General features: G+C 36.8%; 1 protein-coding gene and 1 pseudogene across 1 annotated transcript; both read right to left on the reverse strand.

Moving 5' to 3' along the window:
* Positions 1-31,023: 31,023 nt before the first annotated feature.
* Positions 31,024-32,878, reverse strand: LOC113353797 (protein COBRA-like). The gene is made up of 4 exons (XM_026597290.1): positions 32,768-32,878; positions 32,575-32,654; positions 31,352-32,132; positions 31,024-31,173 (listed from the first exon to the last, which is right to left on the reverse strand). Exons 1-4 carry the CDS (start codon positions 32,841-32,843, stop codon positions 31,043-31,045), a joined length of 1,068 nt encoding a protein of 355 aa, XP_026453075.1. The 5' UTR covers positions 32,844-32,878; the 3' UTR covers positions 31,024-31,042.
* Positions 32,879-33,421: 543 nt separating this feature from the next.
* On the reverse strand, positions 33,422-40,576 carry LOC113348791 (annotated as a pseudogene).
* Between the last annotated feature and the right edge of the window lie 31,513 nt (positions 40,577-72,089).

A 72,089-nucleotide genomic window follows, 5' to 3' on the forward strand; every position in this document is an offset into this window, starting at 1 on the left:
TGGATTTTATGTATTGGCACAAAATTAATCAATTTAAGTAAATTTTGTATATTAGAAAAATTATTAATTTTCACTCTTACGAGTAACGTGGCGTTGGTTTGATTGACACATCCTGTGCACTTCTAATCAAGTACCTTCGTGCATATCTTAATTCAGACACTTCGTGAGATTCATGTTACTCAGCTAAGAATGAACATTAATCGTCATGTCATGTAAGTATTAAGATTAGGCTGGGAACACAATGTAAAATAGGTACTCCGCAGGATCCGCATTAGTGAATAGTGAAACTATGAGCTTAATTGCGTAGCAGGCTCCGCATTAGTGAATAATGCAATTAGGAGCTTAATTGTGCAGGCTCCGCATTAGTAATAATGCAACTAGGAGCTTCATTTTAATTTATAGAAACACTTGGGATTATTGCAACATGCACTAATATTATTCTAATAAATTTCGTTCATGTAGATATTGAATTACATAGTACATATGTAAGCAGAGAGTGTTAGAGCATTTCTCGGTCGAACTCGCAAGCGTTGTTATCTCAAGCTTGTCTGTCAAGTTTAGTTGATCAAAACTTTGATTTATAGTCTACATATAGGAGTTTTGGACTAGGATAGATTGTATAGTTGAGCTTTAGACTTCACGGTGCTTACAACTGAAGACGCGGATCTATTGAAGAACTCGGAGGAACTTCATCAACAAAAGGTATGTGAAGACTAAAACTTATCTATCACTCAGAAGTCTATTCTATTCTATATCCTATTGATACAAAGTCGTACAATTATAAAGACTTTCATATTATACACATTTGATATTTCGAGCTGAGTTTATCTCGCTTATTTATCTCTCTAAATATGTGTTGGTAACTTTTTGCATTGGCTACGTTTATCATGATTCTTGACGAGTTTAGTTGGAAACAATTTATTTGTTGGAAACTAAATAATAAGTCAAAAGATGATCATGTGGAAATTTCCTTGAAATATCTTATATGATTTGTGTGAGACAGTCATTTGATGTCGACTCGGAAAGTTTCGTATTGATCATTCGATCACTTGAAAATTGCTTATAAGCTAATGGTTTGTGTGATACGGTCATTGTCGTCTTCTAAGAATGTTTCAATGATTGAAATGGGAGTTTAGAACTAAAACCCATGTTTGGAAAACATCACGGTATCCAGAATTAGTATACAAACTGTATTGGTATGATTCAGGTCCGAAAACCAAGTTTGCATACAAGTATGCGAACGGTTTTAACTGAAAAGTTCGGGAACCAAGTTTGCATATCTGTATGTGAACGGTTCTACCTGAGTTAGGTCTGAAATAATAGTTTGCGTACCCGTTTGCAAACTGTTGGACTAGACAAAAGTCAGGAACTAAAGTTTGCATACCTGTTTGCAAACTTAGTGGTGGAAGTTCTAAAATCGGTCAAGTATGTTTTCATACTCGTGAAAAAATACATTTATGAAATAAGGAATGCAATCTTTGAAAACCGTGGCTTAATGTTCATGAAATGATTCTTGTACTTTGTACATTACGAATCAATCTGATTTTGCTTCAATTGGATCATATATACTTCTATGTGGTTGTCAACAATTGAACAACTCTATGAAACACAATTAGATTTATTTTATTATCTTTCTTGATTGATTGATCATCATAAATGATCTAGATGTGTTTGATGAATCTGGTTAAGACAAAAGCGTTCATATGGCTAACTTTGGTTAACTATTATTGAGCCAACTCAATATACACGTTTAGGTACAGTTACCCATATCAAAATGAAAGTATATTTCATTTAGGTATGACAAGCTGAGACCATCTAACGGTGTTGATATATTGCTTCGGTTTCAAGCAAACTTAGCTTGTATCTTAAATCAGGTTTTCATCTAATGGTGAATAATGAATGCTTTGTTTCTAAGCTAACATAGAAAACCTTGATTTGAAAGGCTATATAAAGGAGAAATATAGCAACTGGGAAACCTAATCCCCACACCTCATGTGTGATACTAGTTGCGACTAGATTTGATTCTCCTTTAACCTAGGTTTTTCCTAAACCATTATAGGTTAACGACTTAAGACTTCATTGGGATTCTGAAGCTAGATCCAACGATTTTCTTTGCAGTTGCGCATTCTGATCTTACTTGTTCTATCGTGTTGAGTACTATCTTCTCTAAGTTATAAAAAGTAATCACAAAGCTCTTCGTCTCATTCTTTATGATTCTAACAATAACTTGTTCTACTACCATATAGTTAAGTTATTGTGAGGTGATTGATATTTCTAGGCTGTTCTTCGGGAATATACGACCGGATTATCAATTGGTTCATGTACACCTTGATTTATCATAACATTGAACAAAACTTCATAAATATTTTTGTGGGATACAGATTTATCTATCAGAATAGACTTTTCTGTGGGAGACATATAAGTTTACAAGTCTTCGACTTCGGGTCGTAGCAACTCTTAGTTGTGGGTGACATCATCTAAGGGCATCAAGTGCGTAGAGTCCTGTTGGGATTTAGAGGCGTAATAAAGGCGACTGTACCTTGATCAGTGGGATATTGGTTAGGGTTCAACTACATTCCAGTCTGAAGTTAACTTGTAGTATGCTAGTGTCTGTAGCAGCTTAATACAGTGTGGTGTTCAAATCTGGACTAGGTCCCGGGGGTTTTCTGCATTTGCGGTTTCCTCGTTAACAAAATTTCTGGTGTCTGTGTTATTTGTTTTCCGCATTATATTTGTTTATATAATTGAAATATCACAGGTTGTACGTGGTTCAATCAATTGGAAAATCCAACATTGCTTGTTGGGTAGTAATTGATTGACAATTGAACATTGGTTTTTGATACCGTTCAAGTAATTTCTCATATCAATCAGGCTCACATATTTTTATATGTTCGATTGCAGATTGTATTGAGAAATTAAGATACAGCTTTTGGATATATTTCCTTGATTGAGTCTGACTGTCTAGTTGATTCTCACGGAATTATATTGGAGTTAGTCCATATAGATTGACGAACGAAATATTGGGCGTGGTTGTGATACCCCCGCATTTTCGAAGAGGTATAGACACTCATTAGATTTTAGTGTCTCTACTTCCTTACAAAATGAAGGAACATAAATATGGAATTTTACAGTTTTTTCCCTAAGCTAAAAACCACCATCAATATTAAATCCCCTGCTTAGAACGTAACAGTGATATTTTATTACGTGGCAAGCATTAGATGGTGACATACGAAAAATAAATTCATAAGACAGAGTAGGCAGATGTTACTATGTTACTAGGAAGAGAGCAGCCGGCTTGGGCCCTAAACAGAACATTACCAATGAAGCGCCATGTAAGTAGAAATCATCCTTCTAGCACGTTTATGCTGAGAACACTAAAATAATGTGTTGAAGCAGTGGAACCTCACCTGATGGGTGTTGATGTAGTTGAGTCTTGCATACAAAGACGAGTGTTGAGGTGGTGAAGCGGTCAGCACTATGTTGAATGTTGAGGTAGTGGGTCCTACCAAGACAGGTGAGTGTTGAGGAGGTTGTGCGTCTCAACACTAAATAAAGATATGTTGAGGCAGTGAAGCCTGAAAACACTGGCGAGTGTTGATGAAGTAGTACGTCTCAACACTAGGATGAATATGTGTTGAGGAAGTGAAGCCTGACAACACTGGTTAGTGTTGAGGAAGTAGTACGTCTCAACACTAGGATGAAGATGTGTTGAGGCAGTGAATCCTAACAACACAGGTGAGTATTGATGAGGTTGTGCGTCACAACACTAAGATAAATATGCGTTGAGGCAGTGGATCCTGATAACACTGGTAAGTGTTGAGTAAGTAGTACGTCTCAACACTAAGATGAATATGTGTTGAGGCAGTGAAGCCTGACAACACTGGTGAGTGTTTAGGAGGTTGTGCGTCTCAACACTAAGATGATGATGTGTTGAGGCAGTGGATCCTGACAACACTGGTAAGTATTGAGGAAGTAGTACGTCTCAACACTAGGATGAAGATGTGTTGATGCGGTGAAGCCAGACAACACTGGTGAGTGTTGAGGAAGTAGTACATCTCAACACTAAGATGGAGGTGTGTTGAGGAAGTGAAGCGTGACAACACAGTGGTGAGTTTTGAAGTAGTACATCTCAACACTAGGATGAAGATTTGATGAGGAAGTGAAGCCTGAAAACACAAGTGAGTGTTGAGGAGGTTGTGCGTCTCAACACTAAAATGAAGATATATTAAGGCAGTGAAGACTAACAACAGATTGGTGAGTGTTGAGGAAGTAGTACGTCTCAACACTGATAAAATGTGTTGAGGCAGTTAAGCCTAATAATACTGGTAAGTGTGAGGAAGTAGTACGTCTCAAAACTAGAATGAAGATATGTTGTGGCAGTGAATCCTGACAACACATTGGTGAGTGTTGAGGAAGTAGTACATCTCAACATTGATGAGGATGTGTTGAGGCAGTGAAGCCTAACAACACTGGTGGGTATTGAGTAAGTTGGACGTTTCAACACTAGGATGAAGATGTGTTGAGGCAGTGAAGCCTGAAAACACAGGTGAGTGTTGAGGAGGTTGTGCATATCAACACTAAGATGAAGATGTGTTGAGGCAGTGAAGCCTGACAACATAGTGGTGAGTGTTAAGGAAGTAGTACGTATCAACACTAGGATGAATATGTATTGAGGCAGTGAAGCCTGAAAACACAAGTAAGTGTTGAGGAGGTTGTGCGTCTCAAAACTAAGATGAAGATGTGTTGAGGCAATGGAGCCTGACAACACTGGTGAGTTTTGAGGAAGTAGTATGTCTCAACACTAAGATGAGGATGTTTTGAGGCAGTGAAGCCTGACAACATTGGTGAGTGTTGAGGAAGTACTACGTCTCAATACTAGGATGAAGATGTGTTGATGCAGTGCAACCTGACAACACAGGTGAGTGTTGACGAGGTTTTGTATTTCAACACTAAGATGAAGATGGGTTGAGGCAGTAAATCTTGGCAACACAAGTTAGTGTTGGGGAGTTTGTGCGTCTCAACACTAGGATATTTAGAATCTGAGCATTGATGTACATAACAAGTTCAAATAATTTAACCGTGGAAGTACCGCTACTTGAAGCAAGTTCAATATTGCTGAGTCTAAATATATACAATGAGTCTAAGTAATTCTACTGTGGGATTATTGAATCTTTAGAACAGGTTCAATGTAACTCTATACTAGTGGACATCCATCCATGAGTTTTGTTATTCAAGAACAAGGTCAAGGAAGCTGGTGTCACAAGAGTATGTTCTGAATATTCTTTATAGCTAGAAGACATTTGGGAGGAATCATACCGAGGACCAGTGTCATTTTGAGGACAAAGTCACTCTATACTATTGGTTAATCCATCTAGAAGTGTTCCTATTATATATTATAGATTCAATGCGGAAGTGGATGACATGAATTTATTTCAATTCTCTTACGAAATGTGAAAATTTTATTTGGCTGCCTAATAAATATGAACTATTCAGTTCAAGGATAGTTACTTAGCTCTATTTCCACTAGGCATGTCCTTCGCATAATAATCCTTTGGATGTGTTAGGCTCTCCCATGAGTAAGCAGCATCAGGTGTTAGTGATTGAAAAAGCGGGGGTCTAACAACCATACTCAATATTTCGTTCAGAAATCTGAATAGAATGTTGTGGAGCTTGTTTGGCCACGCCAGGAGGTGGCTAAACTTGATAAACCGGCCGTCCAAGTTGGATGGCCGTGATCGTTTTAAGACTGGCATGGACATTCTAGATTCAATTTCTTAAGAAACTAAGCATGTCGACCAGCCAACTTCTACCTTTAATTAAAAGTGTAGGTTGCACATTTAGAGCGATCTGATTGGTCGGTGGAAAGAGGGCACGACAGGAAGTAATATGGGCATGGCCGGCCGATGTACGGCGGCGCCAGCTAGGGCGAACCGGTCGGCTAAGTGGCGCGGTCACGCCCCTTTTGCTGCAGCTTTTATGTGTTGCAGTTCCTCTTTATTTCTTATTTTTTTCGACTTTTGGTAGGATTTTGCTCCTACTAGTCTATGGTGGATTAATTTCCTAGCTTTCCTAGGTTTGGTATCGACCAATAAGGTTTGAGATATTGCGGAGGCCGCAAAAACCTAATTTTTGCAAATTGATAAAATTGGTTAAAATTTTGAATTTTGCGAGCTGACACAAAATTAATCAAATTTGATGAATTATGTGTGTTGACACAAAATTCCTTAATTTTATTCTCAGAGAGCAGCGTAGCGTGCTTCCGATTGAGTACTTTCATGCTGATCTTAATCTTAACACTTCGGGAAATTCATGTTACTCAGCTGCGAGTGAACATTAATGTCATGTCATGTCAATATTAAGAGTTCAGGTGGGGAACATAACATAGGAAAATACTCAGCAAGCCATACATTATTGAATAATGCAGGCGGGAGATTAATAAAATTTACAGAATATCTGGGATTTTTGCAATCAACATTATCCTTAATTAAATTTCATATATAAGTATATTGAATTGCTCAATACATATGTAAGTAACGAGGCATGGGCACTCATCACTTTTAAAAGGCTCTATTTCTTTGCAGAACAACGGTATATTAAATACAGGGTTTTACAATTTTAGCTCTGAACTAAAAACCACCATCAACAATAGGAAGCTTTATAAAAGAAGAAAGCAGATAAGAGGAATATGATGGAAGATCTCGAAGCTAAGTTAAGTGCCGGAGATATTAAAAAGAAAGGAGTTAAAGAACGTGTCAGGAAGATGAAGAAGGTGATGCCAAAAGTGAAGATGATCTGATCTTAGAAACATGATGATGATCTTATTTACTCTATCTCAACTGTCACTTCTCAACAACTCACATCATAAGTTTTTTACCGAACACTTCCCTCTGGTCTTAATTTTCCATTATTATCACGTTTAAATTTTTAGCTTAGCCATTCCTCAACTCTTCCTCAGCTTTCTGGTTCTTAGAAATGCTCAAAGCATTTTCTTCTGTTAGTTTAGATGATATAAACTTTGGTGAGAAAACTTCCCAGATATCTTTTGCCTCAGTATAGTTACATGTGAAAAGCAGATAGGGAGATAGAGATAGGGGTAGGAGGAGAGGGAATCTTGTGTTGTAATTTTCCATTTATATGGAACTACTTTGATTTTTTAAGTATTTTCTTTAATCTGTATCTCTTATTCAGGATCTTTGTTTAGTTAATCCATTTTAAATGAAATGCCATGTTACTGAAGCTATTAGAAAGAGAAAATAGTAATAAATTAATTTCCAAGTCGCTTAAAAATGTGGGGGTTAGGCGGCATAGAAACCGTCAAGTTTGCATAAACTGACATTGGTATTTGAAAAGACGAGGGTACCCAAATGTACCTCAATCTAAAACTTTTCCATTTATAAGCCCTTTCTCCGGAAGTGATTGTCTATGGACTAAGTCGAGACAATACAACGAATCGGTTCACACTTCGTGTGATCGTCTATGGATACAAGATCGAGACAATACGACAACAAGATAACTTGTGTGATTGACTATAAATTCAAGATCGAGACAATACAATAACGAAGTATGATTACTTGATATTAGGTTCAGACTTAACCAAACATTATAGGATTGTTATCAAGTAATTAGGAATTAACGTTTGTGTATTTTACTTATAATTATAATAAAAAAAATTATAATTGTGGAAATAGAAAAGTAAAAGACACAACAAGATTTTGTTAACGAGGAAACCACAAATGCAGAAAAACCCCGGGACCTTGTCCAGAATTAAATACTCTCAGAATTAAGTCGCTATAAAAAATCTAAACCAACTTCGTATAGTTGAGACCAAGCAACTAACCTATAGTTCACCTAGTTCCTTGTGTATCCTTGCGCCTCCAACTTGGAATAATTCACGTACTTGGAACAATTCCTTTGGTTCGTATTCCAAACAATAAAGGAACAACAAATCTTTTCGGTAAAAACTTTTTTCAAACAACGTGATATGATTTTAACAAAAGGCTCTTCCGTTTATCCCAATAAACTCCTTTGTCGGGTTCATAGATCAATTTATTCAACAATTACCTAAGTAATTGTTTAGACTATGCAATCAATAATAGGATCTGATCGAGATACTAAATACTGATGCCGATCTATGCAACTAATCAATCCAATCTATCAAATGATAAACCGATTATAGTTGGATCACCAGCCGAACAAGTTTTGTGCACACCAAAGATTATGAACTCAAATAAGAAATCTTATTTGTCTTTAAATCTTCTTAGATCTTCAATAAACACCTGCACACAAACAACTTGAATCTCTTGTGATCAATCACACACATAACGGAGTCTGTTAACGATGGATTATCACAAGAAGCCTTTAGATCTACAAACAGTCTAAAGATCCCCGTCGATACTTCGATTTAGTTTGAGTGAATCTAATATCAGAAGAGAAGATACTCAAGCATAAACAAACTAGGTGCAATCAAATATCAACAACCATTATTCAATCAAATCAATTAAAAACTAATAATAAACTGCAATTATCTAGTTTCCCACCAACGGTACTCGTAGAGCTTCTCAATCCCAAAGAAGTATTTAAAACGAGCGGTCGTAAGAGATTTCGCCTAATTAGGGTACTTTCCTCTCCGAATAGACTGCTCCACCAATAAAAACACAACTAGGTAGTTTTGCTGGCTCTGAGGATTAGTTTGCTTGAAATGAAAAGTTCAATATTTATAGACCAAGGAAGTTTGGACACCAAGGAATTTCCAAAACCGAATATTCTCAAAGATATGCAAAAAAAGCCCAAATAGGTTTTCATAAATGCTATGTCCAAATATTGACCGAAATCTCAATAGAAAATCTCCAATTCGTAAAATCACAATACCAATTTTTATTTTCTAAAGATATGCATTTAATTGCTGGAAATTAAAAGCATATAAAACTAAAAACCTTAATTAAAAGATTCTCAATTTATTTCGATCCGGGATTCTCCTTTAGTTATTAAGGAATATCTTTGAACAATAATAGATAAGAATTACAGCACATGTTCAAAGTATGTCGACATCTTTACTTTGTAAATCCTTTTCATATTTACAATCTTGGAACCGATTTTTCACACTTCCAAACAAGTTTAGAATTGGTTCATCTGATTTCCAAGAACTATGTGATTTATCAAAAATCAAATCAACAATCATGGGTTTAACGGTTCTACCAAACACAGGTTTTGGTTTTACCTCCATGTGGATACTAGGATCGGTCACAATAGTTTCCAAAACTTTGTTAACTAAGTACCAGGATCGGTTACCACAATCTCATGGTATTACTTGTAATCGGTTGCACAAGTCATGGGATCGGTTACACCAATTACTAAGACTTGTTAACCTACTACAAGGATCGATTACACATTCTCTTGTGATCGGTCACACCAAGTACTAGGATCGGTTACCCAATGACTAGAATTGGTCACACCAATTACAAATATGATCATACCACCTCAGGTGATTACATAAGATTGGTTTCACTAATAAAAGTCATACCAATACATAAGTCAGGCATTGTGATTAGTTTTACCGAGATACATAAACAAGTTATGAGCGGTTATACTAAACACACATATTGGTAATCCAAAGATTTGCAATGAATAACTATACCAATAATCCTAGCGATTTCCCTTTCGATTCACAAAACAAGTTTATGAATGTACTACCTTTAAACGAATGTAAAACATTGTTTCCTAGGACGAAATATTCACCCATACCCATACATAATCACAATAGCATTCATACGATTATGTCGATGTCTTATATACGAAGTTCAAAAGATAGGCGTTATACTTCGTATTATAATTACTTAATACTACGTCTAACTAGAGTATAATCATTCACATCTTCGCAGTTATGTTTTCAATATAGCACGACTTGAAAGATACGTTAGAAATGAAACAGTTCAAGTCAAAATATTACTAACCTCAAGAGGAAGGATGATGTCGTTGTTGTATCTCTTTCCTTCTTCACATTCTTAAAGTGTTCGAGTAATACTTGTATGTCTCATATCCTAATAACTTTATAGCTAACCTATACGAAGTTGACTCTATTAAATAATAAAGCGACTCTTTAAATGAGTTTTGGTTCACTAAAATATGACAACCAAAATTGACATACCAACGCTTGGTGGGTTCAACTGAGCTATGCTCTAACAGTATTGAAAATGGAAAATTATCTCTTCACAGTTTACAGACACACAAGGTTGGTGTATTTAACCACCAACTGACAATCAGATAAATAGGCCACAGAATACAAACACGCGTCTAATAGAAGAGATAACAGAAACAAAAAAGATAACAGACTCATGTAAAAGAGGTGTAAACAACATATACTCGATTATATGTCAATTACCAAACCCACCCCCCACCCCCCCGCTCTCAAGCTGTACTGGTTTTGCAAGATGATGATAGCTGAAAACCTGTAGCTTGTCCTTCAACAGGGAGAAACGAGGTCCATGCAGTCCCTTAGTAAAAATATCAACCAATTGAGACCTGCAAAGTCTTAGCCTGAACTAGTTCTCTGAAAAAATCAAAATCCAGTGCCATATGCTTCATTTTACTCTAAAAGACTGGATTTGATGCAAGAGATAAGGCACTAATATTGTCACATTGCTGATAGACGCATTTATATGTCTATTTTAGTCTCGATTTCCTATGTTGTTAGTACTCATTTTTGTACTTATTTTGGTATTTTATGTCTTTGTAGGTATTTTTGAAAAAATAAGCATTTGCGGAGAAACTGGCTCAAAAAGTGTTATTTGCACCCACCAGAGGAATTATTAAAGGCACCCCAGAGAATGGATAAGGGGAACCCAAATTACTAAGGGACACCCTGATTGTTATCGGCACCCCAGCAGCTGGTTAAAAGGTAACCATCTTCAATAGTTTGAATTCTGAATATTTGACGGAAAAGCTATTATCAAAACAGTGAAACTAGTGTTCGTGATTTGAAGACGTTTTGGGGAGATTAAATGGCTGTAATTATTTGGACATCTTCCTTTGGGACTAACAGAGTTGGTAACGCCATTCGATCAAACCAGAATTGGCTGTCATGAGTTTGAAGAAAATGGTATTCACGGGCTTATTCTTCCCCAGAAAAATTCTGTTTGGATGTTTGAATAGTTTGGGTGAAACTCAATCATTCCAATGGATACGGACCGGCATGTTACATCAAAACAGATATGGTAAGCCTCTTAGATTCGAGAAAATAGGCCTGAGTCATCGAATCAAAGAAAAACATAGGAGAAGGCAGTTCACGGGTCTTTCTTTATCTGTCCCGAGTGCAGCTGATGTTTTCGTGTGGAAATAAGAAGCATATTGCAATTTGTACGGTGTTGCGAATGTGACTAACAAAAGCATACGCGTGGAGAAGGAATAGAAAGAAAGTATATTCGGTAAAGGGGGAAAATATTCCCAAGATGGAAAGAAGATCAATCGAAGTTATTACAGAGATTGAAGGACTCTGTCGAGTATATAAAGGCTGCTCGGACCACAGAGAAGGGGGTGGAGAGTTAGGGGAGGCTAGGGAGAAGAGAATCGAGAGCTACCAAACCTCTCTGCTGCTGCCATTGAAGATGAAGAACGAAAAACATTAGACACTCAAAAACAGTCGCGGAAAGCAGTCTTATATTCAACAACAAGTAGTATTTATCGTTTACAGTTCCACTTGCAATGAACTTTTGGTAACTGTACTGCTTTGGTCACTGGAGTCATTAGCGACTGAAAATCGTTGTAAGCAATTTTTATTATTTTTAATACAATGATTAATCAGATTTCTTCCAATGTTCTTCATATGAGCAGCTAAAGTTTTGGGGGAAGTTATTTCTCTATGAGTAATTCTTAATAATTATTTTCTTTGGCATATTTACTCCATTAAATGTTTTTAATTACATAAAAAATTTCTCTTCTTGTATGTTTCACAATAATTGTTTTGGATCGTCTTCAGCGGTCGATCTTTTATAAGCGAAGGAAAACTAGGCTTTAGATTAACGACGAAAGTCATAAAAAATGAGCTTGTAATTTTATGCTCACCAAAGCATGAGATTGGGTTCGAAACTTCTTTGAGATAATTAGTAGTATTATGTCCAAGTATATTTATTGAGTTTACATCATAAGAAGTAGTGGAATCCAAACCCTAGATTCGTCTCTCCTTGGTAACGAAAATCAAAATTTACTAGTTTTTCTTTTATTTTTCTTAAACCAAACCTTTAAAATAGTCCGAGAATCGAACCTTCCACTTACCACTTGTAAAAACTCCATCGGTTTTTGGTGCCGCCGACGCGGACTTATATTTAGGTTAGGTTTTAGATTTATTTTTCTAAATATTTTGGTAGTTTAGAAATTATTTTATTTAATTATCTTTGATTTTACGTTGGGTATCTTTTTAGCTTTTGTGTGCAGGTTTAATGTGACATTTATTGGAGAATAAAACTGGACAACAAAAAAGGTAAGTAAAGATATTCCATTTTTCTGTAAATATTGATATTTGTAGATTTTTATTTTATTTCTTTGTACATAGTTAATTTAGGATTCTTTTTATTTTCTGTAAATATTTTATTTTTATTTAAAAAAAAAATACACGTGCACACACACCAATTGCATCTTTCGGCACCGATTTTAGGAAAACTTGTGGTTTAGAACGGTGAACCCTCTGGGCGTTATCATCCGAAACACCACAAGCCTTACCCTCGTACCATTGACCAGTCTTTGAATGTAGGTATATATTGTTAAAGGTAACCCAAGCTTACCTAAATTAGTGAACCCTTCATTTGCATGTGCACAAATTATGTCGTATTGATATTATGAAAACCAATACAATGAATATTGACCTGAATTTCAAATTGGACAATATCCGTACTATGCCCGTAGTGTGGATAGTACTTGGAACCACAACTGACCTTCTGAATGTTATGGTTCATACCATGGTGATCCCAATTACTATTCGCACGTCCACCAATCATACGAATGGGCGAATGGGCAATATTATAATGAAAAAATGAGAGTTCTCATCTTTAGAGGATTTAATCAAACAATTACCACCAGTTCCTAATGAATATAAAAAAAATTCCTTAGAAGATGCACTCAAACAGTTTCAACAAGTGACTGGTACATCACGTAGTGATGAATATTCAAGTCTTTCTTTAGAGGAATCAATTAAGAAGTTCAATGAAACTACACTCTGCGCGTCAATATCGAATAATCCTGGATAGAATGTGTGAGACCGTTAATAAGTATGTGGAACAATATGCACCTAAGGATATTGCTCATAATGAACTTGAATTCCAAAATAGTGTTTCCAATCTTAGCCTTGATAATACATATAATTATTCACCTAATTTAGAGGATGAGGTTAGATTTGAAAACACTGCATGTTTAGACAAGGTTCAACCATCCTCGTATTGTTATGATGATGAGGATAGTGTCGATGAAGAATTTGAAATATATAGTCATAGTGACGAGGAAATTGTTATACCAATTGAGCCTTATGATTATAGTGTTGTTTCTAATTCAAACCCTAATAATGTTGATGATTATTCACATATTCAAAAGGATAGGGATTTGACTAGGGATACCATTGTTTTAGATGGTGTAGTATATTATTGTGATTATGAAGCCGAGGATGGCTTAGAGGAAAGAGTTTATCCTAAGACTAGTGTTTTAGAGTCCAGTGATTCGGAAACAATAGTTCCTTCTGAGGATTATAGAAATGTAAAACCACACGATTACAACCTAGAAGAAATAAAAGACCATTTTTCTAAATATGATAATTTAGAAATTAAGGAAATTGTGACTAGTTTATCCAAAGATATTGACAATTCTATGTTTGGGGGTGAATATCATTCTCCCCGTGGTTTACCTTTGACTCTTACAAAGGTCCCTAATTCGGGACTTGACATAGGTGCCCGACCATCTTAAAAGATTATCTTTATGCACGTTTTCCTGAACCTAAATATTTCCAGAAAGAAACTCAGTTGATAGAAACCCATCCTCTGGTTGATGTGGTTAAGCCGGTCCATGATACTATAATTGACTTTGTTGTCCCACCAAAATTTTATTTACCAAATATGGGAGTATCTCGATCTGAAATGTGTCATTATATAGTTTTTAGAATTAAACCTAATTATTTTAGGAAATTAAAATCGTCGACACATTTACTTAAGAATGACCACCATTATGGTCAACTATGTGAGTCAAATCTGATTGACTTTGAGGATCCACAATTATTCAGGTTATTATTATGTGCTTCTAAATTCTTATTTGAGTTTTTCCAGACTCTGCAACCTGATCCTCCGGATCTTACCAATGAGGAAACATGGCCCATGAAAATATTTTATTCAGACCCTTGAACCTGAGCCCGACCACAACTAGATGTAGTTGTCTTAAAAAAGAAACTAGATAAGGGTGTGCTTTGTTTGTCCATTTTCTTGGCATTCCTTTTATTTGTGGTAGCTTTATTCGATTATGATGACCCACATAGGTTCCGACTATTGCTATATGATTTTATATGGTGACTAATTCTACCGACGTCTGGTTGAAAATACTAAACTTGGTGATTTCATGGTCCCTCTGGAGGACCCTGTTGTACATTAGTTTGTTTTTGTTTTTATTTTCTTTCTTTCTTGCTCCCCATGGAAAGATTGTTACGATTCATCCAGGTACTATGTTTTTGACTTCTCTATTTATTGATTCCTCTTGTTACTTATATTTTTGGTACTGCACTTTAATTTGAAACATTGAGGACAATGTTAGATTTAAGTTTGAGGGGTTATAGAAAACTTTTAGTTATTTTTTAATAAAAAAATAATAATTTAATAAAAAATATAAAAAATAAAATAAAATAAAACTCCATAGCCTAGAAATTTATGCAAATTTAGGATGACACTAAGCAGTCTAAGTGGATGGAACCATCTTGGTTGTAGGAGTTGAGGAACCCAATAACAGAGTTTATTCACATAAATACAGAGTTCATGTGTTAAAATGGAATCATCACACTACGTTCTTTTATTTTATTTTATTTTATTTGAAAAATTATATGTTTCTCTAAGTGATTTGGTGGAGCCCACACATCGAATTGTTACCAATGTCGGGATGGAGTAGAGCGATTGAGTTACTAAAATAAGAGAATAGACCAATCAGACCAAACGGAATAAATAAATAATCCAAACAAAAAAAAATTGACACTTGGATAGCAATATGTGTGTGTTCTCCCTGTCTCCGCAATATATGTGTGTTCTCCCTGTCTCCGTCGCCTAAACAAGCGTGGAACGCAAGATCCATGGGAACTATCATGTAACCTGCTGACAAGAAACATGCGCTTGGATCCAAAAGATCAAATCATGTAGTTAAACCAAAGTTAATTAACACTTGGATAGCAATATGTGTGTGTTTTCCATGTCTCCGTCGCCTAAACAAGCGTGGAATGCAGGATCCATGGGAACTATCATGTAAACTGCTGACAAGAAGCATGCGCTTGGATCCAAAAGATCAAATCATGCAGTTAAAAAAAAATGAAAAGTTTATTATTGTTAAATAAAATCGACCGTTGGTTCCCTTGTATATGCCAGTTGAGTTGATCTAGAATTAAGATTATCGACCGCTGGTTCCCTTGTATATACCAAGCTGTGTTGATATTAGTGCAGACCAGTATCTCAATCCATTAGGATCATAGGTTCATCTTGGCGGAGGCCTTCAGACAGATATGGGAAACACCATTGACCTTAGACAACATCGTTTTGAACTATCTATCTCTATAATCCATCTTCTTAATCTATTCATTTGTGTGATTCCGATTTTTGATGTTCATGGTGCGACTATCTGAATAGAACTCTGTCACTTATATATATGACTACGATTCGCATCAGGGTACTTTCTCTTGTGATCAATGAGAGTATGCCAACCAAGGAGATTCTTTAGTGTTGTTCCTTAATTCTGTACAGGTATCTAAGGTCTGGAGTAAAAGGTTTTGTGGGTACACCTATGGTAAACCTTCCCGACACTATAACTCGACCACTAGGGCCACCTAGGGGTTTAAAGGCTTGTTATACATGCTAAGTGTGATCGTATCCTCAGCAAAAGGGAGTTGTATATTTTAAAATTAGTTTAGTTTGATTTGCTTGGGGACTAGCAAATAATAAGTTTGGGGGTATTTGATAGACGCATTTATGTGTCTATTTTAGTCTCGATTTTCTATGTTGTTAGTACCCATTTTTGTACCTATTTTGGTATTTTATGTCTTTGTAGGTATTTTTGGAAAAATAATCTTTTGCGGAGAAACTTGCTCAAAAAGTGTTATTTGCACCCACCGGAGGAATTATTAAAGGAACCCCAGAGAATGGATAAGGGGAACCCAAATTATTAAGGGACACCCTGATTGTTATCGGCACCCCAACAGCTGGTTAAGGGGTAACCTTCTTCAACAGTTTGAATTCTGAATATTTGGCAGGAAAAGCTATTAACAAAACAGTGAAACTAGGGTTAGTGATTTGAAGACGTTTTGGGGAGATTAAATGGCTGTAATTATTTGGACATCTTCCTTTGGGCCTAACAGAGTTGGTAAAGTTGTTCGATCCAACCAGAATTGGCTGAATCATGAGTTTGAATAAAATGGTATTCATGGGTTTATTCTTCCCCGGAAAAGTTCTGTTTGGATGTTTGAATAGTTTGGGTGAAACTCAATCACTCCAATGGATACGGACCGGCCTGTTACATCAAAAAATATATGGTAAGCCTCTTAGATTCGAGAAAATAGGCATGAGTCATCGAATCAAAGCAAAACAGAGGAGAAGGCAGTTCACGGGTTTTTATTTATCTGTCCCGAATGCAGCTGATGTTTTCGTGTGGAAATAAGAAGCATATTGCAATTTGTACGGTGTTGGGAATGTGACTAACACAAGCATACACGTGGAGAAGGAATAGAAAGAAAGTATATTCGGTAAAGGGTGAAAATATTCCCAAGATGGAAAGAAGATCAATCGAAGTTATTAAAGAGAATGAAGGACTCTGTCGAGTATATAAAGGTTGCTCGGACCACAGAGAAGGGGGATGGATAGTTAGGGGAGGCTAGGGAGCAGAGAATCGAGAGTTACCAAACCTCTCTGCTGCTGCCATTGAAGAGGAAGAACGAAGAACATTAGACACTCAAAAACAGTCGCGGAAAGTAGTCTTATATTCAACAACAAGTAGTATTTATCGTTTACAGTTACACTTGCAATAAAATTTTGGTAACTGTACTGTTTTGATCACTGGAGTTATTAGCGACCGAAAATCATTGTAAGCAATTTTTATTATTTTTAATACAATGATTAATCAAATTTCTTCCAATTTTCTTCATATGAGCAGCTAAATTACTTTCTAGGGTTTTGGGGGAAGCTATTTCTCTATGAGTAATTCTTAATAATTATTTTCTTTGGAATATTTACTCCATTAAATTTTTTTAGTTGCATAACATTTTTGTCTTCTTGTATACTTCATAATAACTGTTTTGGATCGTCTTCAGCGGTCGATCTTTTATAAGCGAAGAAAAATTAGGCTTTAGATTAACGACGAAAGACATAAAAAATGAGCTTGTAATTTTATATTCACCAAAGCATGAGATTGGGTTCGACACTGCTTTGAGATAATTAGGAGTATTATGTCCAAGTATATTTATTGAGTTTACATCATAAGAAGTAGTGGAATCCAAACCTTAGATTCGTATCTCCTTGGTAACGAAAATCAAAATTTACTAGTTTTTTTTTTATTTTTCTTAAACCAAACCTTTAAAATAGTCCGAGAATCGAACCTTTCACTTACCACTTGTAAAAACTCCATCAATTGCAGATGGGGTGGAGCAGGAATAAAGATAAATAAAGTAGTTGACATAACCACACAATTTCAGCAACAGAGTTAGCTGAGGCCCTGTATTCAGCTTCAGTAGTTGATCTGGCAACAGTGGATTGCTTCTTTGAACTCCATGAAATAGGATTGTGACCAAAGAAAATACAGAACGCATAAGTAGATCTTCTATCATCAGAGATACCAGCCCAATTTGCATGACTAAATCCTTTTAAAGTTTGAAGACCTTTAGAGAACAAAAGACCATGATCCAAAGTGCTTTTGATATATCTAACAATTCTCTTTGGAGAAACTACGTGAACTGTAGTAGGTTTGCGCATGAATTGGCAAACTTGATTCACGGCGAAACTGATCTCAGGTCTGGTCCAAGTGAGATATTGTAGGGATCTAACGAGAGATCTAAATTCAGTTGGATTGGAGAGAGGAGTGTCATCAGTATATGAGAGTTTAGTGTTGGTGGAAGCAGGAGTAGAGCATTCCTTAGCACCAACAAGGTGAGTTTTATCCAATAAGTCCAAAGCATATTTCATCTGAAAAACAAACAAACCAAATGCATTCCTCTTCTCCTCAAGACCTAAGAAGTAGTACACAGTACCAAGATTTCTTAACTGGGATCTTAGAGAATCAATGATTGATTGACAAAAAGCTGAAGAAGATCCAGTGATAAAAATGTCATCAACATACACCAGTACAATAGTGAGAATAGAGCCATGTTTATGTACAAACAAAGATGTGTCAGCTGATAAAGTGTGAAAACCCAATGCAAGAATAGAAGCATGTAATTTGGCATACCAGGCCCTTGGAGCCTGCTTAAGACCATATAATGATTTGTGCAGTTTGCATACATACTCAGGATGAGCCTTGTCAATAAAACCTAGAGGTTGAGTCAAAAATACTTCCTCTTGAAGATCATTGTGCAAAAGTGTATTGCTAATATCCAGTTGAGTTAGATTCCAGTTGAACTGAACAACTAATGAGAAAACCAATCTAATAGTTTTTGGCTTAGAAATTGGACTAAACGTTTCATGATAGTCTAAACCCTCTTGTTGATGGAAGCCTTTGGTAACAAGTCTGGCCTTGAATGTATTCACAGAACCATCAAGATTTTGCTTGATTTGTACACCCACTTGCAACCCACAACATTTTGACCAGGACAAGGAGGTATTTTAATCCAAGTGCCAATAGATTGTAAAGCTCTATACTCCTTGTGCATTGCAGTGACCCACTTTGGATTTTTGATGGATTGAGAGAAGCAGGTGGGAGTGAGTGGAAAAGAGGATTTGAGATAAGAATCTGGCAGTTTATGTTTGGTGGAAAAGTACATTTTGGATTTGAAAATATCAGATTTACCCTTGGTGGTATGAGAATTTTGAGGAGTGGAGAGTGTAGTTGATGGAGAATCTGCAGATGATGAAGAGGGAAGAACTGGAGAGAAGAAGAAAAAAACTAGATCTGAAACTAAAGAAGAGAGAGAAAGTGAATCTGAAAATAAGATATTTTCTACTCCTTTTTTGTATATATGTGGATCCGAAAGGGTATTTATGCCACTAAGAAACGAAAATTACATCATACATGACGTCATCTAGGACCGAACAATAATTTCTATGACCGAACAGTAATATATATTTTAAAAAATGACCAAACAGACAGTTGATTGGGTCAACTGGACCAAACTAACTCTAATATACTATCTCTAGGACTAAATGGTATTTCCTACTTAAAAGATTTGTCCTCAAAGCCAAACTTTCTAGGATTAGGGAACCCTAAGGCCAAGCACTATGGTGCCCCTTTTCCCTTCCCTATCCCTCGTATGTAGGGAAAATCCGAATTGCCAATCACTATGGTCTCCCATATCCCCACTTGTGTAGGGATATCCCTCCATTTCCCTACAAGGTGGATCACATCTGATCCGGGTAGTAGGGAAGGAAAATCATGAAAACTGAGTTTCCTTGTGATTTTACACGGATACTCAGTATGCGTTTGAGAAACTTTATTTTTACTCTTGGTTTTCACTTTTAGCAGTTTTATTTCCACTAAAACTCTTTATTTCCGATTATATTTGCATTTTTTTCTCTTCAATTTTTTTTTACCCATAGTATATATTTATCTAAACCTGTACAAATAAAATTTGGAAAAAAAATAATATTCACACGGAAACTAAGTTTCCATGCAGTGTAGAGAAAGGATGAAAACATACCATAGTGAGGTTGCCTTTTGAGTCATATACCTTCCCTTTATTTGAGGTATAGGAAAGGGATGCCCTCTCCCATAATGCTTGGCCTAAATGTACCACTTATAAGGAACAATACACATTTTTAGCGACCAAAACATCCATCGCAGTGATTGGTTTTCTCACAGAATATGGACAAGGAAAACGAGAAGATCAAAAACCAGCAAGAAGAAAAAGGTACTGAAAGTCCAAGTAACCATCTTCCTCTTAGTGATAATTCTGCGAAAATGAAAGCTCAGGTATCATCTATTAGTAGTGGTAATATAGTTGACGAAGGGTCTGATAGTAAACCTGTAGTCTATGTTAATAGAAATGGTAAAATCCCTGGTAGTGATAATGACATCTAAAGACTTAAAGGCCTAGACAAATAAAACTTTCATGTTGAACGGTGAGGAAATCTTCACTTTCTATTGGCTGAAATAAAGTTTTTTTGAATTTTGTGAAATGAGCTTCTGGTGAGGACACTTGGTAGCGATTGATTGGTTAAAAACATAGGAGAAAGAAAAAAAGAAACCAAATAAAATTTAGAATTCTAGCCGTATTAAGGGAAAAAGACCAAATTCAACTTGGAACAGAAGTCGGGACTATGTTAGGAAAATGTGACTACGTTTCCTATTTGGCAAAGTCAGGAGACGGAAATATAATAATGTATACAAAGCCTCTCTAATACAATACCACGAAGTACTACGATCAGATCAATCTTAAGAATTTAACCATGGCAACCATTCAACAAAAAAAAATGAAATCAAACAGTTTCAAAAAGATACATCTAGGAATTCTAGAAGCTTGAGGCTCTCTCTCTGTTACCCAACAAGTCCTAATATGTCGCATTAAGATCTATCAGACTTCAATACAACAATATTTACTAAGAAATGGTTTCTTATCTAATCGAACAAAGAAGATTGATGATCGAAATAAACCGAAGAGAAAGGGTGAAACAAAAAGACTCGGCAACAGTGCCTTGAACAAAAGGTTTGTTTCTTTGCCATTGCTCTGTAGAGTTTCGATACTAACATATCATTCCGGGGTGCAATGGCTATATTCATTAGGGCTATATCCTGCTTCCATTTTTTTTATCACGTCATTATAAATCTAAGTATAGCTGAAACATTAATTAACTTTACAAACAAAGATCGAAGGTGACTTCTAGATTGTTTTAGTTTGTATACTGTTTTACGCAGGAACGGATATTTTTTCCAAATAACACTTCTGGGTGTTTCGGTTCAACTCCTTGAAAGACAGGAAAATGACATAAACCAAAAGGAACCAAAAGGAAATGCTGATGTTTCGCAGTCTTCCCATTCTGGGGAGAGGTCAATGTTGTGGGTGAACACCGAAAAGTTTAATGATAGTACAAATAACTATAATAATTTCAAAGCAGCAGATGAACCATTTCGTGATGATGATGATGATGCAGCTTTGCGGCATTAATTGGTAAATGAAACTGTTACGGGCACAAATATTGGCTCTGGCTCTGTGATGCCTAAAATATATTGTGGGAGTAGGATGCCCAAGAATTCGGGATGTAGTTCCATAATTATAATAGTGATGAGCCTTACTATCCTTGGCTCCTTTCAGACCCAAGTTATGATAGTTTCTCCTCTCACACTACAAGTTCTACGTTTGTCAATGGTCACTGCACGTCTCTCATTAAATACATATATCTCAGTGTCATTATACTTTTCCACGTATGATTAGTGGTCTTTTACTCAAATGTAAACTGTATTACATGCAGTAGATTCATGATCATTGGTCAGCAGTACCCATTAGTGCAGCTGCCAAATTTTGATCACGTAAGCAGTGATACCCGACATTTTGATGCAAATTCCACTTCATCTTAATGGGCATTACCATGCCTATTCAAAGGATTAACTTTCACCGTTATTGTAAGTTTTCATATTCCCACTCTATTTAAGTTGATGGCTTTATAGTAGTAAGAAACGTGAGAAAGAATTACTGAAGATTTACCCGTTTTTCTCATAAGTTCTTTAGTTACCACAAATTTGGAGTTCGACGTTTAGCAGGCTTCACGGTGTTTGCACATCTATACTCTCATATATATCCTTGAATTTTCTATATATGTTCGTTTTGTTGAACTACTTTGTTTCGGTAACCAGATCATAAGAAGCTGAATCTTTAGTAGGATAGTGATTGATGTGATACTGGTTCGGAAATAACATTGATGCATTGATATTGGAAAAAGTGAACTTTATATCTAATAGAGTTTCTGTTTATGTTAATGCGAAGTTGCAAACCTCTTATTACTGCGTGTCACGGTACCAGTTGAAAAAATCGTTATCCAGTCTGTTTGGTGAGGTATGATCTATTCTTTCTAATACTTCCCTTTCATATCCTGATAAACTAAATTATTCAATGTATGCTGATAAAATCAAAATATTTATAATTGGTTCTACGGGCCTTTGATAAAATCAATTGATACATGCGCAAGCACTTCAGTGCATCTTATGGCTAAACTACACAAGACCGCTTAAATTAATAGCTCTCTGACTTAGTCAACATCCTAGCAGCATCTGGGCTCACACAAACAAGATGTGCATCCTTTTTATATGGGAACCTATAGATAGTTTCTCAATGTTTAACTATGAGGGGTTAAACCGATTGACCAAGTTATTATTGTGCCTATAGTTGCGAAGTTATAAAAAGGTTTTGACAAGATACACATGCATAGGGACAGTGGGAGATTTAGAATTAACAGTCAGTATGCAAATTAGTAGTAATTTGAAGCTATTGTTGATGCTGCCATGAAATAAATATAGTCGTCAACATGACTTACACTTACTCAGCGAAAATTCTGTTAGTTGAACATGTTTGTTGTGTGTACAGTTTATGTTTAGCTTTTACACATTAAGATCATGTAAATGGGTCTTACAATGCTCCTAGGACGAGGTTCAACGTGGCATTCTCTATTTTTTCATTTCTCTTCCTATTATTGATTCCATGACTGCTAAGTAATAAAATAATGCTCTGCAACATCAAATGTAGTGATAAATATGGGAAGCGCAAGACCCCTGACTGTTTTTAATTAAGGAGCTTAACGACGCAACTGAGTATAGGACGGTTCATTTTGGAAGTACCATGAGTTTCATCGTTGTTTTATTCCAGTTCTTTTCAGGTCATGGTCCAACTTTTATTTAGATTCTTCGAGGGACAGAAGATGTGCAACATTAAGTTTTGTTCTGGTTTAACCTTTTTGAACGTATTTGTATTTCATTATTTTGTTCTGCCCACTTTTTTTTTGTTCAAATCTGCTGGAATTTACAAGCGAAGGGAGGGGGAAAGTAAATTGAAAACAAGGGTAAAATATTTAAGAGAAGTTAAGTACGCCCGGTGCGTACCACGGGCACAAATCTAGTAATGTGTGATATACTAAGCAGACTTCGAGCAAAACACATTATGAGGTTCAACTATGTATGTTCTCAGTGGAAATCTATGATCGAAAGAGATTCCTACCTTATCCATTTACAATATCAATTTCATAGTCGCGGCAGTAGACCACTCTTATTTATCAGCTCAGCCCCTCATCACCAGAAGATACAGTAGGAGGAACTATTAATTTCACTAGCGTTGGTCCAATTGAGGTTCAGAATATGGAATTGGGTCACCCTAATTTTGGTATACCTAAACAGACTGTGTGTATTACTGCTGGTGACGAGGCTTTTCTCATTTACAACCCTAACACGGAGAGAGAACACCATGGATCGAGACACCGAATGTTAATGAGAATATTTGGGAGGAAAGAAGACCGAGACACCGAATGTTAATGAGAATATTTGGGAGGAAAGAAGACGTGAGGTTAGTTGCATTGCATTTGGATATAGTCCAAGAACAAAGGAATACAAAGTCCTGTGCATATCAACTATGAAGAAAAAAGGAGTATCAAGAGGCCTATCTATCTACTGCCCAAGCAGGCCTGGATACTGATAGGATTTCTGGAAATCCTATATGTAATAATAGCAATCGCACGGTGTCTAACTTTTAGACAGTGACAAGTACGAGTCGAACACATAGGGAGCGGAGAAAATACTATATCCAACATCTAAAATAAACTAACCAGAAATGATGTTTTTGGATTTTTGGAAAAGAATAAAAAACGAAGAAAATAAATTAAACTAATAGAATGAATCCACAGGAAATATCGATAACAAGGGATGTGAAGTGTTAAGGATCGAGGAAGCTGTTGTAGGCAAATTAATCGGTTCAATCACAAAGGATCTCAAATATACTCATGTAGAGCGGCAAACCTAACTACTCATACATGGAAGATATTGCTTTTATGAATTGTCGACAAGAATCATCAAAAATGAATTATTTGTTCTCACCTAAAGTAGAATTTCTAAGCACTCATCATACATGGCATGAAGAGTCAAGAATATTCGTAATTCAATTATTACTTTGGTTAAATGAGTTTTTCTAATAATCGAACAATGTACTATAGATAGCATAGCACATGAAAAATCTAGTTAGAAAATAAATCTATTGGTAGAGAGACAAAATTATTAAAACTAAGTTCAATTGGTAGAGAAAACTCTTGTTCATGAAAACAAATAAATCCTAGGAGTTCATCCTTTCACCCTAACATGTAATTAGCTAGCCATGGCCTTCTTAAAAACCATAAACAAATATGAATAAATCCCTAGCTAATTGAAATCAAATGGGAGAAATGAAACTCCAAACCCTAGTCTCCGTTTGCTGCTGCAGACGGCTCCCAGCCGCAGCCTTCTGTCCGTCGCCTCCTCTTCTTTTGTTCTCTGTTCAAATATATCGTGTGTTGCGAGACTAAACTAGACCTAGCAAAATGATTGACAGGCCCAGTCCAAGACCCAACACCAGTTCAGCATTTCCAAATTTAGACTTTCACCAAGTCCGGCCACAGCTCCGACAGAACTAGTTCACCCGTCTGTTGCCCAGCAACACTTTCAACTACTCCTTGACCGGCTACTCCAACAGTTCAGCCAAGTACCCTTTCAGCATTATCAAATCATCCAAAACGCAAGACACGGACCCAGTTTCTTCTCAACTGAATTTCAGCTCAAGATCAACAAACTCCATGTGTTGTTGCTGCCAAACATTCTCCATCTCGGAATCTTCTCACTTGGTTGCGAAGTAAGAGGGTTTCTTACTCTAGCCGACAGCCTAGTACCTGTGTGTACGAAGCACTGCAGCACGTTGTGAAGGAGACGCATGGTTTGCCTTTTTCATTTAAGTTTCGGGTACTTTAGCATAGACGAACTTGTTGAAGTCTTAGGTGGGCTGGTTCAGTCGAAGTAACTTATATCTTTCCAGTAGGTAGTAGAACGTATCTTTAGGTCGCAGGTGCGCTGGAGTTTGTTTAGAGTGCGAGTATCAATTTTCATCAGGGGATCAGAAGTATCATTTTGAGTTAGTAATGATATTACATTCCTCATAACTATTTCGTTGGGGTTATAGGATTTTACCCAGCTGCCAGAATCCTGGTTATTGGGATAAACTGAACTGCGTTCATAAAATTACACACATGTACACGAGAATAAAGGGCATTAACGCGGAACAAGTATAAGACTGAATCAATTCAAGTTATCTGTGTAAACAAATCTGTATTACAAAATGATTTAACCAGAGTTCTTCTAACTAGAAAATCTTTAAAAGGCAGTAGAGGCAGGTTAATACACAATGTAAAGGGAAAGCAAGAGTAGGAACACAGAAAAGAGGATTGGCCTACTGTTGCTATAAAGTGAGAAGCCATTGTTTGGAAGTCTAGGTATTGATCTGGAGGAGGCATTACACAGGCATCACCGTTGAAGCTTATTTTCCAAGGAAAAGCAAAGCCTCCGCGGAATGTAAATCCTGGATCTTTTTTAAATAAAATCTTTGTTTGTATATTTCCAGCTTCTACTGATGATCGCATTAACATGTTATTGTAGAATGGAATTCCCCAAAACATTCCAGTATCATCTGCCACAAAAGTACGACCAGAAAGTAGAATTAGAAGCGAGCACAAATAAGACTAGAAACCCATTAAATCCTCGCAGAATAATAAGAACTTACTTATGGGAAACACTAATAACGGTTTGTAGTTGAAGCTGAACACTTGAACTAAACTCTTCAAGTTGTTGGATTAACTTCAACATAGAAGTCACTAACAAGCTGGTTAGGACAAGATTAGGAAATTGATGTAATCCTAAGGGAATTAGAAGTTATCTAGTTCGAAGAAAAGGAAAGACATGTAATAAGGTAATAGGATTAGGAAAAGGAATTCATAGTTCTATATATATATGATCACCAAAGTTGTGGTTGATCATACGAGCAAGATTAGAGCTTGTGTTTAGTTTTGAGAGATTTTCTAAATATCAATAAAGAGAGTTGTCTTTATATAAGATAAGTTTCATCTTGTAGTTTCCATTAATTGGTATCAGAGCTTGTTTCTGAGCCATGGAAAACGAAACCACCATTGTGGGTGCAAAACAGTTCATGCCACCATCAATACAAGTTCCAATCCTCAACGCCACAAACTACACAGTATGGGCCATGAGAATGAAGGTACTGATGAAAATCTACAAAGTTTGGGAAACAATTGATCCTGGTACATTGGACCCAGACAAAAACAATGTTGCCATTGGATTACTCTTTCAAGCAATACCAGAATGTCTTGTTCTACAAGTTGGTGAACAGGAAACTTCAAAGAAAATTTGGGATGCAATAAAGGCACGTAATCTCGGAGCTGATCGAGTTAAAGAAGCCCGTCTGCAAACCTTAATGTCTGAATTTGAAAGAATGAAGATGAAAGACCCTGATACTATTGATAGCTTTGCAGGAAAGCTATCAGAGATAGCCTCAAAAGCTGCGTCACTTGGACAATCCATTGATGAAGATAAACTGATAAATAAGTTTCTCAATAGTTTACCAAGATCCAAGTATATTCATATCATAGCTTCTCTCGAACAAGTCTTAGATTTAAAGAAGACTAGCTATGAATATATAATTGGAATATTGAAAGCATATGAAGAGAGAATCCTTGATGAAGAAAACAATAGAGAAACTCAAGGAAAACTCTTGTACACAAACTCTTACAAACAAAACTATGCGACAAGAGGAAGAGGTCGTGGAAGAGGTGGTAGAGGAAACAGAGGCCGAGGAAGAGGAGGAAGGTTTAACTCACAAGATAGAACAACAAGTCAGAATGATCAAAACAAAGGGAAAGAAAAGAAGGATAGATCAAACATTATTTGTTACAGATGTGATAAACCAGGACACTTCTCCTCTGTATGCCCTGAAAGAATACAAAAGATGGAAGAAACAAACAAGAATGAAACAAGGGAAGCAGATACAGCTCTTTTCATGCACGAAGTTGTATTCTTAAACGAAGGGAAACTAATACCAAAGAACTACGAATCAAAGGATGGAGAAGAAGGAATCTGGTATTTAGATAATGGAGCCAGCAATCACATAACTGGTAAGAGACACTACTTTTCTGAACTCAATGAGAAAATCAAAGGACAAGTGAAGTTTGGGGATGGATCTTCTGTAGAAATTGAAAGGAAAGGATCAATTCTATTTCAGAGCAAGACCGGAGAAAAGAAGCTTGTCACAAACATCTACTTCATCCCAAACTTACAAAGCAACATTCTAAGTTTAGGACAACCTACAGAAGTTGGATGTGATGTTATAATGTGACAAGATTATCTAACAGTTCATGACCCAAGTGGAAAACTTTTAGTTAGAGTCTCACGCTCACAGAATAGACTCTACAAGATAAGTCTCATGATTGGAAGGTCATTGTGTCTGAATATGAGACTGGAAGATCAGACATGGAAGTGGCACGCAAGGTTAGGACACATAAGTTTCATAACCTTAAAAACTATGTCTCAGAACAAGATGGTTCGAGGGCTACCACAGATAAACGATGAATGAAGGATCTGTGAATCATGTTTAGTTGGGAAACAAACGCGTCAAGTTTTTCCAAAAGCAACAACATTCAGAGCCTCAAAGCCATTAGAGCTTCTTCATGCTGATTTATGTGGTCCTATTACACCATATACACCACAACAAAACGGAGTAGTGAAGAGGAGAAACATGACTCTAATGGAGATGACAAGAAGTTCTTTAAAGGCTATGCAGGTACCTAATTATCTATGGGGAGAAGATGTACGACACTCCACATACCTAATAAACAGGATACCTACGAAAGCTCTGAAATACATGACTCCATATGAAAGTTTGCGAAAGAGAAAACCAAACATAGATCATTTAAGAGTGTTTGGTTGCAAAGCATACGCAAAAGTTGATTCTGCAACTCTTAAGAAACTGGATGATCGATCTCAGACTCTTGTGAATCTAGGAATTGAGCCTGGATCCAAAGCTTACAGATTATTCAATCCAACAACAAAAAGAGTGATAGTGAGTCGAGACGTGGTATTCGATGAAAAAGCAAACTGGAACTGGAAAGAAACTAATGATGGACCAAGTAGGGATCCAGGAATGTTTCACATGAGATGGGGTCAAGTAATTGATGAAGGCGAAGGACCCATAATCATCAATACCAATGGAAACAATGATGTTAATCAAGAAGAAGAAGAGAATATTGAAAACACTGAGAATAACGAAGAAGAATAAGAAGAAGAAGAAGAAGAAGAAGAAGAGATCGATGAAATAACTCAACCCATTCCACTGCGAAAATCAACAAGACAGATACAAAAGCCACAGTACCTGGAGGATTATGTTCTTCAAGCTGCAGAAGAATGTGAGATTATACTACTTTCTGTTAATGATGAACCAAGGAATTTTCAGGAAGCAAAGGTCTCGACTAAATGGACACAAGCATGTAGAGAAGAAATTATTTCAATCAACAGAAACAAGACTTGGTTTCTAGTTGATAAGCCAGGTGGGGTAAAAGTGATTGGTCTTAAGTGGATCTTCAAAATAAAATGGAATGTTGATGGTAATGTCAACAAATATAAGGCAAGACTTGTAGCTAAGGGATACGTTCAAGAATCAGGCATAGACTTTGATGAAGTTTTCGCACCAGTTGCTAGACTAGAGACAATTCGTCTCTTAATAGCAGAAGCAGCATTAAACTCATGGGAAATTCTCCACTTAGATGTTAAGACAGCATTCTTACATGGTGAATTGCGAGAAGATGTGTATGTTGAACCAGAAGGTTTTGAAGTAAAAGGACAAGAGCATAAGGTTTATAAGTTATCCAAAGCTCTATATGGTCTAAGACAATCTCCTTGAGCCTGGAATACAAAGTTAGATCAAATCTTAAGAGAAATTAGATTTGTTAAGTGCTCTAAAGAAACATCAGTATACATAAGAGAAGAAAATGGAACGCTTCTTGTGATTGCATTCTATGTAGATGATCTATTTTTGACTGGCAACTCCCTTAAGGTGATCAATGAGTTCAAGAGAGAAATGTCATCAAAGTTTGTGATGTCAGACCTCGGAAAACTCACTTATTACCTTGGCATAGAAGTCCATCAAGGAGTAGATGGGATTCAGATTAAACAAGAAGCTTATGCAAGGAGAATTCTGAAAGAAGCAGGACTTGAAACTTGTAATCCAACTAAGATACCAATGGATTTTGGACTTAAAGTTTCAAAAGCACAAGAAGAAGCTGAGATTGATCCAACGAGTTATAGAAGAAATGTTGGATGTCTTAGATACTTGTTACACACAAGACCAGACTTGGCTTTCTCTGTGGGAGTAGCAAGCCGCTATATGCAGAGTCCACGCAAGTCTCATGGTGATGTAATAAAGCAGATATTAAGATATCTAAGAGGAACAATCAGTTGTGGATTGAAGTATGGTCGAGGGGGATCAAAAGGAATTGTTGGGTATAGTGACAGCAGTCATAATATTGACCAAGATGATGGAAAAGGTACAACTGGTCATATATTTTATCTAGGAGAAGCACCTATTACATGGTGTTCACAGAAGCAAGACATTGTAGCCCTCTCATCCTGTGAAGCTGAGTTTATGGCTGCAACAGAAGTGGCTAAACAATCAATATGGCTTCAAGAACTGTTGGGTGAAATCAAAGGAAGAGAACCTGAAAAGTTCTCATCAAGATTGATAATAAGTCTGCAATTGCACTCACTAAAAATCCAATGTTTCATGGGAAGACGAAACACATTCACAAAAGGTATCATTTCATACGAGAATGCATCGAGAAGGAGGTCATTAACGTAGAACACATACCTGGAACTGAGCAAAAAGCAGATATATTGACAAAGGCATTAGCTCGGATCAAGTTTGAAGAAGTGAGACAACTGATTGGAGTACAAGATATGTCACGGGTAAGGTTGAAGCTTAACGGGAAGAATGTTGGATTAACTTCAACATAGAAGTCACTAACAAGCTGGTTAGGACTAGATTAGGAAATTGATGTAATTCTAAGGAAATTAGAAGTCATCTAGTTCTAAGAAAAGGAAAGACATGTAATAAGGTAATAGGATTAGGAAAAGGAATTCATAGTTCTATATATATATATGATCACCAAAGTTGTGGTTGATCATACGAGCAAGATTAGAGCTTGTGTTTAGTTTTGAGAAATGTTCTAAACATCAATAAAGAGAGTTGTCTTTATATAAGCTAAGTTTCATCTTGCAGTTGTCATTACAAGTTTGGGTGTTGCACAACTAAACTCCAATCAGAGTAGTTGTTAACGTAGTTGAAGTTGTGCACGGTAACCTTGACTCTCCAATAGTCCTTATAACTTGTTTTGACATGCCAATGAATCCTAATTGGGCACATATGGTCTGTACACCTAACTTTAGGAGGAACAACTTCATCCTCACTGTGTGGAAGTTCTATTAGAGGCTGCAGATCTTTTGTGGGACTGTTTAAATACGATAGAAACCAACCATTGTTATAACGAATGAAAATGTAAAGCTAAGATATAAAATGTTAAAGAGGTTAGTGAATATTAATTACTCGACGCAGTGTTTAGTTGGATCTCTACGACAAGCACAACTGCATGTAGGGCATTGAACGATTGTTTCTGTTGTAGAATGAAGACATTGAAACACAGCATGTAGGGGTTTGTGATGCCTGCACTTGTGAGTAGGTACACGTCAATTTCCATGTATCTGCAAAATTAACAACTCATTTAGATTAGAGAAGGCAAAGAACCGACAGCATCAGTGAAAAGCTTCAACAAAATATGCTACACACTCTACAATAGGATGCTAATTAACAATATTCGTTTATATATAGAAACACAAGAAAACGAATGAAGGGAATTTCTAGGACAATCGATATACTTACAGAGAGCTTGTGTTTTACGACGACCGTTATCCACAAGAAATTTAGTTAGTGCAACCATCTTTGGGGGTCCACAAGCATAACCAGGAATGCCAATACTGAAATTCTGAGGTATAATCATATCTACTGGGTCTCGGATTTTGACTGTAGTATTCCTATGACCATCACCTGCATCGTCACCAACAGCGTCACTACCTATTAAAACTCTCTTCTTATGACTATCATGAAACTTGTTCTTCATCTCCTTTTCTTTCTTCTCGCAGTCTACTCCTTTAACATTAAAATGATGCTTCTTCTTGTGATTCTTGTCATGACTTGCAACTTTAGCCGGAGACTGCCTCTTATCTTTACCCGTATCACGCTGCTTCCCTTGATCACCATCACCAGGTGGTGGTGCAGCTGGTGTTGCTGGCGCAGTTTGATTAACACTGGGTTTTGCAGTGCCATTAATAATCTCCATAAACAGTGCCTTTCCAACAGACATACGAAAAAATGCTACATGTTTCGAAGGATCTTGGATTTCTGTTGTTAATACACCCCCTTTACAACAATTACTTGTTTGCATATTATAAGGTGCTCCTGGTAATAAATCGATAATCACTGGTTGCTGCTCACAACTGTGTGGAGGTATACTTCCTTCAATTCTTGTACAATCACCTTGTTCTGTTGCTTCTGCTCCTGACATACTCCGTATTACTTCCTTATTTTGCCATGTCCAACTTAATCGCCACCCAGGTTTTTCAATGTGCCGAAATGCTTGCTTATTAAGTATGGAGATTTGTGCCTGTATAAAAACATCATGTTACACTAAGCCATTAAAGCACAAGTAAGAAAGAATTAACAAATAGCCAGGCTACATCACTGCACAAAAATATCAGCATGACAATGTTTTAAGCGGGACCCACTAGGAAGAAATATTCTTTGTTCCCCACCAAGATAATCAGAGCCGTTAAATTGTAACACTTTCCGATACCATTCAACGGCAGAGACATCAAGTCAAATGTTTACCCTGACCAAAACAATAAAATTTTCACTAATTACGTTGCGGATTCTACAAAGAATATTGTTTACTACCTGTATAGTCAAAGATTTCTTAATTAAATTTGCATGAAAAACTTCCTGACATGCACCGATTTCGAAAATGAATTTAAATCGTTCAAACCACTCAATTAATTCCATCTTTGGAAGAATCAAAAGGAAGAACAGAACTAATAAGAGAAACTTACATTGTATGTATCGTCTTCCCAAGTTAGGATATCCCATTTGATGTCTATCATTCCATGTGGATCCAATTGATCATACCCATCTGACCATCATCAAAACACTCATCATAAACTTTTTTGAGAAAATTCAAAAAAAACAGTAAAAACATGAAAAGTTTAAGAAATTTATTTTTAAAAAATTAAGAAAAGTTATTACCAGCTTTGTAAACGTGGAGGTGAAAGAGTAGGGAAGAATATAAGAAAATGTATCTAAAAACACAAGAAAAACCCATTTGATGAGAGATCACCACTCAATGGAGAACAGGAGTGTTTAGAGAGAAAAGAGAGAGAGAAAGAGAGATGAGAAGAAAGGGTATATATAACGAGGATGGCATGTACTAGTTCCATTTAGTCACTGCCCTGTCTAATGACCTCTATTGTTCCTGTAGCGTAGGATCTCGACGTCTCATAGTAACTCTTGTTTTCTCTTTTTTCAATGGTCCTCCCCCTGGATTGAAACGGTAGTTTTAGGTCACAGAACATATAAGGTACTAAAAACTTCCGCGAACTTTATTAAATTCGGTGATCCAAGAATTTCCTGCCAAATCAACGCCGATGCTTCTGCCAACTAAGTGACCCTTTGTTTTCCGATGATGCTTCTATTTTAAAGATTACCACTGTTCTACAATGACACCGGCAATACGTGCTTGTTGTCAGGTTGGTTTTATACAACTGTTCGTGTCATACTGCTTCTACAGTATGGTAGAACAGTATTCTGCAATTAATATTACACAATTTGAGCTCGAAATTAGACAGAATCCTAATTTCTACAGATTAGAACGAAAGGAAAATGCTTCAAAAAAGAAAAACGAGAGGAAAAAGTATTTGACCAATTTCTATTTTAGACCAATGCGAACCTTAATTATTCTTATTCTGAATCATGTTCGAGAACTTCCGAGTCTCAGAAGCAAAAAAACTTTAAAAAGCTACCTAACATTGCATGCTATCAGGTTAGATTAGTACGACAGGAGCTACTTGGTGCAAAAATGCTCCATTATTGATCACCACCGGAGATGACAACGAAAACATCATCCAGGAACCATTTATGAGGTATTAGTTTCTGTTGAGGATTAATTACAGCACGGTCTGCCGTAGATAGTCGATAACCAACAACGATCTCGTCTTTGTTGTCCTCTACGCATTATATCATAAAAGCATAACTCTTCCTGATCGTAAAGATAGAATTCTGCTGGTCTTATACACATTTCACTTCCCTGTAACAAAATTTGGCAACATTCATTAGTTAATGTTAATAAGAAAATCATCTATTTGTTCTTGAATTTGAGGAAAAACTAGCTGAACTTGCAGGTGTTGAAATGAGATCGTTCCTGGTATGCTAATTCGAAAAAGAAATATGAATATACCTCTTCAGCAAAGAGTTCCTCGGGAACCCGATTTTATCTGTTTGTCTTCTGCCACCATAGCCAGTGCCATGCTCACAAACTCATTGGATAACACATAATCACTAATTCTCGAAACGGAAACCAAGTTCCTTGTTCTAGAATCCGGAAACTCACTGATGATTATTGATTTATCCAAAGCTTGCTGCATTTTGCGGATCCAAGAACTATGAGAGAATCCAACATGCTGAAGGGATTTTGCTTCCTTATACTCTTAGACTGAAGTAGTTCCACATGCAAAAGGCAGACTTTTTAGTAATAACCAAGAAACAAATAATGTTTCCTACATACGGCACTAATAGTTTTTCAAAGGAAAAACAAAGATGAAGAATATAGAGAAGACAACCAAGCAGTTATAATCCATGGGTAAAACATATTATATGAGAAATGTTTGAGTCCATAACAGGGCATACTCCATAATGTACTCATTCATTCCCAGACTAAACTAGGTTAACAGAACATACTCAATAATGTGTACACACTAGTACCTGAATATCTCGGATGAGGAGAAGAGTCGCAAGAGATCTGGAGTCAGAATGTACAATGGAATCCTCTAAAGACTCGTCCGCAAGAATTAAAATCTGTTTGCTTAGTGTTAGTTCAACTGTTGGATAAGGATATCAAAATAAAGATGCATATAATGACATGTAGAGTATGTCTACTTGAGCGAATAAGAATTTAAATGACTTGTCTTTCACAAAAGAAAATTAACACATCATAAACTAGAGATGGGGATAACGATTCCAACAACAATGGTTTAAAGTACTTGAAACACCCTGGTTTTCAACAAGTTCGAGGTTATGTGGTTGTTCTAACTCCTAATCATGTACTAGTGAGCAGCAACACACAACTGATTAAGAAGTCCAGTGTTGTGTATATCAATATACAACTGTCAAACTGATTAAGAAGTCCAGTATTGTGTATATTTCGCATTGATTGTGCAGAAAAGATCCTTGTTTAACCAATTTAATGAAATTGTGATGCAACATGAAAATAACTTAATAAGTAACGAGACAAAGGGAACCAACTGGTACCAAATTATCGGCCATGTACGAGTAAAAGAGAAAGGAAAGGCAAAGTTCATCTTTTTGAGGAGAGATTTTACACTTACAGAATCAAATGTCTCTAGAGGAAGACTCTCTAGATGTCGCCGAATGACAGCATTCCTGTACCTATGGACAAGACTTAGGTTCGCTAATCCAGAAATATCAAGTCCACCATCAATGACCTTCCTCTCTCTTCAACTGGAACCTCATTAAACATCCATAATTCTGAACCTTGAGCCAACAACGCCTCTAAAACCTTTTTAAATGAACATAAGTTACCAAAAAAATTTATAACACATAAATTGTTCAAAAGGAAAAAAGCCAACAGAAAACAGAACCATATAGATTTTTACGACATGAATCTGACGGAAGCAAGAGCTAAATAATACAAAATTACCATGATCATATCGTTGATGTCACGATGCCAACCACAGAACAGTATCTTCTCTGGATATTTTGGAGGGGTAAAAATCTTAGGGAAATATCCACAACGTACCTGTAGCATGCGGAAGAGATAGACAAGACGGCAATTAGTATCGTATCAAGACATCATAGAATAGAGAAGTAAACAGTCGGTTAAGTGAAAGCAGACTATATAACTGTATTTTCTCCTTTTTGGCCACAAGACATATAGTCTCAATTGAGTCAATTCACAGTTCCCCCCTTCAAATTACTGAACAGTTTCACTTTTATGCATATGATCAGACTACATCCACCATTGGTAACTGGCCCAACAATAGACCCTCAAGTATGATGAGATGCCAACTGAGCGGCTGCCGGTATGATAAGAAATCTGCCAGTGGGAATGAGACCACAGATTCCAATATGGAGGTGACTCCAAGCAGAGCTGAGCTGGCAGCTTTATTTGTGAAAAGTTCAGTTCTACAGCAAGATAATATTGTCAATTTACCAAGCAGATTTTCCTTAAGATTGAGGTGACACGCCTATCTAGGTAGGGACTATGTTTCTATTATTCCACCCTATCCCAATCCCATCTATTTCAATTTTCAACCACTGTCCCACGAGGTCAATACCCAGAAAAATGCATCTAGTGTTAGAATGCAGTTTTCCGCTACAGCTTCTTTGTGCTCGAGTGCAGAATACTGTACTAGTTAACAATCACACCTTTTTTTTCTTCTTTTATGCATATGTAGGTATGATATTCTCAAAATTTACCTGTTTGCTGTAAATTCGGATGACTTCTTAAGGGATCTACTATCAAATATGTTGGGGGCTTCGCATTTCGATGTGCTTAGTTAATCACAGGCTGTGAAATTCAATGTGATCTTTTGCCACACTTTGTGAAAATAAAAAGAGAAACTAATTTAGCTCCGTTTCAGAGTCTCATGCCTCCTGCTGTGGACTAGCTGCCACAGAATCATATCAGCTAATGACTTATGTTTCCAGATAATCCTAAACAATCAGTTGATTCAGTTCTGCAAAAAACATGGTACAGGAGGACTAATCAATGCAAATGAGATATTGAAACTTAAAAGTTAAAACGCAATAACATGCACAAAGATGTCAGACCATGTTCTACAGGTGCCTATCACGCGAAACAAGATTTTGAGCCTCTTCATGAGTGATCTAAAAGACATTTATGATAACTAATATACTACTACTGCAGAATACAGGTGAAAGAATAATAAGGATTCTGTCACCTTCTTTAAGAACATGATCATCATCTGGATTAAGAACAATCTTCCCGCCATTAGCAGCAACCTTAACTCCAGAAGGTACTGCATCTGGAAATGAAATTAGCACACCTTCAAAGCATAAACCGTCCAATTCTGGCCACCTTTTGATGTAAAACTCCGCATTTTCAAATCCTAAAATGTCCTCCCATATCTGCAAAGCACACAAATTCTTGCTAAAACCATGTGTCATTATCGAGAAGAAGCATACATTTGAATGATGTTGATGTATTCAACTTCCATAAATTTAGTATCAGTGTGTTCAGTTGGAAGGTACTATCAGAAACCCCTGTTTGCTAAAAATCTCAACAATAAGAGCTGATGACCACCTCATTTCCCGTACATTGTTAATTATGTAAAAGAGGAGAAGGAACCACACAATTTACTGTAACTAAATAGTATGCAAAAAGCATTATTGTACGCTATTATTATATTGGCAAATAAGTGGAACATGTTTATCCAGTAGACTTCTGCAACTATTTGCAAAACAAAGTGCGACAAATAATGAGAAGATCAGAAGAGAAAGTATGGCTCAAATTTTCCAAGAAATAGTGCATCCAGACAAGTCTAGTGTGGCTGGAATCTGTTTGTGGCACAGATCACTTTAACAATCATTATAATAGCTGTTTCTGTTGAAAAGGACACTGAACTTAGGACCACGGACTACTCTACAAACAAAATTAAGATCCAGTCAGATAAATATGAGGGGGATAAATGAAAAGGGCCTCTCAATTTGATGCAGGTAATTTTCTGAATCAATGTGGTTCCCTCTTTTCTCAGTAAGTGTTTAATGTTCACCAAAGAATAATGATTTGAAACTAAAAAAAATTAAATATCATACGTATCTACACGGGCATACTTGTTCACGAACTAAGTCGTCAACACTAGTCTTTTTGATTGACCTGTGCAAGTCCAGGTTGGAGAGCACATTGAATCATCAATCGCCCAATCACATCGTGAGCAACTACTGTTTCTGTGACATCTCCTCCAACAAGCTTCACCAACGGTTCATTGTCTAGATCGCTCATCTCTACAACAACATGACCAGATAAACCCTCTTTTACTCCGCTGAGGCTCAGCACTACTCGCAAAGCACGTGCATCGCTCTAATCAGAGAATACAATTAACAATTTTTAGCAATAAGGTTGGTGTAGCTAATACATATGCAACATCATTGATGATCGCCAAATACTGACATAGGATGAGCGAACCTGGTCTGCATTTTCATCTGATGCCAAAACTATTATTGCACGTGCCTTCGAAGCTGAAACCTAGAATACGCAGATGAAATACCATATGGATCGTTAATACTTAACCGAAATAACTGTTGGAAAAAATAATATATAAAACCATAACTTACAAAGTTACACAGCTGTAAGCTAGTTCACCTTTTTTAAATCAGCCAATATAAGAGGACTCCCACTTCTGCAGATGACAGAGGTACCCATAAAATCAAACTCTAACTTTCCTCCTTGTCTCTTTCTGCAAGAACCACAACAACGCCACCACCAATGCTCTTATTTGCAAATGCCAACTGCTTTAGAAGTGACCCCTGTTCGGTTAAAAATAGAGATACTTTTCAGACCATCTCCTATCACCAGAGTTTTGGTATATAAACTGGGAAAAGCTCAGGACCTCAAGGTTGTTAGAGCTTATTCTTCCTCTTCAATCAGCAAATTAGAAGCTGGAAGGTATCCCTAGAGCATGAAGGCTAAGATGAACTGAATTAAGTAAGAAATGGATAACTAAAAAGGTATGAATTCTAAATATGTAAAGGAAGGTACTAACTGCCATAAGATCACTCGAAAAATAACTACTACAACAATAATATAGGCTAGAAAAAGGATGTGAGTGAACAGGCAGAAAGGTTCCAAGGAAGAAATTCAGGATATTTTCTGAGGAAAAGATAGATAATGTCCACACCTACAACATTTGTCAGACGTACCAGTAATAGGCTTCAACAAGGTAAAAGGAAGGCCCGTAAATGGAAACATATAGAACACCAGTTGAGAAGCTTACACCAAATCCATCATCAAAATTAACAAACGATAGATGGTTTGTACTAAACAGTCCACGCAAAGGCTCCAGAGGGAATACATGCTTTTACAATATATTGACACAAAGGTTACAGGTGTGTATAATTTGTTAGTCACCATGAGAAAGGTGACCACAAAGCCCCTCGGTATAGTAATGTCTAATGCAATCTGACGTCAAGTAACCCATTATATTGAACTCTGATATAATATTATAAGCTAGTAACCAAAATATTATGATATATTTAAAGCGTCAATATAAATTAAACTTCATAGTGGTGACTTACCAATTTGTCGCTCCATCCAAGGATTAGTATATGGCTGCTCTCTATGACTTCACTCTTTCCCTTCCATAAAGAATCCACCTTCTCAGAGATGGCATCAGAAACAAGACCGAGCATTATCCCAAATATAAGCATTCCTCCGGAACTTATAGAAACAGAGACTATCCTTGGTCCAGTTCCAACCCTATCTGCATGATTTCCCGCATCAGCAATGAAAGTCCATGTAAGCCAAAGTGCCTCTGCAAGGCTCCCGTCGCTGACAGCATATAATGCCAACCCACCACATCCAATGAGAAGTATAGTTGCGAAAAGAAGTGCAATCAATTTCGCATATGGGTACACAGAAAAGAATACGTCAACTCTATAGGCTACCCTTTTCTTCAAGGGAACCTCCTCTTCATTATTTTCTGTTCTTTTTAGAAGTGTCTTCACGGAGGGAAGATAATCAAGAAATACATCCAACAGCAAGGGTGTCACAAGCACGATTAACACTGTATACAAAGCAACAGTTCTACTGTTAGCATTATCAAAATACATATATGAAATACGATCATCTTCAAACTCCAAAAATTTGCGGTTGTCTTCAACATCAACATCATTTCCTCTATACAGTCTATGAAGGCTAATAATCTCTCCCTGCAACAACAACAACAACAACATTGATCCTAAAATTTTGCAAAGAACCTATATTAGATTCATCGAAGAGCTTAATACCTGGAGCTGTTCAATTATCATTCGCAGGTAAGCCAAGTATAATACAGATAACATACATATGACCATAAGCTGCAATAAAACACATAACAAGCTCAGAGTCAGAACAAGTAAAGTTTCAATTTCAATTCAAAAGGAAATAAGTAAAACTAACTAACCAGAATGTTGATTGAAACCCTTATGCGTTTCAGAATCCATTTGAGAGAAAACCGAGCTGTCGATGATGAGTGATAGCTAGAATCCGAAAATCTAACTGTTTTTCTCAATTTTCTCTCTTCTTCCAATTTCTGATCTAAAACAGTTAAATCTGAAGATGACGAAGAAGAACGAATGGAGTTCCCTTTATCAGTAGAATCAATACTTACAGTAGCAGCTCGATTTTGGACTCGAATAGTAGGTAATTCATTATTTCTGGATGATTTAACTGTTTTGATCTTAATTTTACTTCTAGCACTGTGATGACCAAGAAAAGATGGAGAATACCAATCTCTATCAGAAATAGTACTACCAACACTACGATTCTTCTCTAATAAATCATCATCAATTATTGAGTTTCCAGTTACTGAAAATCGATTCGTAGACGGAAGTGGAGAAGCTGAGATACGATGTATCGGAGAGAATTGAGAAGTTGATAACGATGATGAAGAGAAATTACTAGTTGAAGTTCGGAATTCATCAGAAATGGTTCTTGATTTCTTCCGTAATGGTCCTTTCAGATTTGACAGGAGTGTTAGGGTTTGAATCAACATCATTGTTAGACATTATGAACTCAATGTTAGTTAATCGAAGACTAATTAATTATTTCTAAAGTCAGCACTGATATTTTAATAAAGGGGTTTCCTATACCCGTTATAATTCTTGGTGGCCAAGTTTGTAACCTATATAAATAGGTAATTAGGCCTTGTAGAATTGTATTGTGTAGAAAACGATTAAGAGATCGGTGAGAGATTTTTTGTATAGCTTTTAGGGATAAAGCTAGGGTTTCGTTGTGAGAGCATATTGGTGAGGAACAAGAGACAAGATTATCGTCTCGGGTAATTGTTGCGGTGTAACCAAGGATTTGCTGGGATTCACACGACGTTGTAATCGTTTTTCTTCATAGAAGATTTGAGTTGGTGCGGCTCAAAGTGGACGTAGACAATATATACAAGTTGTATGTATTGGTCGAACCACTATAAATCTTGTGTCTTCTGAGTTGATTTATCTTTCTCGTATTATTATACTTGCTTGTGCTTGGTTTACTTATTATTCATCGTAATATCTCAAGATCCGTTATTCCGCGGTTGTCAGTGATTCCCTAAGAAAATCCTGATAACTGGTATCAGAGCTCGGGTTAGAGCTTTAGGGTTTATCGCAGTACGATTGGAGTGGGAGTTATGGGTGATAATAACGAAAATACGGTAGCTAGGGTTAAAGTTTTTAATGGGAAGAACTTTGTGTTTTGGAAGTCTTAGATGGAAGACTACCTATATGAGAAAGAGATTGCTGATCCATTGAGTGGAGTTGCGAAAAAGGGAGCACGCAAAGACAATGAATGACCAATTCTTGATCGCAAGTGTGTAGCCGTGATCCGTAGATGTCTAACGGATCAAGAAGTCTACAATAACGTACAAGAGGAAACTAGTACGAAGGATCTTATGGATAAACTTGAAAAATTGTATCAAAAGTCATCAGCCTCGGGGAAGATTATGTTGTGTGAACAATTATTTAATCTGAAGATGCTAGAAGGCGAAGCGATTTCAACACATGTTGGGAAGTTTAAATTAATTATTTCTCAGCTTTCAAAAGTTAGTATTACTTTTGATGATGAAATTCAAGCTTTGCGGTTGTTGTCGTCATTACCAAAGAGTTGGGAGACTGCAAGGACAACCATTAGCAATTCCGCAGGGAGCGAGAAGTTGAATCTTGATGATGTGCAACAAAAGTTGATCGCTGAAGAGAAAAGAAGAATATAACAAGGTTATAGTTCTAGTACTTCAGGCTCGGCCTTAAGTTTGCAGGAAGAAGATAGAGGCAGGAGTTCAAATAGGAACAACAACAACAACAAATCCAGATGGAAGTCTAGAGGAAGTCTAGGGGGAGATCTCAATCCCGGATTAGAGGTGTTGTTGAGTGTTGGGCGTGTAAGAAAGTAGGACACTTCAAGCGCAATTGTCCGGAAAACAAAGGTGCTAATAATGATGGAAACAAAGGTAATCAAGAAGAGGTCAACGTAGTTGCAGCTGCGGAACCGGTGAAGGTCCTTGTTGATAACAAGAAGATGATTACGGAAGGTTTTCTACTACTCTCTGAGGATAAGCAAGATGAGTCTTGGATTATAGACTCGGGAGCTTCTTTCCATGCAACGGGTGATAAGAGTATTATGATCTCTTATAAAGAAGGATACTATGGACAAGTATTCTTAGGTGACATTGAAGCATGCGACATCATTGGTTTTGGTGATGTGATCTTGAAAGTCAACGGTTCGACATGGAAATCGAAGGATGTACGACAAGTTCCAAATTTGAAGAAGAACTTGGTGTTTGTGGGCCAAGTTTGTGATGATGACTGTGAAGTTGTGCTTACGAAACACAATTGGAAAGTGAAGAAAGGATCTATGGTATTAGCTCGTGGAGTTAGAGTCGGTACTTTATACCGGACTTCATATGGAACTACTTTAGCAATGGCTAGTAGTGGTGAAGACACTAAGTTATGGCATAGAAGATTAGGTCACATGAGTGATAAGAGCATGAATATTTTATGTTCGGGAGGATATCTACCTAAGGTGAAGTCTGTTGATATGAGTTTTTGTGAATACTGTGCTCTTGGAAAGCAAAAACGGATTAGTTTCAGCAGAGGCGGCAGAGCCTTGAGAAGTGAGAAACTTGATTTGGTTCACACGGATGTATGGGGACCAATTGATGTTGCATCTCACAGCGGGTTCCAATATTATGTCACCTTTATTGATGATCACTCAAGGAAGGCGTGGCTTTACTTCTTGAAAAATACGTTCAAGGTGTATGAAGTGTTTAAGAAGTGGAAAGCTTTGGTTGAAACAGAAACTGGTCTGAAGTTGAAGTGTCTAAGGTCAGGCAACGGTGGTGAGTATGACAAAACAGAATTCTTACATTTATGTGCTACAAATGGAATTCGTTTGGAGAGGACTATTCCAAGGACGCCACAGGAGAATGGAGTAGCAGAACGTACGAATTGGACATTGAATGCACGTGCTAGGTGCATGAGATTGCAGTCTGGTTTTCCCGAGACCTTCTGGGCACATGCAACAGAGACGGCTGATTATCTAATCAATAGGATACCTAGTAGTCCATTAGATATGAAGATACCAGAGGAGGTTTGGACCGGAAAAAAGGTAAATCTTTCATATTTTAAAGTTTTTGGTTGTGTTGGTTATGTTCATCTTAGTCCCGGTGAGAGGTCTAAGACAGGTGCTCAAGCAAAGAAGTGTATATTTCTTGGTTATGGAAATGACGCTTTTGGGTATAAACTTTGGGACTACGAGGGTCACAAATCTATTAGAAGTAGAGACGTCACTTTTATTGAGAATGAGCTGTACAAGGACAGGTATAAAACACAAGTTGAAGATGTCAGATCAAGCAACGTCGATAAAGAGTTGTATATCGATATTGATGATGTTTCTGGAAAAAGTGTGGTACAAGAAGGGCACGGTGTTGCTGATAGCAGATAAGTACAAGGTGAAGAGACTTCTACTGCAGTGGGAGTTACTCCTATAGTTCCACAAGAATGACGAAGATCATCAAGAACTCCAAAACCAAACCCAAGGTATGCTCTGAATTATCTATTACTTGTGGATGGAGGTGAACCTGAAGATATTAAAGAAGAACTAGCGGCTGATGATTCAGGAAAGTGGCAACTTGCTATGGAAGATGAGATGAATTCACTTGAGGACAATGGCACTTGGGTGTTAGTAAAATTACCAAGAGGTAAGAAGGCGTTGCATAAAAAGTGGGTTTATCGGACGAAGTCTGAAGCAAATGGAGATATTCGCTACAAGGCGAGGTTGGTTGTGAAAGGTTTTCAGCAAAAACCTGGTGTTGATTACAACGAGATATTTTCTCCAGTTGTGAAGATGACTATTATTCGAGTAGTGTTAAGTCTAGTGGCTTCTGAAGATCTCTACCTTGAACAGTTGGATGTAAAGATAACTTTTCTTCACGGTGACCTAGATGAAGAAATTTACATGAAGCAGCCAGAAGGATTCATAGTAAAAGGCAAGGAATAGATGGTGTGCAAGATAAGAAGAGTTTGTATGGTTTAAAATAAGCCCCGAGACAGTGGTACAAGAAGTTTGATAACTTCATGCATAGAGGTGGTTACTCACGGTGTAATGTAGATCATTGTTGTTACTTCAAAAGGTGCAGTTCTGACTACATCATATTATTATTGTACGTGGGTGATATGTTGGTTGCCGGAACATCTCTACAAGAAGTTGAGAATTTGAAGAAACAATTAGCAAGTGAGTTTGCTATGAAAGATCTTGGTGAAGCAAAGCAGATTCTTGGTATGAGGATCATAAGAGACAGATCTAAGGGTGTATTTATGCTTAGTCAGGCTGAATATATTGAACAAGTGTTGAAGAGGTTCAATATGAAGAATGCTAAACCAGTTAGTTCTCCACTTGGAAGTCAAATTCGTCTTTCAAGTATGCAGTGTGCGAAGATAAATGAAGAAAATGAGTACATGTCTAATGTATCATATTCTTCGGTGATTGGGAGTCTAATGTATGTTATGGTGTGCACGAGACCGGATATTGCACATGCAGTGGGAGTAGTGAGTAGATATGCAAGCAACCCAGGAAACACAACATTGGGAAGCTGTAAAGTGGATTCTCAGGTATTGAGAGGTAACACAAACGCACCATTGTGCTATGGAAAAGGTGGTTCTATCTTGAGGGGTTATGTGGATGCAAAATTCGCATGTGATGTAGATAAAAGGCGAAGTACGACCGGTTATGTTTATACTATGGGGTCAGCTGCAGTGAGTTGGAACTCACGGTTACAGAAGTTGGTAACATTGTCTACTACGGAAGCAGAGTACGTAGCAGTATGAGTTGGGAAAGGAACAACGAGATAGTGTTCTGTTTAGCGATAGTCAAAGCGCTATATATTTAGCCAAGAACTCAGCCTATCATGTTAGGACGAATCATATATATATTTGTTATCATTTCATTCGGGATCTATTAGAAGAAGGATAGTTGAAGCTCGAGAAGAGTCTTGGTTCGAAGACCGGCGGATATGTTTACCAAGGGAGTTACATCAGACAAGCTAAATCTCTGCAAGGCTTTAGTTGGTCTCTCAGGATCTGGGAGGGGAGCCTCACTGACATGAAGATGTTTTAGCACTGTCAATTCAAAGTTGAAGAAAAGAGGAATTGAAGACAATCAGTGAGTCTTCAAAGTGGGAGATTGTTAGTTAATTGAAGACTAATTAATTATTTCCTAAAGTTAGCCGTGATATTTTAGGAAAGGGGTTTATAATTCTTGGTGGTCAAGTTTGTAACCTATATAAATAGGTAATTAGGCGTTGTAGAATTGTATTGTGTAGAAAACGATTAAGAGATCGGTGAGAGATTTCTTGTATAGCTTTTAGGGATAAAGCTAGGGTTTCGTTGTGAGAGCATATTGGTGAGGAACAAGAGACAAGGTTATCGTCTCGGGTAATTATTGCGGTGTAACCAAGGGTTTTCTGGGATTCACACGACATTGTAATCATTTTTCTTCATAGTGGATTTGAGTTGGTGCGGCTCAAAGTGGACGTAGACAATATATACAAGTTGTATGTATTGGTCGAACCACTATAAATCTTGTGTCTTGTGAGTTGATTTATCTTTCTCGTATTATTATAGTTGTCTGTGCTTGGTTTACTTATTATTCATCATAATATCTCAAGATCCGTTATTCCGCGGTTGTCAGTGATTCCCTAAGAAAATCCTGACACTCAATTTCATTAGGATTTTAGGGTTTTGATTGAATCGTCTTCATTGAGCTCAGATTGGGAATTTTAGCGATTTTTTGGATTTTTGAATTGTTTTTTCGAGTGCGGAAGAGAGAAGAGAAGAGAATATGGGAGAAAGGGAAAGAAAGGGGTCAGGTAGTGTATTGTTGTAGTGGTATTGATAGACATTTTTTGTGTCTGAATTGTCCTCAATGTCTGTATTGCTAGTGCTTGATTTTGTACTTATTATGGTGTTTTTATGTTTGTGTAGGTGTTTTTGGAGAAATACACTTGTGTGGAAAAAGTTGCTCAAAAAGTGCTATTTGGACCCCTGGAGGACATTTGCTATACAGACCCCAGATTTGGCCAAGGGACACCCAAGGTTATGCGTAGCTCAAATTCATCCTCAGCACCCAAATTTGTCCTCAGCACCCATATGATATTCGCACCCCAGAAAAGGATAGGGGCACTTCATCTTCAACATTTCAAAAATAAAAATGGCGGGAAAAAATATTCACTTCACTGTAGATTTTTCGATCGGATTTTGGAGGAGATTTTGTGCGATTCAATCGTTGAAACTTCATGGGTAGTTGTGATATGTCCTAACAGAGCTGGTATGGGTGTTTGTTTCGATCAAATTTGGATAGATAACCCAAGATATGAAATCAGAGCATCACGGGTTGGTTTTCCATTCCGAGTCCTGATTGAGTGGCCAAGAGATTTTCACGTGGCTGCTGCACGTTGGAATAGTTCTGGACAATGACTGGATGCATTGAGAGTAATTTTGCGTGGGGAAACAGCGTGAGAAGCTAAATCAGGGAAGAAAATATTCCCATAATATTTTGCATCAAGGCCGAGTTAAGAGAGAATTATCTTGAGTTATAGCGAGATTTCTTGGTGCTACCGAGTATAAATAGTTTCCTAGGATCACATAGAAGCGGTCTGGAGAGTTTGGGAGAGTTTAGAGTAACAAAAGAGGAGATTGATCGTGTTGCAGAGAAAACTTTTCTGCTGCTGCTAGGAAGAACACGAAGAACAAAATACCACCAAAGGCAGTCGTTTATCAACAATGACAACGACGGACACACGAGGGTCGTAGAGATACAACAACAGCATTTCTTTTCTATCGTTCTTTGTAACAGTGTTTTGCAACAATTATAAACATTGCAAACACCCGATTTTTCATTATTTTCTCTCCATTTCATCTTTGTAAACAAATTTTGAGCATGAATCAATACTTTGAGCAAGTTTATACCATGATGAGCTAAACCCATCCTCTAGGGCGACGGAGGAAGCTATTTCGCCAATAAAATCTGGTAATCTCTATTTTATTTGATTTATGCAATTATTATATGATTATTTGCCTTGATAAATAAATAGAAAAAAATGGTTTTTGTTATTTCAATTGATGGAGCATGCTAGCCTAGGGTTTTGATGTCTCATACTTTCGATTTAAAATTGTTATTTCTAAAAAAATCAACTTTTGCAATATTTAGAATCAATTTGAATGAAGAATTTGCATAATTATAATTAGAGAATATAAATCACTTTGATATTGGTAATTAGTGGAATCCATAGACCCAGTCTTCTCCATATTTTTCATATCACTTTTATTTAAGTTTCCTATATTTTTATTTAAAATTAAGTCTAAAATCTGCTTTCACAAGTCTTGAACGAATCTTATTACTACAACAACTTTGAAAACACACCAAACTTTTGGCGCCGCTGCCGAGGACTTGTCTTTAGGCTAGATTTTTTTTAGATTTTTTTTTAGGTTTTTATTTTTATTTGTTCTTCTTTACGTTTTTGAGTTTTTGTTTTTTCCTTTCAAATTTTGGAATTTGGAGCGAAAGAAAATTTTTCCAAAGCTTTTGGTGAATACTTAAGGACTGGAGTAAGAGGCAAGGCGAAAGGAGCGAAAGAAGAAGATTTTTTTTATATAAAAAAAAAGAGGAAAAAAAAAAAGAGACAGTTTTATTTTTTTAGACTTTCTTTTTCTTTTGCACTTTTTTTTTTGGACTTTGGACTTTAAATTTTGGGACATTATTTTTAAACCCTACGGAAGGGTAGTTTAAATATAAATTGTTTGCAGAGAAGGACGGTGATTACGATCTCACCTCGACCTCTCGGGTTCGTACATGACATAGGAGTCGTGGCCCGAGTCGACTACAAAGGTTCATCCCCCGTCTGGTACGGGAGGTAAGTTTGTCGAAACACTCACGAATCCCCTGTCAGCGATTTACTGTCTTTCTTCGTATGCATATATGTTAAGGACTTGAAAACGGCTGCTTTAATTTCCTAGTAAAGGGCAAGGACTTGCCATACAAGATAAGGGTTCGGATTTCATCACCTTTCTCTTCTTTCCCGCCTTAGGAAAACGACACCAAACGCGAACCTAAGCCTAAAATTTTGACTAGAACGAGACCGATGGGGTAACGAGCTTAACAGGAAAGTCATTCGAAAAATATTGGTTACTCTTTTAAGCATACTTCGCAGTTCTTGACGGTTTCTGTAAGTTGAATGCGTGACTGCGCCGCCTTGTAATACCGGTGAGGCCTTGGGTATCAAAGATTCACCGAGCTTCCCTCGCCTCTATTCAACTTACTTTGACTCGGATTGATTCCAGAGGGATTTGCTTAAATTTTAACGAATTCCCGTTCGAAGGATTAGAAGCTGGTCTAGAAACAATCTAAGTGGAGCCATCATGCTTTTTGTTTGCTAGAAATCAGTAGGTTTGCTGTGGTGGAGTCAGCCTTGTTTGTGTTTGCATAGAACATCCCTTCCGTTTTAGGACTTTTCTTTTTGATTTTGTTTTTCTAGTGTATGCCCGAAGTTTTTAAACGGGCTTGGAAAAGAAACACTCTAGGTTGTTTGATTAGTGACAAACCTAGTAGTTCTTCTTGTGAAGGCGGGGAGCTCGAAGACTCTTCTTTTGAGAGCCCCGTTTTTGGAAACTTCAGTTTTGAGAATCTTTCTCTTCATGAGGAAAGTACCCCTAGTACTCCTAGTCCTTTGGTAGTGCCAGAATGGCAACTTTGAAAGCTTTGCTAAACTCAACTAGGACCTCTCGTCCGTCTTGTATCAAGTTAGCTGAAACCGAGGCAAATTATGAACTGAAACCTGGGACTTTACAGATGGTCCCAATGTTTTTAGGGAAGGAGAATGAGAACCCCTATTTTCATGTTAGGGAATTTGAGGAAGTTTGTAGTACTCTGAAAATTAAGAACCTAAGTGATGATGCGTTGAAAACTTAGGTTATTCCCCTTTTCTTAAAAGATAAAGCCAAATCTTGGCTGTATAGTTTGGACTCTGAGGCAATTGAAACCTATGACCAACTTACTTCTGCCTTTATAAATAAGTTTTTCCCAAGGCATAAAACATCGTCTATTAGGACACAAATATGTACTTTTGCCCAACAAGAAGGAGAATCTTTATATAGGTACTTAGAAAGGTTCAATGACTTGATATCTCAATGTCCTCATCATGGTTTGGAGAAGGTTAGGTTAGTTCAGATCCTCTACGAGGGTTTAGATTATTCAACAACAACCATGGTTGAGTCCTTATGCACAGATGGGTTTGAGAAGAAAACTGTTGATGAGCGATGACATTTTTGAATGAAATCGCCGATAAGACCCAACAATGGGAAAATAATAGGGAACCCCAGAAAACAATTCTTCTAAGTAGAGGAAATGTTAATAGGGTAGAAGGATCTTATGAGTCAGATGCCAAAATAGCAGCTATAGACAAAAGGTTAGAAGCCTTAGAATTAGGTCATTCTAATGGTAGTGGAAGAAATGAGCCTTTTTGGGAAGGCCATGTTGTTGAAGAGCAAGCCAATGCTCTTTATAACAACACTAGGTTTGATAACCGACAGAAGTTTGACCCATATTCAGAAACCTATAGCCCTGTCTGGAGAAACCATCTAAACCTTTCTTGGTCCAAGGGCCAGAATCAAGGTCAGTCTAGTAATGCGCATGTCCCCCCAGATTTTGGCTATACTAAGAATCCTTCAGCTCCGGCACAGTTTCAGAACCCTTCGGATAAGAAGATTATGAGTTTAGAAGAGTCTCTTGCTTTGTTAACTCGTAACACTGTGCAGTTTCAGCAATCTGTTGCTCAAGGTTTAAAAGAAAATAAGAGAATAGGTCAGGCTAACTCTCAGGCTATTTCCGAGTTGAAAACCCAGGTTAGTCAGATAAATGAGTCTTTAAGAGAAAGAGGTAAGTTTCCTAGTCAGACTCAACCCAACCCTAGAGGAATTAATGAAATAGGTGAAAGACCATCTGATCATGTGAATGCTATTAAAACCCTTAGGAGTGGTAGAGTGATAGACAACAAGGTTTCCATGCCTGATAGTGAACATGTGTAGTTCACCCTTCTGAACCAGAAACTGAGGAGACTGATAGAGTCTCTAAAGAGACCAATGAGGGTCATATTGAGCCCGGCTTTGTCCCTAGAGCCCCATTCCCACAGCTGCTAGTTCCAACTAAGAGGGAGTCCAATTTTAATGATATATTGGAGGTTTTTAAGCAGGTAACTATCAACCTTCCACTACTAGATGCAATTAAGCAGATTCCCTCTTATGCCAAGTTTCTCAAGGATATGTGTACGCGAAAGCGAAAGCTTAATGTCCAGAAGAAAGCCTTTCTAGCTAGTCAGGTGAGTTCTATTATTCAGAATACCACTACCCTAAAGTATAAAGACCCAGGGTCCCCTACCATTTCTTGCACAATAGGTAAATACCGTGTTGAGAAAGCGTTGCTTGACTTAGGAGCTAGTGTGAACTTACTACCATATCATTGTACCTTAAGCTAGGACTTGGTGAGATGAAACCTACCCAGATGACACTTCAGTTAGCTGATAGGTCCGTTAAAATTCCTCGTGGTGTGATCGAGGATGTTCTCATAGAGGTTGACAAGTTTATTTATCCAGTGGATTTTGTTATCCTAGATACCCAACCTGTCCCTGACCCAGAGAACCAGATACCGGTAATTTTAGGTCCCGTTTTTAGCTACATCCAATGCGATCATTAACTGTCGAAATGGTATTATGAAATTGTCTTTTGGTAATATGACTATTGAGCTGAACATTTTTAATATTAGTAAGCTACCCTCTGAACTAGATGACTCGAACATAGAAGAGGTGAACATGATAGGAACATTAGTCGAGGAGTCATTACCAAACACTTTGTTAGAAGATCCATTAGAGAAATGCCTAGCTCACTTTGGGATTGATTTTGATGATGATAATGTGATTAATGAGGTGAATGCTTTGTTATATTCAACCCCTTTGTTAGATACTAGTAATGGATGGAAACCTAAAGTCGAACCACTACCAGTTTCTAAGTATACCCTAATTCCTTCGTTACAAGAGCCTCCTAAGTTGGACCTAAAACCATTGCCAGATTCCCTGAAATATAGGTTTTTAGGCCTGTCTGAGACTTTACCTGTGATTATTTCTTCCGTCTTGGATAGTGACAAGGAAAGTAGGCTAGTAACTGTCCTTCAAAACAGCAAGGAAGCTTTAGGGTGGACCATAGATGACATTAAGGGTATAAGTCCCACTGTTTGTATGCATCAGATCTATTTAGAGAGTGATACCAAACCTTCTAGGGAGATGCAACTTCGACTAAACCCTAATATGAAAGAGGTAGTTCGAAATGAGGTCCTTAAGTTGTTAGATGCAGGCATTATCTACCCCATTTCAGATAGTAAGTGGGTCTGCCCCGTTCAGGTTGTACCCAATAAATCCGGTATTACTTTAGTCCAGAATGATAACAATGAGTTAATCCCGACCCGAGTGACCACGGGTTGGCATGTTTGTATTGACTATAGGAAATTGAACAAGGTCACTAGGAAGGACCACTTTCCCCTTCCCTTCGTCGACCATATGCTAGAGAGATTAGCTGGACATAGTCACTACTGCTTTTTAGATGGCTATTCTGGATATAATCAGATCGTTATTGCCCCAGAAGACCAGGAGAAAACCATTTTTACATGTCCCTTTGGTACCTTTGCGTATAAACGCATGCCTTTTGGGCTTTGTAATGCCCATGCGACTTTTCAGAGTTGCATGATGAACATATTTTCTGACATGGTAGAATGGTTCTTAGAGGTCTTTATGGATGATTTTTTCAGTGTTTGGTTCGTCTTTCAATGAGTGCCTGCATCATTTGTCACTAGTGTTGACTAGGTGTAAGGAAAAAAATTTAGTGCTTAATTGGGAGAAATGTCACTTCATGGTTCATTCAGGAATTGTTTTAGGGCATATCGTATCTTCTAAGGGTATAGAGGTAGATAAAGCCAAAGTTGACCTTATTAAGACTTTACAGGTCACAAAAACCGTAAGAGATATTAGGTCATTCTTAGGGCATGCAGGTTTTTATCGTCGATTCATTAAGGATTTTAGCCTAATTTCTAGACCTCTTTGCAATTTGCTTGCAAAAGATGTTAAGTTTGTCTTTGATGATGCTTGTTTAGAGGCTTTTGAGAAGCTTAAGAATTTACTCACTACCGCCCCCATAGTCCAGGCACCCAACTGGAACCTACCCTTTGAGATCATGTGTGATGCTTCAGATTATGCTATTGGTGTTGTGCTAGGTCAGCGAGAAAACAAATTACTTCATGTGATTTACTATGCTAGAAAAACTCTGAATGATGCCCAGTTGAACTATACCACTACTGAGAAGGAACTGTTAGCCATTGTGTTTGCCTTAGACAAGTTTAGACCCTATCTCTTAGGTTCTAAGATCATCATATATACTGATCATGCTGCTTTGAAATATCTTTTGTCTAAGAAAGATACAAAACCTAGATTGATTAGGTGGATCCTTTTGTTGCAAGAGTTTTCTCCAGACATTAGAGACAAAAAGGGTGCCGAAAATGTTGTAGCAGACCACTTGTCTAGGCTAGTTATTAGTTCCCCTGATGATTCTCTTCCTATAAGGGATAGCTTTCCTGATGAACAATTTTTCTTTGTTACCCAATTACCTTGGTATGAGAATATAGTGAACTATCTTGTTACTGGTCGAATGCCCCAACATTGGGGTAAACAAGGTCGTTGTAGGTTTTTAGCTGAGGTTAAGCACTTCTTCTGTGATGATCCTTATTTGTTTAAGTATTGTCCATACCAGATTATTAAGAGATGTATACCTGAGAGTGACCAGTCCAGTATTATTTCCTTTTGTCATGATCATGCTTGTGGGGGTCACTTTAGTGCTAGGAAAACTGCTGCTAAGATATTGCAGTGTGGATTCTATTGGCCTTCGTTGTTTAAAGACTCCCACAGTTACTGTGTGACTTGTGAACGTTGACAGAAATTAGGAACCATTTCCCGTATGAACATGATGCCCTTGAACCCTATTTTAGTTGTAGAGGTCTTTGACGTGTGGGTTATTGACTTTATGGGTCTGTTTCCTAATTCTTTTGGTAACCTATACATCCTTGTCGTTGTAGACTATGTCTCTAAGTGGATTGAGGCGGCTGCGTGTAAAACCAATGACCATAGGGTTGTGATTGAGTTCTTGAAAAATAATATACTTACACGTTTTGGTACACCGCGAGCTATAATTAGTGATGGAGGGTCGCACTTTTGTAATGGACCTTTTAGGCTTTTGATGAAGAAATATGGTATTACACATAAGGTAGCTACCCCGTATCATCCACAGACTAGTGGTCAGGTAGAAGTTTCCAATAGGGAGATAAAACGTATATTAGAGAAGACAGTTAATCCTAATCGGAAAGACTGGTCGTCTAGGCTTATTGATGCCTTATGGGCTTACCGTACTGCGTTTAAGACCCCCATTGGAATGTCACCTTATCGACTTGTGTATGGCAAGGCATGTCACTTACCTGTTGAGTTAGAACATAGAGCTTATTGGGCTGTTAAGCAGCTAAATTTTTCACTCGACAAGGCAGGAGCCCATAGGAAACTCCAGCTCAATGAGTTGGAAGAGATTCGTAGAGATGCATACGATAGTGCTAAGGAGTATAAGAACAAAATGAAACTTTTGCATGATAGAAATATCTTAAGAAAGTCATTTTCTCCAGGTCAAAAAATTCTTCTGTATGATACCCGCTTGCATCTTTTCCCTGGGAAGTTACGTTCTCGGTGGACGGGTCCTTTTATTGTTCGCACTGTCTTTCCTCATGGAGTTGTTGACATCGAGACACCGGATGGTAGTATTTCTTTGAAGGTTAACGGTCAGAGATTGAAACCCTTTTTAGAGCCCTTTCCTACAAGTGATATTGAGGAGGTCCCTCTGGAGGACCATGTTTACCCTTGATTGACCATCGAGGCGATTGTATGTTGTTGTATATTAGTTTTTGATTTCTCTCTTCACCCAGGTACTATCTTTCCGACTTCTCTCTTTACTATTTCCTCATGTTACTTTACTGTTTGGTATTGCTCTTTCATTAGAAACATTGAGGACAATGTTAGATTTAAGTTTGGGGGTGGGGAAGAAACTTTTTAGCTTTTAGTTGCAATAAATAAACTCCAGAGCCTAGAAATATATGCTTATTAAGGTTGGCACTAACCAATCTAAGTGGATGGGAACATCTTGGTTAGAGGAGTTGAGGAAGCAATCTGATTAGATGGAAACATCTAAAGAGTTTATTCATAAAAGCACAGAGCTCAGGTGTTAGAATTTAAAAAAAAAAACATGGTAGTTTTGCCATATCTCGTTGAATCCTAATCCTTTTTTTAAGTGATTTGGTGGGGCACACGATTCAAGTTGTTACCTTTGCTAGGGTGGAATAGAGTGATTGAGATACCGAAAAAAAAGAAAAAAAAAGAGACCAGACCATTAGACCAACCGAAATAAATTCAATAAAGTCGACCACTGGTGCCCTTGTATATGCCAGTTGTGTTGACCTAGAGTTAGGTTTATCGACCACTGGTCCCCTTGTATATGCCAGTTGTGTTGATATTAGTCAGACCGATATCTCAGTCAATTAGGATAGGTTCACCTTGGCAAAGGCCTTCAGACAGATATGGGAAACACCGTTCACTTTTAACCATCTCTTATCCATCTTCTTAATCTTTCCATGTGATTGGTTGACTCCGGTTATGATGTACAGAAACTATCTGAGTAGAGCTCTGTCACTTATATATAAATTTTAGTATGTTGAGTGCAAACTCGTATACAGCAATTGGAATTTCTCATCAGGGTACTTCCTCCTGTAGTCAATGAGAGTATGCCAACCAAGGAGATTCTTTAGTGCTTTCCAAGGTTCTGCGTAGATAGCTAGGGTCTGGAGTAAAGGTTTTGTGGGTACACCTCTGGTAAACCCTCCAGAGACAACACTCCGCCACTAGGGCCACCTAATGATTTAACGGCTTGTTGCACGTGCTAAGTGTAGTCATTTTTATTTTCTAGATTAGATTTGCTCGAGGACTAGCAAATAATAAGTTTGGGAGTATTTGATAGACACATTTTTGTGTCTGAATTGTCCTTAGTGTATGTATTGCTAGTGCTTGATTTTGTACTTATTATGGTGTTTTTATGTTTGTGTAGGTGTTTTTGGAGAAATACACTTGTGTGGAAAAAGTTGCTCAAAAAGTGCTATTTGGACCCCTGGTGGACATTTGCTATACGGACCCCGGATTTGGCTAAGGGACACCCAAGGTTATGCGTAGCCCAAATTCATCCTCAGCACCCAAATTTGTCCTCAACACCCATCTTCTATTCTCACCCCAGAAAAGGATAGGGGCACTTCATCTTCAACATTTCAAAAATAAAAATGACGGGAAAAAACATTCACTTCACTGCAGATTTTTCGATCGGATTTTGGAGGAGTTTTTGTGCGATTCAATCGCTGAAACTTCATGGGTAGTTGCGATATGTCTTAACAGAGCTGGTATGGGTGTTTGTTTCGATCAAATTTGGCTAGATAACCCAAGATATGAAATCAGAGCATCACGGGTTGGTTTTCCATTCCGAGTCCTGATTGAGTGACCAAGAGATTTTCGCGTGGCTACTGCATGTTGGAACACTTCTGGACAATGACTGGATGCGTTGAGAGTAATTTGGCGTGGGGAAACAGCGTGAGAAGCTAAATCAGGGAAGAAAATATTCCCATAATATTTTTCATCAAGGCCGAGTTAAGAGAGAATTATCTTGAGTTATAGCGAGATTTCTTGGTGCTACCGGGTATAAATAGGTTCCTAGGATCACATAGAAGCGGTCTGGAGAGTTTGGGAGAGTTTAGAGTAACAACAGAGGAGATTGATCGTGTTGCAGAGAAAAATTTTCTGCTGCTGTTAGGAAGAACAAAAGACCACCAGAGGCAGTCGTTTATCAACAGTGAGAACAACAGACACACGAGGGTCGCAGAGATACAACAACATCAGTTCTTTTCTATCGTTCTTTGTAACAGTGTTTTGCAACAATTATAAACGTTGCAAACACCCGATTTTTCATTATTTTCTCTCCATTTCATCTTTGTAAACAAATTTTGAGCATGAATCAATACTTTGAGCAAGTTTATACAATGATGAGCTAAAACCATCCTCTGGGGCGACGGAGGAAGATATTTCGCCAATAAAATGTGGTAATCTCTATTTTATTTAATTTCTGCAATTATTATATGATTATCTGCCTTGATAAATAAATAGAAAAAATGGTTTTTGTTATTTCAATTGATGGAGCATGCTAGCCTAGCGTTTTGATGTCCCATACTTTCGATTTACAATTGTTATTTCTAAAAAAATCAACTTTTGCAATATTTAGAATCAATTTGAATGAAGAATTTACATAATTATAATTAGAAAATATAAATCACTTTGATATTGGTAATTAGTGGAATCCATAGCCCCAGTCTTCTCCATATTTTTCATATCACTTTTATTTAAGTTTCCTATATTTTTATATAAAATTAAGTCTAAAATATTCTTTCACAAGTCTTGAACGAATCTTATTACTACAACAACTTTGAAAACACACCAGGTATCTGTGTAAAATGAGCGATCCAAAAAATGCTTTTCAGATTCAGACAATTACACGTGAGGTAATGGGCGACACGTTTGATTCTACCGTTGGTGTTGTTGCCTTTTTATTTTGTTCACCAATGATTCTGGACATACAACATTTTAGACAACACTAAAACAACCCCCTCACATGGAGTTAGCAGAGGGTCCGCTTTTGGGCCCTATAATTAGAAGTTATGTGAGAGGGTTGTTTTAGTGTTATATAAAATATTGTTTGTGTACAATTTTTGTTTATTCACCTTCTAGCACAGTTTGAGCCTTCTGCTGCCAAAAGAAAACACTAGCCAATTTTTGCACTTATACAGTGCGGATCAGGATTTACTTAGCATGTGAATGACTCTTCTTGCATCAGAAACCCTAGCATTGTTTACGGTTCTAAAAGAAGTCAGAGATCTGACTTTCACGTTTATCTAGATCGGCATTTAACTCGCAGCTTTTGTGTTGTTCTTTTATCAGCCAAAGTGAACACTAATTATAATTAAACGGATGAGTAGTTTTGTTAAAGTTGGAAGAGAAAATGGAAATTAAGATGGTTGGTATCGAAATCATTAAAGATTTAGAGTATATTTGGCACGAAATTTGAAAACAGTTTTTTATTTTTGATAACACAGAGAATAAAAAAATGGTTGAAAACATGTTCGTCAGAGTTTGGTGGAAAACTGTTTTTAGAATATGTTTTCCGAAAAAAATTACACTAAAAAAATATAATAATAATAAAATCGTTTTCTGTGTTTTCTTCTTTTTGTTTTCTTTCTCTTTCTTCTCCGCCATGCTGGCAGCATCACAGATGTCGTATGGAGGAATGAAGTAATCAAGGGAAATCTGAGGCACATTGATGTCTTCAATCTTCCAAACTTCTTCCACTCTGGTCTTCCTATTTTTGATCGTTTCTGATGACGACTCTCCAAACCGGAACAGTGTAGCAACATACGTTTCCTGGCGAGCAATTAAGAGACCATCAATTTTACGGTAATCTCTCAAACTTGTCCCAATTGTTGTCTCCGAATATACAATTCCTATGCATCATGAGTATCAGCATCACAATCATTATTCTCCACTAGGGTAAGTGGTATGTGATAGATTTGATTGGTGGATATGTGGTACTCTAGCTATACATTGGAGTGATGTGTCATTCAGTAAGTCTGGAATCAATAAGTTTGATTGTGTTGACGGTATTTCGGTGATTTTGGTGGCGGTTAATCCTCCATCTCTCTCTGTGTCTCTTATTTTTTTTCTCTTTTATTTTCTATTTTACTGGACAGACTACCGAGATTTACAGGTAAATGTTCACGGGCTACAAGCTAGTATGCACGGCGACTCACCCAACCTCTGGCAGTCTGGTTATATGCTTGTATGAGTATTTGGCTGAATAAGTTATCCCATGCTGGTCCATAATGTCACCATATACATATTTATGATGTGTTTGTTCTTGTCAAGCAGTGATCGAGTACATATGTCAAGGTCCTCGACCAGTACTGCCTAGAAGTTATCCAAGAATTATCCTCTTCTCATCGTGTAATCGTTTGTAATTATATTTCCTCAAAACAATAGTGAAGAGAACACTTTATATTTAAGTTGATAATATAGCATATTAGTAATAATCAATATCAGCATGATAATCGGTATTCTCAATATACTATTCCCTCTGCATCATGAGTATCTCCCAAAATAAAATGCACTATCATCATTATTATATATATTACCTTGGTTGCAACTTAGGATTAATTTTTTAAAATATGTTTAAAAAATAGTTTTTAAGTTTCATACCAAACACCTTTTTTAGTCTAAAAGAAAATGAAAACAATAAAAAATGGTATTGGTCGAACGTGTAAACATACTATAGTTCCGGACCTAACTCAGGTAAAACTGTATGCGAACGGGTACGCATACTTGGTTCCCGGACTTCCACAGTTGAAACGGTACGCGAACAGGTATGCATGCTAGGTTTCCGGACCTGAATCTTATCAACATAGTTTGTACATTAAGTACGCATACTGTGATGTTTTCCAGACAAGGGTTTTTTCTCTAAACTCCCATTTCAATTATTAAAACATTCTTAGAGGACGACAATGGCTGTCTCACACAAACCATTAGCTAATAAGCAATATCCAAGTGATTGAATGATCAATATTAAACTTTCCAAGTCGACATCAAATGACTGTGTCGCACAAATCATGTAAGATTCGCATGATCATCTTTTGACATAAAGTCAAGAAGGATGATGAATGTAGCTAAGACAGAAAGCTACCAACACATATTTCGATAAATATATAAGCGAGTTATACTCAGCTCGAAATATCAAATGGTATGATATGAAAACTATATCATATACGACTTGTCTCAATAGGAGATATGTAAGAATAGAATAGATTTCTGAATGCTAGAAAAGTTTTAGTCTCCACATAGCTTTTGTTGACGAAGTTCTTCTGAGTTCTTCAGTAGATCTTCTTTCTTAAGTTGTAAGCACCGTGAAGTCTAAAGCTCAACTACACTATCTATCTTAGTCTGAAACACCTATTGGTAGAGTAGAAATCGATATTATAGTTTTTGTTCAACCTAAACTTAAAAAACAAACTTGAGATAGCAACGCTTGCGAGTTTGACCGAGCAATGCTCTAACAAATTGCAATATATGAAATAAAAAAATTAAATACTGGAAAAATCATCTTCCAAACAACTTTAGAATTTAAATAAATAAATCTAAAAAGATTGCAAGATGAGAATCGTTTGCAATAGCTATGTGTAATCACAATATTGAAGAATTCTTTATCGTTGGCAATAGCTAGGTGTAATCGTCAGAATTTAAGATTTCTGGAGAATTCTTTATCGTCGCCGAACTCCTTATCATCAACAAACATTGGAACATAAGGTTCATGAAGAAAGGAGTTAATTCCAACAAACCTTCTTGGTTATTGCCAAACCAGGGCCTTTTGAATCTCCAGAGATCTTTGTACGATATCCTTTATTTCCTGAATCTCCATCCTGACTTGGTTTAACTCTTCAAGAGTAGTAACACAAGATTTTTGAAGATTTGAGTTATTCCCTCTTGTTTCTTCATATTCTTCATTTTTCTCTTCAAAGTTGAATTAGAGGAATGGGATCTCTCTTTCTCTTTCATGATCGGGGATTTGACAATCATATTGACACCTTTTCCATCAGAAAGAATGGTGCTTGGAGTTTCCATAATTTTGAACTGTTGATTTGTGAATAAATAAATAAACATCTCTACAAGCAGCTATTGAAGAAAAGAGTTTCAGAGGAAGGAATAAGGCTTTAGGATTACGGAACTTATATAAAGGGTAAGCAGGGTTCACGTACAATCAACGTAGATAACTCTAAAAAAGGGTATAATTGTCGATTTTAGCCTTTTATTTGTATATGGTGAAATCTTTTCAATACCATTATTTAAAAAGAAGATGAAAATTTAAGTAACAATATTCAAGATACGAACTAGAATAGTTTCTGACCCTAGAGCCTAGTTGTGCACGATTTTTTTCTTTTCTTCTTGGGCACATGAGACAAGATGCACTTCAAACACAGTTAGGCTGTGTTGGGGAGAACAGAAACATTTCCACCACATGGTTCCTGCACAGATTTATCAACATCCTTCTTGATAGATCGTTTAGACCTAGTTCTTTTTTGTAGAGATCTAACCTTTTCCTTAGTAATCAAATTTTTTGGAGAAGAGTTTATATTACATACCTCAGATGGATTTAACTTTAGAAAAAGTTTTATCTTGTTGGCTAATTGAATGGTTCTCTGATAAGCATGTAAATGCTACATTTTATACCCATATTTATATTAGTTAGGATACAATATTTTAGTTGCTAATACTATTTTAGTGCTTTTGTAGAAAGTACAAGTGAATTCGATCATCCGGCGAATAAATAGCAAAAAGTGAGACTTAATGGTGTTTGCGACGAAAATTGCAAAATGTGGTTGGCCTGGTATTTCCATATATCAGCAACCATAATGATGAAATGTGGTTGGCCTGGTATTTCCATATATCAGCAATCACAATGATGAAACGTGGTTGGCCTGGTATTTCCATGTATCAGCAACCACAATGATGAAATGGGGTTGGTCTGGTATTTCCATGTATCATCAACCACAATGATCAAATCTGTTGGCCTGGTATTTCTATATATCAGCAGCACTTATTATGCTGGCCTGGTATTTCTATATACCAGCAGCACTTATTATACTGGCCTGGTATTTCTATATATCAGCAGCACTTATTATGTTGGCCTGGTATCTCCATATATATCAGCAACATAGAATTATTTCACAGCTGAGGTCACAATGAGCAGACAAGTTTTAATTTGCTCTTCAATTAATGCATGGTGAAGCGAGTCGACGCCAGCACACTAATGCCACCTAAGATTGGTCAAGAGTGACTTTATTATTGTTAGCATAAGAATGGAAGAATATCACCTCCATGACCACGTGCAAATGAAGTGCAAATGAAGAAAAGGGAAAAATTAACATATCTTGTCCTTACATAAGTTCTCTTGCTATATATATATAAAGAATCTGAAGGAATGTTTGAGACCAAATGACGTCATTTGTGCAAATACAGTTAAGGTGGGCCCAGCACATGCAAGAAAATATCATGCTTTTTAAATGAAATTAATTCATTTCCTTGGTGGTGTCATATACTATGGAAAGTGGAGATTCGCTAATACTTTACAATGTTTCGTCATATTATGACACGCGACACAATATTATTGGGCGGATTGTATTTCATGACATGTGGCAGACTTCTATTGGGAGGCGATGTGGCGACGACGTGAATTCATCTGTGGGCTATATTTATGTGTTATTTCAAAATGAAAAGGGGGAGGTGGCCACAGAGCGTTGACAGAGAGAAGAGGCGACAAGGGTTTGGTGTATTTGAGTTTTCTTTTCTCATGGTTTTCTAAGTTGTTTGTTAGGGTTTAGATTGAAGCCAATTTATCTATATGAACTCTATGATGATATTTCTAATAATGATTCATTGATTAGTGATTTCTCTTCATATAGCTTGTTGTTTAATCGATTATGTGATTTTCTTGATTACTTATACTTTTCAATTGATATAGCGTGATTGGTTAAATTCTTTGACGCAATATGCTTTAGGATTGATATGTAATACTTTAGAATCATTACCCGTGAAGAGGAAATTACAGCGAAGAAACCATATTTTAGAACTTAAACATATTATCTTCCGAGACATGAGATCGATTTCAAAATTTGTCTTGAGTAATAAATAGAAATTAGTCGAGTTTATATGATTGAATTGGTGGAAACCGAAAACATTAACAACTCGTTACCCATTTTGTTTATTGTTAGAATTATTTATTATTTCATTTTGTCCCGAATATCTGAAAAATCGTCAAACATCACCTTATTGATTTGTTAGTTTTTGGTATTAGTTAGTAGTAGTATTTTCACACTCCTCGTGGGAACGACCTGTATTTTCCATTATCTACTAGTTAGACATTGTGCACTTGCAGTATTATTATTGTAGGTTTCTGAACATATCACTCTCCGTTTCATTTTGTTGACATAGCTTACTGTGTGTTTGTACTTAAAAACAATTTGAGAGTTCGTGACCCCTAATAGTACAGTAAGGACATGCCAATATGGAGGATGGTTCAAACACCGGGGCAGAGCATGCTGCTAGAAAAACATGGGTACCTAAAACATAAGAGGCAGAGTTTTCATTACTAAGGGAAAAATCCATTACATCCTCCACTAAAGTTGATGATGCATCATCAGGAAAAATCTCAAGATTGATATGCGTATTGCTAAAATTATCAAAATTGATATTTTCACATAAGAGTGCTACACTTGATTTTTCATCCTCTTTAGAATGATAGGATCGGATGTTTCATCAAGAGTTGCAGCAAAACCCTTGTTGCCAGTGTACTTTCTACAATTTGGACACTCATTAGAAAAATTCCCAAAACCTTTATACTTGAAGCACTGTGGCATATCCTCGTCATCAATATCAACATTATCCTTTTTTTTAGGAGGAACACGATCATGTGGCTGAACTGATGATATTGGTTTGTCTCTCGAGAAGCGTTTTTACTTCTCTTCAAAAGAAGATCTATAAATTGTCTTGTGATCGAAGAAACTAAGTTGTCAAGATCTTCATTTGATGATTCAGTCTCAATCGGATCATTCGCAGAATTGTCAATATTTTTACTTTTATCAAGTAGATTAGTGTTCTTTTGTGCTTTAACCACAATATCCCTTCCGGCTTTGGATAAATGTTCGTGATCAAAGATCGTTAACTTCCAAACAAGAGTGTTTCTGGAAGGTGTTTCAAGGTTATTTCCCTCAACGATGCATGTTTCTTAGAATCGTATCTAGATGGTAGACATATGAGAATTTTCATCACAATGTCCTTTTCAGGAATAGTCTTACCCAATGCAAAAGATGCATTAACAATTTCAGACATTTTGTAATTAAACTCATCAAATGAATCTTCATCAGCCATACAAAGGTTTTCCCAATCAGAATTTAGGTTTTGAAGCCTAGCTTTTTTCTCAGAGGTATTCCCTTCAAATACGGTAGCTAATATATCCCAAGCATCTTTGGACGTAGTGCACGTAGTCACATAGTGCTGAAGATCTAGGGTAATGGCATGGATAATAGCGTTTAACCCATCTGAATTTTGCTTTGAAGCACTAATCTCAGGTTCATTATATCTTCCAATGTCCTTCGCAAAAAATACACCATTTTTCAGAATTGTTGGAGGAACATAGCCATTTACAACACGAACCTATGATTCAAAATCACGCGCTTGCAAAAAGGCACGCATAGAAATTTCCACCGTAAGTAATTTGAGCCATCAAAGAATGGATGTACGTTTATAGAGATAGCACTTATGTCCATATAGTCAGATTGCTATAAACACATACTTACGAGGCTTTAACGTGTTTGCCTTCTCTAATACCAATTAAAAATGCTGGGGTACAACAACCACACCCAACTATTTTATTTCAGCAATCTGTATGGATTAAACTCTAATATAATTCTTGAGAGCACCAAGTTAGTGAGCTCAATCAGGAAATATATCAAAGAGCTTTGTCTATTTCTCAATACAATCAGTAACTCAAACATATAGAAATTCGCGAACCTGATTGTTATGAGAATAACTTGGGTGGTACTAAAGACCAGTATCCAAGCGTCAATCACGTCATTATACAACAAACAAGGTCGGACTTATGAACAATGATTGAAATACGCACAACCTGTGATATTTCAATTATATATAGAAAATATAATGTGGAAAGGAAATAACACAGACACCAAAAATTTTGTTAACGAGGAAACTGCAAATGCAAAAAAAAACTCGAGGCTTAGTCCAGATTTGAACACCACGTTGTATTAAGCCGCTACAGACACTAGTCTACTACAAGTTAACTTCGGACTGGAATTTAGTTGAGCCCTAACCAAGTCCCACACCGATTAAGGTAAAGTCGCTTTCCTTACGCCTCTTGAATCCCAGCAGTATTCTGCACACGTGATTCCCTTAGCTGATCTAACCCACAACTAAGAGTTGCTACGATCAAAATCGAAGATTTATAAACAAAATTGTCTCCCATAAATATGTCTATCCTTTATTATTTTTGCTCCGTCTTTTGATACAAAGATCAAGGTGAAAAGTAACCAACTAATAATCCGGTCGTATACTCCCGAAGAGCATCCTAGAAATATTAGTTACCTCACAATAACTTATTTATATGATGGTAGAAGAAGTTATTGTAAGTTATATGATGGTAGAAGAAGTTATTGCGGAACCACAAAGTCTGAGACGAAAAACTTTGTGATTTCTTGTATCTTACCTATCGGAGATAAATCTTGAGAAAATATTAGAGAAGATTAAATCCAATACCATAGAAAGTGTAAGCTCAGGATATGCAACTACAGATTAAATTGGCTTCACGAATCCCAAATGAAGTCTTCAAGATGGTTTATCAGAGAACTGAAAACCTAGGTTAATGGAGAATCGACTCTAGTTTACAACTAGGACATACGGAGGTGTGGGGATTATGTTTCCCAGATGCTAGACTTCTCTCTTATATAGTCTTTCAAATCAGGGTTGCTTACAATCATAGCTAAGATAGCTTAGTAACACTACACCATATCTGGGTTTTTGCAACGTCAGGAATTTTTGATGTGCAACGGATATAGTTGTTGCAGATGGAGCAACGAAAGTGTACGTTGCATAATAGAATATATGTTGCTTCATTTCTAAATTAACTCATAATAATTGAGTATAATTTACGCATTGTTGATATAGGTTGCGATCCTAGGGTTATCTTATTTTCAAGGATTTTTTAGAGTTAATATTATTTTTATTTATTATCTGTTTTTTTTGTTTTAACCGAAGCTCTTTATAGATTTGAGCAAACTCGTTTTTAGTTTCTTATCTTCTTCATAAACCAACTTCTGAAAATCTTACAGATCCAACCTCAACCCTCACAAATCGAAGACAAATCCCAACCCCAACTCATCATCAAAACCCATGTATCAGATTTAATAGAAAACCCCTCTTTTGTAACCCTAGATTTAACCAAAAACAAATCATCGTCTCATTTCAGCTCTCTCGTTTTTTTGTATGAGAGGGAGATTAAGATCCTACATATCCATACAACCCTTATCACCGAATCAAATCTGATTTCAAAACCTAATCCTAACCACATCATTGAATCAATACCCAGAATCACAATTTTATATCCCCTAATTTTGTAACCCTAAATCTAGTTAATTTTCTCCTGAAACCAAAGGAAACCCTCGTCTCATATTCGACAGAGCTGAGAGTTCAAGAAGAAGACTTTTTTAGGTGTACACCTTTAATCTTTTTACTTGTTTTTGTTATCACTGATTGATTTTGTGATTAACATGTTTCGTTAGGTAGTATTTTGTAAAGACTTTGTACTTTTTCTTTCGGTTTACTATTTGTTGGAGTTCTAAAGCACGGATTTCTTTTGATTTCAAGTTTGTGGTGTTGCATAGAGTTGATGGTGTGGGTGATTTTGTGGTGCTAGAAGGTGTTGGCGGTGTAGTTTGTGCTACAAATTTTCGGGTTTAATTGGTGTGGTATATTTGTTTGTGATGAAACTCTTGGATCTGTTATGAGAATGGGTGGTGGTGGTGGTGATGCAGGTAGAAGTTGGTGGAGATTCGACTGGAATCAGTGGGTTGGAGATTTTTTCCTGTTGTTGTAGTTAGTGGCGGATTTGTTTAACTTTTATGTCTCAATATATAAAGGTGATATGATTCTTTCTGCTAAAATGCGTTGATTTGGATTTGTTCTCATGTTGTTATCTTAGGTCATTAAAGATTTATCCTTTGAAACTGAGACAAGAAGAATAGTTCAAGGTTATTTTGTTCTCTTGACTCCAACCATACTTAAAAGATCAGCATCTTGTGATTTGGCTTTGTTTGTGGTCTTTATGTTTATATAATCTATTGTTGCAGGCAAAATCGTCGGCTAATCCTTTCGAGTATATATGAACAATACATAGAAGAGCATAAAAAGAAGAAGTTGGAGGAACAACGCGGATCTCGGATTACAGTAAGATCTTTTGATTTTCGGAATTGTATAGTTGCTACAAGCTTTTGGTTAAATTTTTGCATTGCATGTCAATTTTAAAGTTATTGTTCCATTTCCAGTTGAGAAAATTCTATGTTTCTACGGTTGATGCCGATTTATCGCATTATTTTTCCATTCTGCATAAGAAACTACCCAGATTACCCAAAGTGGATGATGTTGGTGCAGAGAAAACGAAGAAGAGAAAGAAGAGACTGTGCGTAGAGATCATGAGGGATGAGCATTTTGATCGTACGTTAAAAACGAGCCTAGGCACAGCATGTATTCCACTACTAATACCACCACAACCTGTTGATATACCATCTTGTATTCTACTTAGAAAAAAACAGCAACAACTAGGCATTAATCAATGGTGTAAATAGAATCAGCATAAGCAACAAATATAAAGGTTGCTTTAATAAAGTATGTAGACGTTGCCCAAAATTTGTGACACCGTGTGGGCAACGTACATAAGCGTTGCGGAAATTGTTTGCAACGAAAATAAATGTGGTAAATCATGGATTTTGGTGTAGTGTAACAAAGCAATTGATATTCACAGTTAGATGAATTCCTGATTTAAGATTCAAGCTAAGTCTGCTTAGAAATTAAGAAATTAATCTCCACCGTTATATGGTCTTATCTTGATACACACAAATGAAAGATACCTATATTTAGATATGCGTAACCGTACCTAAACGTATATATTAAGTTGGCTCAGTAAATATTAACCGAAGTTAGCCATATGAACACTTTTGGCTTAGCCATATTTATCTAACACTTTTAGATCAAATATGATGACCAATCAATCATGATAGATAATCAAATGAATCTAAATGCGTTTCAAGAGAGTTGCTCAAATGTTTATTATTTCGTAGAAATATTTGAAAAGACGAGGGTACCCAAATATACTTCAATCTAAAACTTTTCCTACCTATAAGTCCTTTCTCCGAAAGTGATTGTCTATGGACTGAGTCGAGATAATGCAACTAATAGGTTCACACTTCGTGTGATCGTCTATGGATACGAGATCGAGACAATACAACAACGAAGTATGTTTACTTGATTAAAGGTTCGGACTTAACCAAACACAATGGGATCACTTATCAAGTAGATAGGAATTAACGTTTTGTGTAATTTACTTTAATTATAATAAAACAATTATAATGCGGAAAATAAAACTAAATGACACGGCAAGATTTTGTTAACGAGGAAACCCCAAATGCAGAAAAATCCCGGGACCTTGTCAAGAATTGAATACTCTCAGGATTAAGCCGCTACACAAAATTAAACCTAACTTCGTATAGTTGAGACCAAGCAACTAAACCTATAGTTCACCTAGTTCCGTCTATATTCCCATGCCTCCAACTTATGAATAAGTAATATGCTTGGAACAATTCCTTTGGTTCGTATTCCAAACAGTAAAGGAACAACAAATATGTCTGGTATCAACTCTCTTCAACCAAGTGATATGAGTCGGACAAAGGATCTTCTGTTTATATTAACATAAACTCCTTCCTCAGGTCCTTAAATCTATCTTATGTTCAATTACCGAAGTAATCGTTAAGATTTTGCCAACAACACTCTTAATCCAAAGAATTGTGTTGATGCCGATCTACTCAACTAATCAATCCAATTCTATCACAAGGATAAAACCGATTATAGTTGGATCCTCTTTTTACCGAAACAAGTATTGTGCACACCAAAGATTATGAACCCTAAATCAGAAATCTTCAAAAAAAATTTGTCTTCAAATCTTCTTAGATCTTCAATAAACACCTGCACACAAGCACTTGAATCTCTTGTGATCAATCACGCACAGAATGGAGTTTGTTAACAATGGATTATCACAAGATCGTATTTAGAACTAACAACAGTCTAAAGATCCCTGTCGAAACTCTGAACTAGTTTGAATGAATCATATATAAGAAGAGAAGATCCTCAAGCATAAAATAACTAGGTGCAATCAAATTTCAACCACCGTTAGTCAATCAAATCAATCGAAAACAAAAGATAAACTGCAATTATCTAGTTTCCCACCAACGGTACTAATAGAGCTTCTCAATCCCAAAGAAGACTTTAAAAAGAGCAGCCGTAAGAGATTTCGCCTAATTAGGTTACTCTCCTCTCCGAATAGGCGGCTTCACCATTAGCAGCACAACAAGAGGTAGTTTGCTGTTACGAAGGATTAGTTTGCTAGAAATGCAAACTTCAATATTTATAGACAAGGAAGTTTGTACACCAAGGAATTTCCAAAACCAAAAATATTCTCAAGATATTCATTAAATCACAAATTCGGTTTCCATAATTCCTGGAAATGCTCTGTCCAAAAATAGTGATCGAAATCTCTTGGAAAATCTCTAATTAGTAAATGCACATTACTAATCTTTATTTTCCTAAAAATAAAATTAATAACCTTAATTAAAAGATTCTTAACTTATTTATGTTTCGATCTTGGGATTCTCTTCCCTTAGATATTAAGGAATAACTTTGAACAACTAAAGATTAACATTCACAGTACGTGTTCAAAGTATATGTCGACATCCTTATTTTGTAAGTCCTCTTTCATACTTAAAACCATGAAACAGATTTTCCACACTTCTAAACAAGTTTAGAATTGGTTCATCTGACTTTCAAGAACTATGTGATTGATTAAGAATACTCAATCACAAATCATGGGTGACGGTTCTACCAAAATAAGTTTCGGTTCTACCTCCATGTGAGTATTGTGCATAGTCACACTAGCTTCCAAAATTCGGTTGACATGTACTAGGATCGGTTCCCCACATATATATGGTATCTAACTTGTACTTGCTGCATATATCTATATGATCGGTTCCTCTTTGCCTAAAAACGTGTTGCACATGTCCATAGGATCGGTTCCCCTTTCTGCTATAAACTTACTGCACCTCATACAAGAATCGATTCCCCTTTGTGATGTACTGCACCTCTTACTAGGATCGGTTCCCCTTTTCCCAGATTTGGTCAGACATAAAATCACAAACTCGATCATACTATCTCAGGTGATTACTTAAGATCGGTTTCACTAATAAAAGTCATACCAATACATGAGTCAGGCCCTTGTGAATAGTTTTACCAAAACACAAACAAGTCATGAACGGTTATACTAATACATATATTGGTTGTTCAAAAGATATGCAATGAATAACAATACCAATAACACCTGGCGATTTCCTTTTCGATTCACAAACCAATTTCATGAATTTACTTCCTTAAAACACATGTAAAACATTGTTCCCTAGGATGAAATCCTCACCTCATACCCATACATAATCACAATATCATTTAAACGATTATGTTAATGTCTTATCTACAAAGTTTAATGGTTAAGAAATAAACCTCGTATTGTATTCCTTAATACTATGTCTATCTAGAGTTCAATCATGCTTCGCAGTTTTGTTTTCAATATGCACGAATTGAAAGATACGTTAGGGAATGAAACAGTTCAAGTCAAATATCACTAACCTCAAGTGGAAGGATGATGTTGTCTTTTTACCTCCAGTTTGTTGATATTAGTCAGACTAGTATCTCAATCCATTAGGATAGGTTCATTTTGGCGGAGGCCTTCAGACAGATATGGGAAACTCCGTTCACTTAGTAAACATCAAAACCATATATGTTTTTCTATATCCATCTTCTTGATCTATCCATGTGATTAGTTTTGACTCCGAACATGATGTCCATAGTGCAACTATCTGAGTAGAGCTTTGTCACTTTATATGAATTTTAGTATGCTTGAGTGCAAACTCGTGTACAACAATTGGAATTTCGCATCAGGGTACTTCTTCCTGTAGTCAATAAGTATGCCAACCAAGGAGATTCTTTAGTGCCTTCCAAGGTTCTACGTAGATAGCTAAGGTCTGGAGTACAGGTTTTGTGGGTATATCTCTTGTAAGCCCTCCTGAGACTATAACTCGGCCACTAGGGACACCTAGGGGTTTAAAGGCTTATTGCATACGCTAAATGCAATCGACGATGCCTGCGATAGTGAGTTAGGATTTTATTTTTTAGTTTTGATTTGCTCGGGACTAGCAAATAATAAGTTTGGGGGTATTTGATAGACGCATTTATGTGTCTATTTTTTCTCATTTACATGTATTGTTAGTGCTCGTTTTTGTACTTATTTGGTTATTTTGCGCTTTTGTAGGTGTTTTTGGAGAAATAAGCTTTTGCGGCGAAATGGGATCGAAAAGTGGTATTTACACCCCGAGAGGAACTACCAGAAGCACCCCAGAAGTATGTTGGAGACACCCCAGAAATACCCCGGAGGAACCCCGAAAAAGTGCGGAAAACATCCTAGAAGAATTGCTAAAGACACCCCTAAGTTGGATAAGGGGCACCCCATTTCAGGGCATGTACTAAAGGGACTCTCGAAATGGATAAGGGGAGGTCATCTACATAATTCAAATACAATTTTTGGCGGGAAACTGGCAGCAGCGAGGAGCAATTTTTGTGTGAGAATCTTTGGGCAGTTTTAAAGAGATTCAATTGTGGAATTCGATTGGGATGGACTTACTAGAGCAAAACAGGGTTTGTGTGTGCGTTTGGGTCGAACATATTGGGCTAGAATGTCCGGGAGAAGTGAATCAAAGTTCAACAGGGATACGTATTTTTTCTGTTTATTTTCAAAGATTTTGTGAAGAATTTTGGGATAATTTTACGCTGGATAAAGATGTACCTAGTCTTGTTCAAGTCAGAGAATAGTTTGGATACGAGAGAATAGCCAACAGAACCACGTGAATCAACAGGAAAGTGATTTTTCTCCAAACTGCCCGAGAAGAATAATGAGATTATTCTCGGATTTGATCGAGTTTCTAGGGAGTTGGATAGCTATAAATAGCTGTGTTTTCATCATAGAAGGGTTAGAAAACCTTAGGAGAGAGTTTAGAGTTCAGGATAGACGAGAAGAAGAAGTTACAGGAGATATTGCTGCTGCTGCTGCTACCATTGAATATCCTGAAGAACACGAAGAACAGACTCGCAAAGTCCGTCGTTCTTCAACAGTCTTAATATCAATACCCAAGTGTCGTTGTTCTACAGCAGTTTACTTCTATCGATTATATTCAGCACTTACCCCTTTGTAACAGTGACGCTGTAACACTTCTACATCGTTGCTAATTCCTGTTTCATCTTATATACATCAATAAAAACACCTATTTTATCCATGAATTTATCTTGTGAGTGTGTTTTTGGGATGAGGAGCTAAACCCAATCCCAGGGGTGATGGAGGAAGCCATTCTTCCAAAAGTTATGTGGTAAAATTCATTTAAATTTATTTATGCAATCCTTTTATGATTAATTGCACCGAATGAAAATTGAATAAATGATTTTTATTAATTAATTGTGTTTTCTCTTGATGAAATATGCTTGGTTTATTGCTTTTGATATTTCATGCTTGCGATTAACAATGGATGTTTTGAAAATCTGATTTAGGCAATGATTAGAATCACAATTACTTTTGATTGGAATTATAATGTCTAGAATTGCATGATAAGAATTATCATTGAATCACATGAATTTTGGTGTATGGTGAAATCCTGAACCCTGGTCTTTCCATAATATTTACTTCACCTTTGAATTTAATTTGTTTTATCTTTATTTTTATTAAGTCTAAAAATTATTTCCTTCACAAGTCTGAAAAGAACCCAGTTTTTACCACAACTACAACATCATTTGAAAAACCATCAAATTTTTGGCGCCGCCGACGCAGATTTGTGTTTAGGTAGCATTTTTTTTAGATTTATTTTTTTATTTATTATTATTTT

Source organism: Papaver somniferum, chromosome 2 (assembly GCF_003573695.1).
Source record: "Papaver somniferum cultivar HN1 chromosome 2, ASM357369v1, whole genome shotgun sequence".
Lineage (NCBI taxonomy): Eukaryota > Viridiplantae > Streptophyta > Magnoliopsida > Ranunculales > Papaveraceae > Papaver > Papaver somniferum.

Coding starts and splice junctions, on each gene's coding strand:
- LOC113353797 (XM_026597290.1), bottom strand. CDS start 32,843: ATGGGTTTTTCTTGTGTTTTTAGATACATTTTCTTATATTCTTCCCTA. Junction 32,133..32,574: donor GGGAAGACGATACATACAAT/GTAAGTTTCTCT, acceptor GTTTTTATACAG/GCACAAATCTCCATACTTAA. Junction 31,174..31,351: donor TCGTAAAACACAAGCTCTCT/GTAAGTATATCG, acceptor TTAATTTTGCAG/ATACATGGAAATTGACGTGT.